The sequence below is a fragment of the Azolla caroliniana genome, unplaced genomic scaffold, assembly GCF_043228905.1.
Source record: "Azolla caroliniana isolate FFs.n. ecotype wild unplaced genomic scaffold, voAzoCaro1.0.p SCAF_13, whole genome shotgun sequence".
Taxonomy (NCBI): domain Eukaryota; kingdom Viridiplantae; phylum Streptophyta; class Polypodiopsida; order Salviniales; family Salviniaceae; genus Azolla; species Azolla caroliniana.
The window spans coordinates 16,595,116-16,663,716 of NW_028230448.1; the positions used below are offsets into that span (position 1 = coordinate 16,595,116).

The 68,601-nt window shown below is 38.5% G+C and overlaps 10 protein-coding genes and 1 non-coding gene across 14 annotated transcripts in view; 8 read left to right on the forward strand and 3 right to left on the reverse strand.

Moving 5' to 3' along the window:
* Positions 1-276: 276 nt before the first annotated feature.
* LOC147856389 (uncharacterized) lies at positions 277-2,549 on the forward strand. 2 transcript variants are annotated; one of them, XM_087329792.1, is made up of 7 exons: positions 277-496; positions 845-916; positions 1,162-1,244; positions 1,339-1,498; positions 1,802-1,882; positions 1,971-2,057; positions 2,157-2,549. In XM_087329792.1, exons 1-7 carry the CDS (start codon positions 326-328, stop codon positions 2,229-2,231), a joined length of 729 nt encoding a protein of 242 aa, XP_087185918.1. In that variant the 5' UTR covers positions 277-325; the 3' UTR covers positions 2,232-2,549. The 2 variants fall into 2 exon arrangements, with proteins under 2 accessions (XP_087185918.1, XP_087185919.1); XM_087329793.1 differs by having other exon boundaries at positions 2,163-2,549.
* A 5,026-nt stretch (positions 2,550-7,575) lies between these two features.
* LOC147856390 (uncharacterized) lies at positions 7,576-11,622 on the forward strand. 2 transcript variants are annotated; one of them, XM_087329357.1, is made up of 5 exons: positions 7,576-10,080; positions 10,240-10,362; positions 10,522-10,629; positions 10,882-10,952; positions 11,451-11,622. In XM_087329357.1, exons 1-5 carry the CDS (start codon positions 7,576-7,578, stop codon positions 11,620-11,622), a joined length of 2,979 nt encoding a protein of 992 aa, XP_087185483.1. The 2 variants fall into 2 exon arrangements, with proteins under 2 accessions (XP_087185483.1, XP_087185484.1); XM_087329358.1 differs by lacking the exon at positions 10,522-10,629.
* A 2,904-nt stretch (positions 11,623-14,526) lies between these two features.
* Positions 14,527-17,653, forward strand: LOC147856391 (pentatricopeptide repeat-containing protein At3g09040, mitochondrial-like). Its single transcript, XM_087329360.1, has 2 exons — positions 14,527-14,654; positions 14,790-17,653. The coding sequence occupies exons 1-2, from the start codon at positions 14,559-14,561 to the stop codon at positions 16,839-16,841; spliced, it is 2,148 nt and encodes a 715-aa protein (XP_087185486.1). The 5' UTR covers positions 14,527-14,558; the 3' UTR covers positions 16,842-17,653.
* A 1,020-nt stretch (positions 17,654-18,673) lies between these two features.
* Positions 18,674-20,479, forward strand: LOC147856392 (replication protein A 14 kDa subunit A-like). Its single transcript, XM_087329362.1, has 2 exons — positions 18,674-19,030; positions 20,266-20,479. The coding sequence occupies exons 1-2, from the start codon at positions 18,769-18,771 to the stop codon at positions 20,328-20,330; spliced, it is 327 nt and encodes a 108-aa protein (XP_087185488.1). The 5' UTR covers positions 18,674-18,768; the 3' UTR covers positions 20,331-20,479.
* A 796-nt stretch (positions 20,480-21,275) lies between these two features.
* Positions 21,276-22,482, reverse strand: LOC147856393 (Calcium-dependent lipid-binding (CaLB domain) family protein). Its single transcript, XM_087329361.1, has one exon. It carries the CDS (start codon positions 22,409-22,411, stop codon positions 21,479-21,481), a length of 933 nt encoding a protein of 310 aa, XP_087185487.1. The 5' UTR covers positions 22,412-22,482; the 3' UTR covers positions 21,276-21,478.
* A 2,433-nt stretch (positions 22,483-24,915) lies between these two features.
* Positions 24,916-27,774, forward strand: LOC147856394 (uncharacterized). Its single transcript, XM_087329015.1, has 8 exons — positions 24,916-25,073; positions 25,186-25,273; positions 25,351-25,412; positions 26,654-26,743; positions 26,823-26,984; positions 27,076-27,126; positions 27,201-27,282; positions 27,355-27,774. Exons 1-8 carry the CDS (start codon positions 24,972-24,974, stop codon positions 27,444-27,446), a joined length of 729 nt encoding a protein of 242 aa, XP_087185141.1. The 5' UTR covers positions 24,916-24,971; the 3' UTR covers positions 27,447-27,774.
* Positions 27,775-31,092: 3,318 nt separating this feature from the next.
* PEX6 (peroxin 6) lies at positions 31,093-37,105 on the forward strand. The gene is made up of 16 exons (XM_087329348.1): positions 31,093-31,455; positions 31,628-32,311; positions 32,447-32,693; positions 32,794-32,935; positions 33,037-33,235; positions 33,318-33,536; positions 34,035-34,355; positions 34,534-34,605; positions 34,693-34,779; positions 34,857-34,979; positions 35,104-35,214; positions 35,533-35,571; positions 35,652-35,773; positions 35,965-36,109; positions 36,501-36,572; positions 36,656-37,105. Exons 1-16 carry the CDS (start codon positions 31,210-31,212, stop codon positions 36,800-36,802), a joined length of 2,976 nt encoding a protein of 991 aa, XP_087185474.1. The 5' UTR covers positions 31,093-31,209; the 3' UTR covers positions 36,803-37,105.
* Positions 37,106-40,190: 3,085 nt separating this feature from the next.
* On the forward strand, positions 40,191-48,042 carry LOC147856396 (stomatal closure-related actin-binding protein 1-like). Its single transcript, XM_087329244.1, has 12 exons — positions 40,191-40,568; positions 40,699-40,827; positions 40,918-41,010; positions 41,399-41,539; positions 41,673-41,741; positions 42,129-42,212; positions 42,622-42,802; positions 46,328-46,447; positions 46,548-46,606; positions 47,018-47,152; positions 47,289-47,438; positions 47,534-48,042. Exons 1-12 carry the CDS (start codon positions 40,221-40,223, stop codon positions 47,576-47,578), a joined length of 1,554 nt encoding a protein of 517 aa, XP_087185370.1. The 5' UTR covers positions 40,191-40,220; the 3' UTR covers positions 47,579-48,042.
* Positions 48,043-49,542: 1,500 nt separating this feature from the next.
* On the reverse strand, positions 49,543-54,547 carry LOC147856397 (ADP-ribosylation factor-like protein 8a). Its single transcript, XM_087329347.1, has 6 exons — positions 54,421-54,547; positions 51,042-51,123; positions 50,929-50,961; positions 50,372-50,493; positions 50,018-50,179; positions 49,543-49,930 (listed from the first exon to the last, which is right to left on the reverse strand). Exons 1-6 carry the CDS (start codon positions 54,456-54,458, stop codon positions 49,813-49,815), a joined length of 555 nt encoding a protein of 184 aa, XP_087185473.1. The 5' UTR covers positions 54,459-54,547; the 3' UTR covers positions 49,543-49,812.
* A 546-nt stretch (positions 54,548-55,093) lies between these two features.
* LOC147856398 (U6 spliceosomal RNA) lies at positions 55,094-55,196 on the reverse strand. The gene has a single exon (XR_015530757.1). It is a non-coding gene; the product is annotated as a U6 spliceosomal RNA (small nuclear RNA).
* A 7,124-nt stretch (positions 55,197-62,320) lies between these two features.
* Positions 62,321-68,601, forward strand: part of LOC147856399 (RNA helicase, ATP-dependent, SK12/DOB1 protein) — a 14,412-nt gene continuing 8,131 nt past the window's right edge. Inside the window, exons 1-12 of one of the 2 annotated variants that reach the window (XM_087329165.1) lie at positions 62,321-62,457; positions 62,560-62,675; positions 63,105-63,365; positions 63,621-63,878; positions 63,980-64,045; positions 64,127-64,202; positions 64,387-64,559; positions 64,959-65,066; positions 65,179-65,280; positions 65,378-65,578; positions 67,955-68,065; positions 68,410-68,477. In XM_087329165.1, coding sequence (XP_087185291.1) covers positions 62,433-62,457; positions 62,560-62,675; positions 63,105-63,365; positions 63,621-63,878; positions 63,980-64,045; positions 64,127-64,202; positions 64,387-64,559; positions 64,959-65,066; positions 65,179-65,280; positions 65,378-65,578; positions 67,955-68,065; positions 68,410-68,477 — 1,565 coding nt within the window. In that variant the 5' untranslated portion in view covers positions 62,321-62,432. The remainder of the gene's footprint in view (positions 62,458-62,559; positions 62,676-63,104; positions 63,366-63,620; positions 63,879-63,979; positions 64,046-64,126; positions 64,203-64,386; positions 64,560-64,958; positions 65,067-65,178; positions 65,281-65,377; positions 65,579-67,954; positions 68,066-68,409; positions 68,478-68,601) is intronic. The other variant, XM_087329166.1, reaches the window with a different exon arrangement.

Genomic DNA, 68,601 nt, shown 5'->3' on the forward strand with positions numbered 1-68,601 from the left:
TTCTGCCACTCCTTTTTGAAGCCACTCTGAATTTTTAAAAAACTAATGCTTTTGTGACTTACCACACATGTGCTGCCTCCCCTGCTCCCAAACTCTTCTTAAAGACCACAGAGACTGACTGATTCTTCAAGACTAGAGACAGACAGAGACTAGTCTCAGCTTCTGATTCTCTAAGGAGATCGTGGGCTCAATCCCCCCCCCCCCCATCTCACACAAATCTGTAGTAGGAGAGGCAGAGCAAGTGAGTGAGTGAGTGAGTGAAAGAAAGAGAGTGAGTGAAAGAGCCCACAATCATCAGAGACAGACACGATAGGTTGTGTTGGCTATGGCGGATGATGGGCAACAGCACGCCTCCATAGCGATCAGAGAGCACTCATGTGCAGAGCAGTGCTCTCTTGTAAGTTCCCCATCATCTGCCGCAGAATGCAGAATCTGCCAGGAAGAAGATGACCAATCGAACCTCGAGTCTCCCTGTGCTTGCTCTGGTACCCTCAAGGTTAGCCTGTTTCTTTCTATTCATATATATCTATCTATCTATATATATACACAAACACACATATATGTATGAATGTGTGTATGTATGTCTATATGCCTCTCTCTATTCATATATGTATGTATTTACTGATCTCACACAAGAAGTTTGTGTTTTCTTACATGATTATAATGCAAAATTAAGTTTTAATTCTCCTTCCTTCCTTCCTGATGGAGTATAGAGGGGGTGTTTCTCTCACTATATATACATTACTTGAGTTTTGTTTATGAACCATCAATCCTTGTTCTGTTATAGGCCTTTATCAAGCATGGCAATTTTTACTTATGTTTTTGTTAATTTTCCCTGTTTCAGTATGCTCACCACAAATGTGTGCAGAGGTGGTGTGACGAGAAGGGAGACACGATATGCGAGATTTGTCATGAGGTGAATCTACATGTTTTCCTCTCACAATGCTGATTTGAAGGGCTCGCCGCAATAATATCTAGTGTTCAGGGATCAATGTGTAGCCTATGGGACCTTAAAACTGTTGTAAAGAGCGACTAAAGAAGGTGTCTAGGGTCAAATGTATGCAATGCTAGGAAATCCAAATGCATGCATAGGTAGGCTACATATATTCAGTGGTATGTAGAGATAGTAAATCAGAATTTGCTACCATTGTCATGTTTCAGCCTTATAAATGTGGATATCATTCCCCACCACCTCCTCCGCCTATCTTGCAGCTTCAACCAGGAACTGTGGCCATAGATTTCAGGTAACCTTCCTCTCGAGAGAAGATTTCCGTCAAAAGTTGTTTGGCATGTAAGTTGGCTCAAAATACAATGTGATTGCGATGAATGACTGTACAGTGATGATTGGGGTCTTCCGGGTTCACGCTCAATGGAGCTTCGTGACCCGCGTATTCTTGCTCTTGCTGCAGCTCAAAGACGTTTCCTGGAATCTGAATATGACGAGTACAGCCCCATTCATTCTGGCACTTCTACCTGCTGTCGATCGTTAGTGCTCATCGTAAGTTCTCCTTGTTAGAATTGAAGAAAACAAATAGGTTCAAATGGCTAATTTCATATGGTTTCCGGGAAGTTTTTGTTAGATTCAGGTTTTTGGCAAGAATTTATTGTAAACTTTTCCCCTTAAATGAGCCAAATGTTGTGAAAATTTTGAAATCTTAGCCCAGTACTTCTAGACTAGCTCAATTATTTATATACTAAGCTGAGTATTTTGATCTTCTTTCTTATGTCCCCCCCTTCAGTTATTATTCTTATACTTAAGGCATTTATTCTGATTCTATTTTGTCATTACATTCTTCCACAGCTGTTGGCATTGTTATTGCTTCGTCACACAATTACCATGATGGATTCGACGGCTGATGATGATGCTTCCATGTTCATAGTGGTAAGGCCCTGTTTAATTTGAATTGGGTTTACATATATACACATAGTCATATATGCCTGTGTCAAAATGATCCTAACTTCTTGCACAGATTTTCCTTCTCCGGGTTGTTGGGTTTTTCCTACCTTGTTACATTGTGGCCCGAGCCATGAACATGCTAGAGGCACGTCGACAAGAGGTACCTTATACTTAAATCTAAACGTCTTCACAAACTCAATATATGCAGTTCTTTTGAAGTGAAATGAGGTCCTCGAAACCAATCCTTTCTTGATTGAAGTTCCAGGCAGGGCTCTTGCTTCGCACAAGGCCAGACATTCTTACCCTGGTGCCCGCAGTCGGACAAGCACGATAATGACAACAACAAAAGACGAAACGTCTTCAAATTGAAGCAGCAGTTTTCTCAAGCCAAACCATCTTCACATCCAACCTCTGTCTCTTTCATTCGCTCAATGGTGAAACCTTACTTAGGCATGGTGTGGTTTGGCTCATGCATATATGTATATCATTCCTTGGAGAAAAAAGAAGAAGAGAACTTTAGGCTCTCCATCCGTGGATTGTGTATTTACAGTTTCCTCTTTAAATAATGCAGATAGCATATAATGTAGTGAACATTTGGATATAAACGAACGTTTTGATTGTGCAATATTGAGGCTTTTAACTATTATGGTAACTCACCTTGTTTTTTTTGCTCCAATTTACTTGATTAGGTGATCTTTTTATGCACAAATTTCCTCGACAAGCAATGCATTTGAAAGTATGCTGATAGATAGAGTACATAAGAGGATTATCCTCTAATTCAATATCATTTGCACATCTACGTAATTCACCTTTACCATATTAACATGCACTTGCAGAATTGGTATGCTATGTTCTTTGTCTTTGCATAATTTATGGTGATTTTATCATAAGGGAGGGAGTTATGTTTGAAAACAGCAAGCAGGGGTCAAGACACTTCGTTCTTAGGTGATCGAAGCAATGCATAACTTTTCTTTTTGTTGGTCTTAAGGGCATGAATCATACTCTCTTGTGTGAAGCTTATCTGATACAGCTCTTAGATGCAGCAATATTCGTCATAATGCCTTCACGGATGTTTCCTTGCAAGGGAAATATGTCTTGAAAGATAGCAAATCCTTGCAATAGATCTATCTCATTATTTATTTTCAGCTGATTTCAAGCAAGTTAAACTCAACTTAAATTCTTGTCAAATTTCAAGCAAGATTACACAAACATGTTCAGATTCAAGCTTCCATTCCACTTATCATAACCATATCATTGCCAAAATATGTATACACTAGCCTCTTTCACATAATCGTCATTCTTGGACTTCGTTAGTTCACAACCAAATGTTTGTCGCCATTGAAATGTGATGCGAGGGAATAGCTAATTTATTTTCGAATGCTAGTTACACTTTAATCATTTTTATCTTCTTAGGCTGAACTTTATGATGAGTAAGGTAACAACATTTTCCAATCTCCACTTTGTTGAAACATTGACAATTCACTTAAGAACAATTATAATTACGATTGTCATTATCACACTCCATAGTTATTGATAGGATTTGTTATAAATTCATTTAATTTTACAAAATTATTTCCATTCACGAAAAATGAACAAATTTTTTGATAGGCTTAAATGTAAAGCAAGAATTGAATTGACCTCCAACAATATGAAAGGGCATAACCATTGCAACATCAACACAAGATCATGTACCAACATTATGTAACAAGTTTAGTCTATTTTTTAAGTCTAGAGTGTCTTTTTTTTACCCACCTAATTGTTGCAATTCCAACTTCAATCATACCCAATATCACATAAACAAATTTCCCCCCCTCTACACATACAACTTGACCATTATGGTTTTCACACACATCTTTTTGTTGCACTTTGATAGGAAATCCAAATTACATGGGCATGCGTATGCATACATGCAGTTGTTCGTGCTTGCAACATAAAGCATGCATACCTATGAACATTTGACCCAAAACTGGTCGATGTCCATCAAGAAGCCTTTGGGAAATTTTTCGTAGTTGGCCAAACCCATCTCCAAGCTTTGTGATAGGGTTCGCCATCGTATGTAAATTTCGGCCAATGTGAATCATATTATTCATTTGGAAGATTATATAATGAAAGAAATCAAATGATAACTTACGTAAGTTCTCTTTAAAGTATCCTTAAACATAGTATCCATCATTGGTTCATGATTAAATGCTTCATCATAGACATGGGTCTCAAATATTTTATTTTTATTTTCTTGTATTAAATCCAAAGAAAGGTAATGAGAACTTATGCTTGCTCTTTTATTAGTTCAAAAAAGCATTAGCACAAAGACATTATATATCCATACAAAAACATACTTCTTGAATGATTATTAGCAGCATAAATGAACTCAAAACCAAACCAAAAGCATGAATAAATGTCACCCAAGATTCATGTCGATATTGTATATTACATTCTTGGAGTCATAAGAGTGTTAGAATCACGATTAAGAAGCGATTTACAAAAGAAAATATGAATATACTTTATGTATGTACGATGAGTGTACCGAAATATGGAACCTCAATTTGTCTAGGGGGTTCCCAAGCTTGGATTCACATGGAGGTTTTAAGGTACACAACCAACTTTAGTCAGTTTGTAAAAAACAATCATAGTTGTGTCTTATAAGGCATGTACTCATAGGCTTGTATTAAAACGCTAAAAACGACGACTAAGAGTTTAATAACAAGACAATGCATGGAGACAAAAAAACATAAAAAATAGAATCATCAAGGGTTCACCATGGAGAAATTTCAGCCCTACAATTTAAAAAAAGATCGATAATGACCCAAGTAGACAGAAAACGAGTTTTGAGGTAAGTTAGGTTTGATGATTTTGATGTATACTTTACTCCACATTAGCAACTTGATTTGATTGAAATCAAAAGCATCCATGATATTAGCTTAAATGAGTTTTGCACCCAAAATATCGACTATGGTTGTAAAATGAATATCATCAACAATGGCGATTGAATGAGTCATTGAGGGTCAAAGCATTACACGAAGGATATAATCGATTTACTTGCATCTTGAAGCATTTACTAGTCTTTAATTTGTCTGTGAAACATTTGAATGGAGCGCAAAACCATTTTAAATTGGAAGGAACATAGTGAGCCAAGGATATAATCGATTTACTTGCATCTTGAAGCATTTACTAGTCTTTAATTTGTCTGTGAAACATTTGAATGGAGCGCAAAACCATTTTAAATTGAAAGGAACATAGTCAGCCCTTGTTTCGTCACCATTTTTCAGCTCCTCCCCCATTGCCCATGTAATGCCTTCTCTTTCTTTGTGCTACTTTAGTAATCATTACGAGTTTCTTTCATCTAGTTAGAAACCACAAGGTTAATTTAGAAAGCTTTGCAATATAAATTTATATGTTATTACTTCCCCCTTACAACATGTGAAAACATTTAATATCCTATAAGGTGGAGTTATCCATTATAGATTCACCTTGGAAACTTAAAATTCAACATGTGATCTAGATGAGGGCAAACATTAAGACCGTTGTGTGCACGTTATAAAGAGTGAGCACACTTAGAAGTCATGATTTATTAAATTTCACTCTCAAACTTTATATGCTTAAATGTGCATAAGTTTCTAGAATAGAGCTCCTTGCAAAACTCTCTAGTTTTTCTCGTATATAGTGGGATCCAGCTTTGATACCCATCAACTACATCAATGTCAAGTTGCTAACCGAAATAAGAAAAACCACCTAACATCCACAACTACAATGACACATCATACACAATGGGACATATTTAACAATATTGTCATTTAGGAAATACCTATGAGGACATGCAACAAACATTGTGGTCGTATCATATAATAGGATTTGAAACAAGAAAAGTTGAATCATCTTACATAGGTGGGTTCAAATGAGAAAATGTTAATCATGGATGAGTTTATATTTTTGCTTTTCTTTCAATGGGGGATCGACCTTGACATCTTACCAAAATAAAAGTAAACATCTTCCTCGTTAGGACATCACAAACAAGGATCATAATTTCTTCAAAAGGAAACATCCTACTTGGTAGTAAGTTCACATACAAAGAATCATAATTTCTTCATGTATTATCCTACAATCTTTCATTTGGTGTTTCGATATTTGCTTGAATAATAGGTGGCAATCTCTATCAAGAAGTCGCATGCAAGGATCATAAATTTGTCAAGCGATCATTCTATAATATCTTACTTTGTGTTTCAATATTTGTTTGGACATTCCGCAGCCATCTATATTTCCATTTCTCATTAAGACCCATTGCAAGAGGTTCAGATCTGAAACAGAAATACCAATATTGTCTATAGATCTATGATTTCCATATCCTTGAGGGAAACCTTCTTCTCTAACAATATTGTAGAACACACATCCATGAGGCTTCACGGGTCATAAGAACCATGAAAGAGTGTCCTTCAGGATGAACTTCAATTGATTTTTATTAGATCAAGCAGGCGTGCATACACTCAACACGACCCTGAAAAGGTGGGCAAGAATGGGAAAGGGGACAATGTAAGCAAGCCCAAGATGTGATGAAGAAGCAAAGGGGAGAGAGAAAGAGAGAGAGAGAGAGTGTGTGTGTGTGTGTGTGTGAACTCCACCAACACCAACAATGCGAGACATCAATAGAAATAACAGACTAACTTCAAAAACAAAGCTGAAAAAATTAATGAAAAATGGAAAAAGGGAGTAGAGAGCAATTTTCATTAGCAAGCTTCATCACAGATCAGATTTTACTACTGCATTTGCATTTGCAACTTGAGTGTTAGTAAGGGCCACTACAATTTGTTATCATGACAACCCCTGTATTAATGGTTTATATGTACACAACACAGAATTAGACACTCTTGGGTTCTGTTTGCTCTTTCTATGTGCCTGTAAATTGTAATGCAACTCAGCTAAATCTCTCTATTGGATACCTCCTTTTATTTCTAAGAGTCGTTACCAATCCATAGCTTCCCATTACATTTCATAATCCTCTCAGATATATGAATATATACATAGGTCAATTTCCACAGATAACCCAGTCATCAGTGAATGGCTCATAGAGTCCAAAGATACCCACCTAATTCATTTTGAATTTGTAATCCTTCATAAGTTATTTAGTTGATCCTCAAGGGTCACATTTAAATAAATTGGATTTCTCACGTACTTCCATTACTTCTGCATTTGAAGCAACAAGCACTATTGGAGACATATTCCTGGATAACAAAACAGATTGGGGTTCTCATTCAGTCCTGCTCACACACAAACAGATTAATTGAGGAAGGGATAATACAACAAGGTGAACACATAAGTATGTATATATACAGAATGAACAAAAGTGTTAATTTCCTTAATTTAATGTTGCTTTCTTTGGGTTTGTGGCTCCAGCCACAATGCCATCTTATGTGTTGGTGTATGTAAGCAATGAATTTGTGATCCTAAGATAATTATAGTGATAATTTGCATTTCAATTTTAGATAATGTTTTTTCTGTGATAATTTGTATTTAAATGAAATGTGATAATGTTTTTTCTGTGATAATCTGTGATAATGAAATGACATGTATTTTGGTGCCTATCTCAGAGCAGAAACCATGGCAATCCGAATTCAATGCTATAGAACTGAGCTTTTCAATCCATTGATAACCACGAGCAGATACAATGATATGCAAATTTGACAGATATGACTCTTGAAGAGGTGCTGAAGGATGTAACTTTAAAGGAGATGGAGAACTCCGAGGTTGAGCAATTGAAAGAGCTACTTGCAATAGAGAAGAAGAGTGTCTCTGAAATGTCGGCCGAGCTACAAACCTTGAAAACAGAAATAGGAAATAACAAACATGAAACCGAACGTTTCACATTGGTGAAGAAAAGGTTTGATGATAGAAGGTATATGCAACAACCGAAGGTTCATTTAGAGCTAGAAGATGCAGAGAATACCATAGCTGAGCTTAAAGAAGAGGTGGCTTACAAGGCTAGTGTGAACAGGAGCCTCGCATTGCAACTCGAGAAAACAATCGAGTCCAACTCAGAACTTCTCCTGGAGATAAAAGACTTGGATGATTTGCTACAAAGCAGAGAAAAAGAGATAGCGAAACTCAGAGGAATGAATGATTCTGCCAATTATTTTGAAGAAGAGAAGGCTTTATGGATGAAAAAACTTGAAGAAAGCGAGAAAGTAATCAAAGAACTCAAGTTATACATAGAGGAGCACACAATACATGGGAAAACAGAGGATATCGATAAGCTGAAATTAGATTTGGAGAAGGCAGGCAGAGAATGTGGTGAGATACGGGAAGAGAACATGAATCTTTTGTCACAATTGATGAACCTACGCCATCTAACCAATGAAAAAGATGCTTTGGTTCACCGACTTGAATCAAAATTGGCCACATGGCAAGACCAAGTCCCCTCTACTGAGAATGGATTGGAAAAGAAGCTAAAAGAACTACAGTGTACAGTTAATGATCTGCGAGATAAGCTTCACCTCTCTGAGGAGTTATCACAAAGCCAGCTAGATAGCAATAAGGTCTTTCTGGAAGAGCTTAGTTCTACTGTTGACACATTGCGGATCAAGAATGAGCAACTGGAATCGATGCTAAAGAAATCAGAGGAGAGTAATTCTTCCTTGACCCAAGAGATTTCAATGCTAAGAAAAGACATCATAGAGCATGAGAAAGAGCGATCATTGCTCATGTCACAGAGAGGTCAAATGAAAACCTTGAGAGAAAAGATATCTGTAATCACCCAAAGTTACGAGATTGCCATTAATACCATCGAGAATCTTGAAGGTGTGAATAAAACTTTGCAGGAGGAAAAAGATGAAGCGTTTTCTGTTCTAAAGAAACAGCTTACAAGTACCGAGGAAAAACTAGATGAAATGAACTTGCAATGTCAAGAGGTAAATAAAGACTTAACTGAGGCACAGAATCAACTTAGACAGAAAGAAGAAGAGGTCCACTTTCTCCGTAATGCTAAGGAAATAGCTGATGCTTCTCTGAGGTCTTTTCAGTTGACACACAAAGAGTTACAAGACCATGTTAACTCACTTCTCATAGCTAAAGAAAAAGCCGATACTTCTTTAAGGTCATCGAAGGCAGCACAAGCAACTCTACAACAGAAATTGCAAGAGCTGGAGCAGATTTGTTCTCAAAGGCTTCAACAACTCCACGAGGCTAATGATGATATTGCAAAGCTTAGAGATGATTTAGAAAGGGCTCAGGACAAGCTCCAGCAGACTTATTATAAGCTAGCTGAGGCTGAAATTGACAAATGTGGCTTAGAGCGAAGACATCAGGATAATGCCGAAGAGGATCGAAACACGAATAATAAGCCATTTGACCTTCACCAAAAAGACATAGATGATTTGAAGATGTCATTATTGGCATCAGAGAGTAGAGTGCACGAACTGAAGCTAGAAAATGCTAATCTTGCAGAGAAACTGTCTGATGTGGCATCTGAGAAAAATGAAATCAGTCATAGATTGAAATCAGCACAGCAAAGAGAGCTCGAATTAGACAAGAAAGTCAAAGACATGGGTAGAGAACTCCTCGACATTCAAAATGAAACAGTTGTCTATGAACAAACAATGACCCAACTCGAGAGCAGATTACAGTTCCTTGGTGGCAAGAGAATCGATCAAGAAGAAAAACTGATCGTCCAGCTGCAAGGGTTGACAGCTTCACATCATGAGATGCTCATGGAAAAAGAGAAAGCACAAAGCTGCATTAATAAACTCCAGAATGACAATGCAAATCTTACGAAGGAGCTGACCATGTGGAAAGATAAGGCAAAAAGTGCTAGGCATCAAAATGCTTCATTGGAAGAAAAGAATACTAGCATTTCCAAAAGTGCTAAAAAAGCACCTGAGCTTGACCAGAAAAATGAAATAGTCCGGCTTCGCAAGCACGCATCTGACTTGAAGAAAAAGCTCATTGAGCAAGAAGAGGAAAAAGATGAGATAAAAAAGAAAATGTTATTATTCCAACGGGAGGTCCAACACAAATCTGAACTTCTAGCTCTTTCCAAGAAAAAGCTTCGAGAAAAAGAGAAGGATGATATTAATGGAGGCCAAAAGCCCACGAAGCATCAACCTAAAACTACGCATAAGATGATGAGCACTGGCACTGGCATGTCTCAAAGTGTAAAAGCCATGGCCAACCTTGCAGAAAAAGTGAAATTGCTTGAGGTAAACGACTCACTCAAGCATCAAGTTTCTGTCTCATTTTGCTACCATTCCCACAAGACAAATCGTTTTTTTTGTTCTTTGTTTGCAAGTTGCATGTTGACTGGGAGTAACTCAGCAAACCAAAAATACACTTTTTTTTGCTCTTTTGATTTTGGATAGGAGCAACTCAACACCAAAAATGTAGAGTTAGAAGCAGCAAAGTTTCTTCTTGAGGGAAAAGAACAACTCCTGTGCAAAAAGGCAGAGCATGATACTGGGGTTCGTAGACAATGTCAAGATGAGGTATTAGGACCGATTCTGCAAATTTAAAGACACTAATCATATTTCCTGTTATATAGTTTTTCACTTATATATATATAGATAACTGAACATGAAGAAGGTTCAGTGGTTTAAGATATAGTTGATGGATGACTTGATTTATGTTCCTGAGACTTATTCCAGAGGGATAATTGGCACAAGCAAGATTCAGTTTGTTCTCAAACAGACAAGGTTTCACAATATGTTGCATCAGATGAAGCATTTCAAAAAGAATTCAAAGCTATGCAAGAGGTATATTTGTCAACTATCTTTCTTAGAATTTGAAATCTTTTTCCCTTTACTTTCCTGATGATGTCTACCTTGAAATTTTAGTAGTTCTTGTAGTACACCTAGCCTCAATAAGAAACGTTGATAATTACACAAGTTGCAGTTTAATACACAATGGCAGAATATAAACCTACAGCATTGGCTTGGTCTTAATCTCTTTTTTTGCAACATATCACACTGGCTTGTTGCATCAACTGTGGTCTACTTCATGTGCAGGAAAATCAACGTCTAAGAAATCTACTATCTCAGCTCACCATAACATCACAGGAAGAAAATGACACCTACAGGTAGACGATTATATTCATGTGAATTCTGATACTTTGAATAGGTTATTAAAGCTACGCACACCATACATGTGCATGTACCCATACATATTCAATGTACCACATACCACATACAACACAGCACATACCAAATACCAGATATCAATTACCATAATCCACATTCCACATGCATACACCGCATCCACATACCAAATACCAAATACCAGATATCAAATACCATAATCCACATTCCACATGCATACACCACATTCACATCTGACAAGATCAAGAAAATGAGCTCATGATTAGTAGCCAATATAAATTTGAACTAATATAGAATGACTATTTCAATTCTGCGTTGCCATGGTGGGTCCTTACAAACGATACTCTGGCACAAGTTGAAATGTACCTTATTGTACATATCCAAAACATGTGTTAAGAATCTCACATACATAAAAGTCCCACAAGGAAATTTTTTTGAGCAGAATTTACCGATCCGGATTTAACTGGTTTTTGGGGCAGCCTTGAAGGATCTGTGGTGGGGAGCAATCCGGAGAGAGTAGAAGAGGAGTTGAGGGAGATGAGGGACAGGTACACACAGATGAGCCTGAGCTTTGCAGAGGTGCAAGCAGAGAAGGAGGAGCTCCTGATGACCATCAAAAGCCTGCGCACGGCCACCTTCCTCGCTGGGTAGAGATGACGACGATGATGGATATGGTCATCATCATCGTCGTCGTCATCCTGGCTCATATACATCTACATCTACATATGTATATGTATATGTATGTATCTAGGTTTTCATATACAGCATATCAACGAACAGACAGACATGGCTACCATTCTTCCGAGAAGCTCATACCGCCATCGCCAACACCATCACCATCACCATCACCATCACCACCGGCCCATTCAGACAGATGAGACGGCCACCCAAGGCCCGGCCGCCCGGCCACCTAAATGTCCGGCTGTTTGTTGCATCTCCTCATCTCGTGGGCGACTCATTTTTCTTTTCCTCTCCATGCGGCAGTTCTTCCCCGGCCCTGCGGACTTCCGCCCGCTTCGTCCTCGTCCTTTTTTTTTAACGTTTTTATAACATCAATAGTCCCCGGGACATATTTGTGCGCCATTAGAATGAGAGAAATAATGGAGGCTGCCGATGTCTTGCATAAGTTTTCTTTTCTTTTTATAAAGCTTGTCATAGAGACATATGCTTCCATCACATGCTTCATTACCGTACATGCTTGCTTCCTCCTTCGTGTCACATGACATGTTCCCATACCACCAGAAGAAGAAAAGAGAGAGAGAGAGAGCATTGGCTTTCGTTACACATATAATCCTTTGGTGTGACAACTCGGATGTTACCTACTAGTATGCAACCAAAATGGATCACCTACAAGCATGATATTTCATGTATGCTTGATTGCTCCACCACACAAATAATGAATTATTGAGTTATGATAAGGCTTTTTCTTTCTTCTTTCTATCTTACTCGATACCTTGCCTTTGTAGTGTGACGTGTCCAAGTATATAAACAAAAACATGTATTATGTGCTTCATGTCAAGGGGTTTGGCTTTCTTGTTAATTCCCCAAGGATTGGGTCTATGTCAAATGGAAATTGGTTAATTATCCTAAGATCAACCCCCACTCTTTGGGTTTTCGTACAATGTTGTGAAATCTCTATAATCATATCATAACCCAAGGATTTGTTGATGTGTCGTATCATGTATGTAACATTCGCATGGGTCATGCAAACATTGATCCATTGAGTCAAACTAGATCAATTATTTTTTGAATAAGACCCGCTTTGTTTTCGAAATAAACTATTTACTTTCAATGATTACGAAAAGGAGGAGCTTTGCAAACACAACACGCCATTCCATGACATATTGATCTCGGCCTAATCAATATATATTAATGTGTGAATTAGATGTTGTGTCCAGTGATACAATTTTGGCTTTGACATATAGAATAATATTGAAACAAATAAGTTTGATAGATATGATGTTGTCGTGAAGTTGAGGCTTTCATGATGTCAAAACAATGTTAAAAATCTATAGAACAACATTTCCCATCTGGAGCTTCTATGATATTTCGGTTCGTGAATCGGAGTTATGAAGCCCAAGATACAACCTTCGGAAGGATCAATGCTACTGGGGACACAAATGTAATTATATCAAAAGGGGGATTCAAAATTAAATAAGGGTGATTTTGTAATTTCTCGAATGTACAATTACAAAATAGAATTTGTAGAATTTATAAATAAGGGTGGTTGGGCAGTTGACCCCCTATAAAAGCCACTCCCACGATGGCTGAAAAAGGGGAAGAGGGAGAGAGAGGAAGAAGAAGTGAGGGAAGAAGAGCAAGCGAAGGTGAAGGATGCAGATGTCGCTCAAGAAGGTGGTGGCCTGCTGAATAGAAGACGAATACTAAAGAAAATAAGGGAAAAGTAAGAAAATAAAGAAGTTGAAGTGGTCTATCCCAAAACAACTTATTTTTGGTAAACAAGCTTTGTAACATAAAAATAGTAAATATAAAGATAAAGAAAGTTAAATCAAGTACAAAAAGGAAAGTGTTGAAGTGGTTGTTTTGATAAGCTTTACTTACAAGAGAGGAGAGGAGTTGAGTTTGAGTCTTGCCAAGTAACTTTTGGCAAATAAATATTGTAAGTGGTGTTTTACAAATAAAATTATTTTCGTGACAATGTCACATCTATCTTGTCTTCTTGCCTTCTTGTCCTCGCATCATCCGCGCGATCATCCCCGAGTTGTAGAACCTTGACGGTTGCGACACACAACCACAATCTTTACGACAACGCAATTACATGCATGTGATAATAATAACACGACATCATTGTCTTGAATCCTTTATTTTACCACAAACAATGTCCATGTTTGCTTTTGTATTTCGTGGGTACCTTTACAAGGGTTCTTATGATGTTCAACCCTCCTATAGTTTCGTGTTATGTTGTTTTTTGAAGGACTATACCAAAGAACAATACCTTATTTGTATTTGTGTCAATTACAACGCCATTAAGATGGATTTACCTCTCCACGGTTTGAATGTGGCCTATTTGTTGTGCATAGACAAAACATTTATTATCCATTTTTGTATTTTTAACAATATTTTCATATCTAACCTAGAAAAGTTCCTTAACCCATCCACATAACTGATGGATCAAACATCCACCCATCAACAACAAGCGAAGAATGTGGCACATGTTGGGATTGCTCTCGCTTGACCAACATAAGTAGAAACAAATATGATTTCAAAGGGTGGTGCCTTCGCGATCAAAGAAACAAAGTGACTGCGAGACAGACACGACGAGTAAATAAACAGGCGACAACTTTTGAACGGTCTACAAAGATCAACATAAAGGGAGTGGGAATCGTGTGCGCAACTCGATTTCAAGAGTGGTTGTGGTGCGAGTCCGTGCGAAACTTGTTCCCCCCTATTAGCGTAGTGACGGTCTAGAAGGACGGGACACTCAGATTGTCGGGTCGAAGGGAAAGTGCCAAGAGCTGCCGGGGCCACAAGGGGGCCCACATATATTTCTGGAAACTTCCGGAAACTTTAGTGTTTAGTCGGTGTAGCAGTTGGTCAATGGAAACCTTGGCAACACCTTCTCTCCTATGTTGAAGTTGCAGAAATCCAATGCCTCGCATGAACGGCTGGACCTCGCATGGAAGAACCACTTCAGGGATCCTTTTCTGCATCAGACCAGCCAGGTAACTCATCGCATCCTCGTATTACCACCATGAAATGGAGCTAGAGATTAGCGAGTATGTGTAGATGCCGCCGTCTATGTAGATATATTAGTTAATTATAGAAAGACAGAGAAAGTTCTGTTTCCATCCGTTCAGGTCAGCTCCAGCTTTCCTGGAATTGCGAACGCAATCACCTGGATCGATGGCTGGTACAATCTCTTTTGGGTTCGCCAAGAACTCCGAAGAAGAGGAGGTATGGTTGAGGACATTCCTGCACATAATAACAACACACTTGTGGCTTCACTCAAGGCTTGTGCCAAGAAGAAGAATCTTTGTGAAGGTATCAGGCTCCATGCTCATATCCTGGAAAGGCTCAGTTTTGAAAATAACCCTTATATTGCGAGCACTTTAATCCATATGTACACTCAATGTGGGGAGCTTGATAGAGCTCGGCAAGTGCTTGAATCTCTTCCTTTCCGTGATGTAGTCTCTTGGTCAGCTTTAATTTCAGGATACTCTCGACAAGGCCTCGGTCTTGAGGCTCTCAAATATTTCGAGCAGATGCTAAGCGAAGGTCTCTCCCCAGATGCAATCACATTCACATGCATCTTGAGAGCTTGTGGGAGCATGAAAACTATAGAAAAAGGTCTGAAAATACACGAAGAGATTGTGAGTAGGGATTTGCTCAAGAAAGATGCTATGCTCGGTGCTTCATTAGTGGATATGTATGTTAAATGTGGCGTGATTACTAGAGCACACGAGGTTCTCAAAGAGCTTCAGACAAGAAATGTAGTCTCATGGAATGCATTAATCTCTGGCTACGTCCATCATGGACAATTCTGTGAAGCACTGAATTATTTTGAAGAAATGCAACTCCAGGGCATCTCTCCAAATGCAATTACCTTCACTTGCATCTTGAAGGCATGTGGTAGCACAGGAGCTATAGGCAAAGGCAAACAAATTCACGAAGAGATAGTAGGGCAATGCTTGCTCGAGAAAGATATTGTGCTCGGGAATGCTCTTGTGGATATGTATACGAAATGTGGTGTGCTTACCAAAGCACAAAGTGTTCTTGAAGAACTTCCAAAAAGAGATATAGTTTCTTGGTCCACAGTAATTGCAGGGTATGCACAACATGGTCAACTTCATGAAGCACTAGACTGTTTTCGCAAAATGAGGAGCGAGGGACATTATCCAAATGCAATTACTTTTGTATGCCTATTGAAAGCATGTGGCTGTGCAGGTGCGATAAACAAAGGCAAACAAATTCATGATGAAATTGTGAGTAGGCGTTTGCTTGAGAATGATGTCGTTCTCGGAAATGCTTTGGTGGATATGTATGCTAAATGTGGTATGCTTTCAAAAGCGGAGAAGGTGCTAGAAGCACTTCCTGTACGGAATGTCATCTCTTGGTCAACACTTATCATGGGACATGCCCAACACGGACAGTGTCACAAAGCAGTAAACTGTATTGAACGGATGGAGCAAGAGGGCTTGTGTCCAAATTCAATCACATTCATTTGCATCCTCAAGGCCTGTGGCAACTCAGGAGCCATAGATGAAGGCAAGCGTATTCACGAGAAGATCATTAGTAGGGAGCTGCTGGATAAGGATATCATGCTCGGCACTGCATTGGTGGATATGTATGCTAAATGTGGTATGCTTTCAACTGCACAAACTCTGCTCGACGAGCTTCCTGTTCGAGATGTGGTTTCTTGGTCTACATTAATTGCTGGGTATGCACAGCATGGGAAAGGTTGTGAAGCATTAAAATGTTTCAACTCAATGCAAATGGAAGGTTTCTCACCTGATGAGATTATGTTTTTGTGCATGTTAAATGCATGTGGCCACTCAGGACTGATGTATGAAGCTGAAATGCTGTTTAGTAACATGCTCCAAAAATATAATGTAGCTCCTAATTTCGAGCACTATGCCTGCATGGTGCTTGTTTTTGGATGTGGGGGAAACTTTGAGAAAGCAATGTCTGTGATAACAGCAATGCCATCACGCAATCCTTGTGCAGTTTGGCTTTCATTATTAAGTACTTCTCGGAAGTGGGGAAATGTGAAGCTTGCGAGGCTGGCTTTTGATCAGGTAGTACGTCTGGATAAAAGTTGCACTGCCGCATATGCTCTTATGGCTAATACTCTCGCAGCTAATGACATGCAAGAGAATGCAGAAAAGATAGAATCTATGAGACTGGCATAAGCTGCTGGGAATGGTGCATGGATCAATGTGAGTGAAAATTCATCAGTCCTTTCTAGACTATGAGAAGGTGACCTATTCCCTGAGTGTGCTCGTCAAATATTCGTCCCTTACCAAAGCTAGATAAGCTAAAGATCGTGATTTTATTGGCTATAAACACATTTCTCAGCATGACCCAGAAATGACTTTTTTGCTTAATGGAGGATGGTTTGCTATTTGCAGCGCGAGATACAGGCAGCAGTTGAAGTCATGACTTATGGCTTACATGGTAGGGTCCTAACCACAAAGAGAGTGCCGAGAAGGGAGTTTTTTCACGAGAAAGAACATGTCCTATGATGAAACAAAAGCTCAATTGCCGTATATCGAAGTGTGAGGCTGCACATTTTGATATACGGTTTTATTGTGAAATGTTACAAAGGCGTATATCAAAGTGTGAGGCCCCAATGGTATCAAATACTTATTTGTCAATAAGTGCCACATGAAAATATTATCAAACATGGAAATATTTGCATGTGGAAGTCATTCGGAAATATTTGATTTTTGTCCCATGCATATGGATTGACTTTGTACACTTTGGGAGGGCAGAGAAGTGGTCAAAAGATCAAACAACAGAAACATTTAATGGTTGATAGCAGCCAAAGGCAAGTGGACCTTCAGCTGCAAGAAACTTACAGCCTTGATCAAATAAAAGAGGCGTTTCAATAGCAGTAAAATATGCTTTAGTGTAAACTTGTGGCAAATCTTAACAATATATATCTGTAAATAATGGAGATGTTGTGTGATACACATCTAGCTAGTTTAATAAAATCTAAATAAAATATTGTGATGTCCAAACATTCCTTGGCAAACGTTTATTCTTATGAATTAAGCAATGAATTTGAGGACAAACTCCAAGTAAAATACATATGTAGGTCCAAGGATGTGTATGACATACAATATCGGAGAGGTGTGCATCTTGAAAAAGCAAGCCATCTTTGTCACTTGTATTTATGCTTAGCACATGCTCTTAAGAGTATGCGCACATATAGTTGTGAGATATCCTCATTAATTATCATACATCTAATCCTTGTCAGTTTCATTCATAGTTGTTCCATCTAGCGGTTCATTTGTGACCTTTGCATTTACTCCACATTACTCAGCGTGGTTGTGTTCAAACATTTGTTGAAACATTGCATCAACTGTCCTCCCCATATGATTGTTTGCATTTGTTGAAACATTGCATCAACCGTCCTCCCCATATGATTGTTTGTAGGAGTGTAAGGTTTCAAAGGAAACTTTGCATTCAATAACAAAGGGAATATGAAATTCAAAATGGAGACCAACTTGTTTCTTTGTTACTCCAATATGCATTTATGGACAAAGTTCGGGATCATAAGAAGTATGCTTGTCAAATTATCAAACGATATATTACTCCTCTTTGGGATTCTTCACCTACAATTCAACAACACGGACGACTCACTCAGTTCACGAAACCTAATGCAATGGTCAGGGTTTTCAAGTATCGTTACTACTAGCGAAACACCTCACAGAGTCAAAACGATTAAAGACTGGGAGGGGTTTAGGGTTTAGGGTTTCGCAAAACGATCCCCCAGGGGATGTGCTCAGGGACACTAACGCCTAGGGCGGGTTAGAGCCCGGTCGGTATCGTTCCGGTTATATAACCCACCCCCTGGAATGGGCTGCATAATCCTGCCACACTTTTGTTTACTGCTAATATATATGTATGTTACATGTACACAGTACATATAATATATATGTCTTGGCAGAAAAAGGCGGGAAACTACTACATTCGGAACAGAGGCCGCAGAGCTTGTGTTTCTCTCTAGGGTTAGGGTTTCGGCAAACTGCCCAGTTTTCTGCTTCCCTGTATCCGATTAGCGTCAGGGCTTTCGTTGCAGGAAGAGGAAGAGAAAGAAGAAGGGGGGACGACATGGACACCTCCAACCCTGCTCCCCTGGTGAACGCGGAGCTGCTGAAGAGGTACACAGGACGGCGCGTGCGGTGCGTGCTCAAGGTTTTGCGCGAGGAAGGGAGCTCCGCCTTCGTTGGCCACACCTCCGATGGGATGCAGCTCACTGTCAAGCACTCCTCTGGGCCATCTCCGCTAACTCAGTTTGTGGAGGTCATCGGCGTTGCAGATTCTGATCGCTCCCTCCGAGCAGATATCGTCACATGCTTCGGTAATAACTTCGGTAAGATTTCCTTTTCTTCCGTTTTTTTTTTCTTGTCTCTGTTTTGTTTTTTCTGTAGCTCTGGCCATGTCTTGTTGAGAGAGATAGTGCGTATGTTTTTTTGTTCTCGCAACTGTTCCCTGTTGACCTCTTCACCTTGCTCTTATCACCTGAAAGCTTACTGATTTTCGGCAAAGGCACAGAAAATGGGAAATCAGAAAATTGCTCAAGATTCCATAATCTATGGATATAATATGTCCACATTTCAGGTTTTGAAACTTCGTATGATTACATGCAAATTTATATGAAGGTTAGCAATTTTGCATCTTTGTTTTGGATCTTTGAAACATTGCGGCTGTTGTGTTCACCCTGTTTGTGTGGTATATCCATTGAGTGGTCAAAAAAAAATCTACTAACTTATTTGCGTTTCCTTCTCATCGATGAAAAAGTTAGGAGATTTAGAGAAAAATCTGCAAATCTGGATAGTTTTTGTGTGGGTGTTCCAATTGGCAATTTTGTTGACGGTAGAAATGTCCATAAGAAGTATGCCTTGCTATTCTCATAGATGGTTGGGAATCTGCAAAGCAAGTGTAGGTGGTTTCTTTGTGAAGATGTAATACATGGAAAGATGGGGTTTATGGATTCCTTGTTAGGTCAAGTAGCTCATGAGATCTAAGAGGATTTACAGTTTTGTTTTCGCCACTGTAATTGGTTCTTGTACAGAAGACATGAAGTGACCTGTGTGCAAAAAGCTGCATGAGCTCAGGGGGATAGAGGATATAGCATACTGAGACATAGCTTATTGTCGCAGCATTCATAGGTTGGATTTGTGGATTTTTGTTAATTCTTTTGTATTGTTAATTTGCATTTCTTTCCGTTTTTTTTCATTCCCTCTGCTGTTGTATGCATCAGCCATATGATAATTATCACTTGATTAAGGCATCCAAACATCTGTATTGCATGTGAAGAGGATGGGGGTTTGAAACTGTTTATCCACATTACAGCTGCCCATTCTTTTTTGGGGGTGGGATTATCTAACTTATGAACCATATATTTTGAGCTCTTTTAGATATTACAAACAAATAGCTACTCTCAATAGTCAGTAAACATTGATCTGACATGGCATGAATGGTAGACTGCAGTGATAGAGCATTCACATTCTTTCTCCAAGGAAGTCTATTTTTGTTTCCTTTTGTATACACTCAGCATCATTCAATATTTAGCAGAGTTCTAAAATTACCCCTCATTTTTTGCAGATATGACCTCTTTGAACCAACTTGTTCAGATGGCCAATGCTGAATATCAACCCCTCTTTATATAGCAAGCAAAGGAAGAATCCAACTTTACTGAATGATCATAACTAGACTCAAAAACAAATTGATGAATTTCAATCCTGTCATTTTTGGGGAGAATATTTGTTCTATTTAATCGAGTGATTGTTCACAAGGGTTTTAAAACACACGATTCTTATTTTTCTCCTTTGACTCGGCACCTTTTATCTATACACTATGGGCTACTATTTCTTCACAATTATGTATTCTAAACACTTTGGGTATGCTGGAGGATCATGCTGGTGTCAAATATATGCCACAGGCATCGCATAATATGATAGCATCCATTATGAATTAAAAAGGAAATCCATCTAGAATCTCCAGCTTTAGTGCTTGTTTCCACCTGTGATAGATACATCACAGATATGCTGTTGCTTCTATGTTACATGTCTCACACCATTATTTTTCTAATGACAGCACTGCGATTCAATTGATCCGATCCCTCATACATTTGGAAATATGGCAACCCTTTCTCTACCACCACAAAATTCTTCCAGCTTTAGTGCTTGTTTCCACCTGTGATAGATACATCACAAATATGCTGTTGCTTAAATGTTACATGCCTTGCACCATTAATTTTTTTAATGATAGCACTGATTCAATCAATCGTTCATACATATTGAAATATGGCAACCCTTTCTTGACCACCGCAAAATTCTTCGACCTCTGGATCAGAGAAAATACTAAACATTCTTCATACCTTAGTCATCTTGCCATTTATGCAGTAGTGTAAATGCGTATTGAGATGCCTTCTCATGGGGGTAAAATGACACACAAGACAAATTTGTGATGTGAAATATTACTACTGTTTATGTGATTCTGTTAACGCTGACACCTCTGATCTTACAATGGGCCTCTACTGGGGCAGCATCTAGAAGATGGTTAATTATTCTTGTTATCAGTAAAAGTTTTACTTGGAGAAGCATTAGATCTAATATCTCAAAGAGGCATGTTCTGCATTATCTATAAAAACTTGCAATGCAAGCGAGAAAAAGACACAGATGTAAACAGGAAGACAAAAATACATAACCAAAATATTCAGGAGTAAGAAGAAGGCATCTTCAGTTACAGAGTACCAATAACCATAACAACGAGATTCCTTATTTGACAGCAGCAATACTAGAGCTCTCAAGCAAGCTTAGAAATCATCACCACCATCATAACTATAGTCATCTTGGCCAGAGTAGCGCAGTGCATCCTCTTCAGCTTGCTCCTCAGCAGCTTCATTCTCCTCATGGTCAACATAAGCATCGAGAGCAAGGGCACCTACACCACCGGCAACGGCACCGACTGCGAGGCCAGTTGCGAGGCCGCCAAATTTGCTACCTTTGCTAGGAGGAGGATCCTGGGAGTAGTAGCCAGATGGAGGGGGAGCTCCATATGATGTAGAACTTGCATTGTAAGGAGGTTGTTGGCCATAGCCATACTGAGGGGGTTGTTGGCCATAGCCATATTGAGGGGGCTGTTGGCCATAGCCATATTGAGGGGGCTGTTGGCCATAGCCATAGCTAAGAGGTTGTGCAGGATATGCGTAACCTGGTTGGACATAGGATTGAGGTGGGGGATAATCCTGAGGAGGGTAACCCTGGTATGCTCGGCTCGACTCATCACCTGATTTATATGCGGGAGGGGGCGGTGCCGCCGCCGCATACCGCTTCTCTCTAAGCCGAACAGAGAATTCGACCTTGCCATGTGGCCGTCCTGATGGTCGCTTCAGTTTCAGGCTGTAATCTAGGGTTTCCTCGAAGCCACCTGCGTCCACTACCTCCATCAAGGGCACAGAAACCGAACCCACCTTGGCCTTCTCGGGTTTCAAGGGATTCTCAGGCTTCTCATGGTAGATGGCCACCACGAGGCGGGCATCCTGCAGTTGGGATTTATTGACTGGGATGGTGAGCTTCTCCTCCCACTTGGGGTCGGTGTCGCCGGATGAATCCACACGCGTCGACACCTTGGTTTGGTCATTGTCGTCGATCCAAGCCACAGCATAAGCGCAGAGCTCGCCGACCTTCCAGTTCACGTTCTTGAGGTCACGGGCAGAGTGGAAGGTGATGTCCAGATCTGAGGCCATTGCGGGAGCTGGAGGTTTGGGCAGGGGCAGGATGAGACCGGAATATCAAGGGAAGGGGGAGGGGGGGGGGGGGGGGGGTAATGAGGTAGATCAGGGTTTAGGGTTTAGGGTTTAGGATTTAGGGTTAGGGTTTCAGGTGGTTTAGATATGGAGGAGATGAGCTTCTTTGCTTATGAGGGAGGGAGATGAGGGGATGCGCGTTCAGTGCGCGTGAAGGGAAGAATATATGCAGGGGAAGATCAGGTCCAAATGCGTCGTCTCGGATTGATGGGTCCTACCACTCACTCACTCTGTCTCTCTGTTTCTCTGTTTCTCTCTCACACACAGTTTCCATTCCATTCCCTTTCTTTCTTTCTTTCTTTCTTTTTTCTCTGTCTCTTTTCCTTGCCTTGACCCTCAAGTTGAGTAAAATGGATGGCCATGTCTTATCTTACCTTCATTATCTATCTATCTATCTATCTATCTATCTATCAATCTTTATACCCATTTCCCGCCCATCTCCACCGATCGGCCCCGTAAAACCAAAACCATCTCGCTCGTGTTATTTTACTCGTTCCCCGCCCGCCCCGAGATCTGTTGCTGTCCGCTCATACGAGAGACTCCCCAGCCCATTTTATTACTTGTTGTCCGTCCGCTCATACAAGTCTTCCCGGCCCGTGTTATTGCTTGTTGTCCGTTCCTAGACTTCCCGCCCCTGTTTGTCTTATTGTCACACGTCTTGCTTGTCGTGCACTCTCCTGCTTTAATCGTGGGAAATTTTACTTTTACCAAAAAGAAAGGCTCCCTAAGGCACGTGGGTCCTGCCTTGTTAGCTTCATTAGGAGTCATGATAAATCTTTGGTAAAGAATTACGTAAATATGCGGTCTTCATCTATGTATTTTACATGAAGGTAGGAAAGAAGGAAGGTAAGAACTTCTTCCTTTCATTAAAACGTGTGAGAACTACACAAAACCTCCTTTTTGTCAGCGAATTGTATGCTTCTCGTTTTTGCTTGGATTGAATTCTTTGGATTCAGCCAACCTTTGTTTACTTCAACGTGTTATTTGCGTGAACTTCTTGCCTTATGGGCCTTTGGCATTACTATAATCTAACTATGAATTCACCCCATATATATATATATGCTACTCTTTATCATGCCTACCAACAAAAATTTTTATCCACATTTTTATGAACTGAACATTTAGCCCATTCAACTCCATAAACATGTGTTCCTCTTGTTAAGACATCTATTTGACATAGTATATGCGTGAAATATTTGAAGGAGAGGAGACCAAACTACTCCTTGTCACAGACTTAACCTCCCTATCTTGAAATGCTACTCTGGAAGTCCTCACACTAAGCATATTCTGCAGTATGATTCTCGAGAATTCCTTACATGGACAAAACCATCACTTTCATATTAGTTTTCTCTAAGAACGTTTTGCTTCTAACCTATTAAACACCCTTGACCCATAAAATGGGAGAGGGAGTGTGCTTTATAATGATTGTCAGATTTGAGATCGAGTCATGTTAACCACCCATGACTGTTAATATATTTAAAATTTTAATATATGTCTCTTTTATCTCGTGGTTGTGGATCCAATGTTGGTTGTTTGAGAGATTCTTTGGAATATCTTCGTAGGGAAGATGTTTTGATTAAATATTATGCGATGTATCAATGAAAAACCCTAATTATTTAACAAAAGCATGGAAGTCACCCATACATGTCACCCACTAGTGAGAAATAGGCACCCCAATCTCATCGACGTTCTAGTTGATCGCGAGGGCAAAATGTGGCCACCTTCAAGGGAGACATTGCATGGGACTAGGTTGGTGTGATCGCATGAAAGGAGTTAAGGCCACATGCTTCACTTATTTATGCTACTTTTGATTGCACGTCCTTCTCTTCTCTCCTTCAATTTATTGGAAAACGCTCAGAGTGTGCTCTTTACTGATCATGCCTCATTCGATTGGCCATGTATACTCTAGAGAGAGAGAGAAAGAGAGCCAAGATGGATGTAGTTCATTTGGTAAGGTTGAGAGAGAAAGAAAGAAAGAAAGAAAGAAATATTAACGTCTTCTAAGGCCAAAATTGGTCCAAACCTATTCATCTTTGCTTCTATACATATACATTATACTATATGTTAATACATTCTATACTTTATACTATGTATATATTATAATTTATACATTACATATACAATGTCACAGTATGAACCATATGGGCATTCGCATTCGAGTATGGAAAACACCCTTCGAAGTATGGTAAATACCATACGTTTGTATTCATAATTTATTATAATTTATAAGGTAAAAGAAAGTTAAAGTAAAAAGTGAAAAAAATAAGAATGTTTCTGATAACATACGCGTATGAAAAAGAATGCTGGCCAATGCATTCGAGTATATTACGTAGTACGTACTATGTTATATTAATATACATGATACACATATACTATTATACAAATACATGTATGTATACGCTGTGTACACAGCAGATACATACATATGTCTATAGAGATAGACAGAGTGAGAGACAGAGATCTTATTGCAGACATTGTTGCTGCTTCGACGATTTCGATCATGGCCATGGAAGCTGTGGACGATGCCATTCGCCTCCTCGACTCCATCATCTCCAGGCTCAGAGACCCCCGCCTCATTTCTGAACGTCCTCTCCCTCTGCAGGTTCTCTTCTCTTTCCATTCTAGCTTAACCTTCATATCATACATTGGTTTGTTTTTTTCACCACGGTCTTAGGAATACATCCTTCGTGCTTCTTCTTTTCTCTCTCTGATAGGATGAAGCAATAGGAGATAAGAAGCAGTTTGCTGCCTCCTCCCTGCAGAAACCCCCTTCTGTTCCTCCTCCTGCTCCGTCTTCACAAGGTGCGTTCTAACACAACAATCTTTTTTTTTCAAGAGTACTAGTCCGATCCTCATATCCCCTTATTTACTTTTATCAGCGTCAGTGGTGGTTGAGGATGGTAAGGAGTCGTCAGAAGATTTCGATAAAGCTCATCTCGAGGTTCATTCTCAATTCTCTATCTCTTATTTTCATGTCTTTCATCTTCTTCTTAGAATAGAAAAAACCAAAATTGTTTACGATCTTCCATAGCAAACACTAGTGTCATACCTTGTTTGCAAAAAAAGTGCTCTCTTTCCCTAAAATGCAGTTTGATTTTCGGAACTTGCTGATGGAATATTTATTAAGGAAACATGATCCAACATTATCATATGACTATCCTGCTAGATTTCTATAATTCATATTTTTTATCTCACAGAAAAGAAACTCAGCGAATTAGTAAACGATCATTTCACGAGAGTGCAATGATGGAGCAAAGGTGGATTGTATTTTTGTAGAGTGCAAGGGAACAGAGCATGTCTTGAAATAGGATCTTGGTATAAATTGTTGCTTGACTGTGATAGTTTAGGTCAATAAAACCTACTAAGAGTATTTGTTGTCCTAATGAGACCCAAGAATCTTACTTGGAAGGGAGTCATGAGAAGCTTGATTATTCAAAAGACATCTTGGTTGACATTTACGGAAGGCTAAACAATTAATCATATCCATATCATTAATATTGTCGGAAAGCTAAACTATTAATCATGTGCATATCATGAATATTGTCAGAAAGCTAAACAATCAACTATATCCATATCATGAATACCGTAGGAAGGCTAAACAATCAATCCTACCTGTATCATGAATATACAATCAATCCTAGAAACAATAAACTATATCCATATCATGAATACCGTCGGAAGGCTAAACAATCAATCATATCCTTATCATGAATATCATTGAAAGCATTGAGAAGAAATCTATTGTATAAAGTCAAAACTATGTATGTGCATTTGTAATATTTGTCTTCAAGCAGGATTTTCAATCTACTTTTGCTTGAGCAAGAGTACTTTCCGTTTTACTTATACACATGAAGAAATAATTAATAACATGTGTTCATGCTGGTAAGGCACGTAGAATTTGTTTTAGCATGGAAATTTTTATATAAATGGTATTCCTGACTTTCACCATCATCTTTTGTAAGAAGAATAGGCAGATACTATAGAGAGGGATGGTAATGTTGCATTGAAAGCTGTGTGCTAATGACCGCTGAGAATCTGAAATTATCAAGATTGACTTTAGTCTCTATCTTACCACTAAAACACTGTATTCCATGGCCAAAGTATTTTACTTTGATGGGAAAATGCCATGAACCGTTCTCAATTAGCTTCAACGTGTCTCAAAACATCTCCTTGAATGTGTAGGTGGGGCGTGTGATCTCAGTTGATGATCATCCAGTTGCAGACAAGTTGTATGTTTGCAAAGTGGAGATCTCTAATGGAGAATTAAAGCAGGCATTCTATGATTTCTTTATTTAGATTATTTTACAGATCACTGATCATGACTAGAGGAACTGAAATTCTATCTTTACAGGTGGTGGCTGGTCTGCGAAAGTTTCTTTCACCTGAAGGATTGCTTGAGAAAAACGTATGCCTTGTGCGGAACTTGAAACCTGCAAAACTAGCAGGGCAATTGAGTGAAGCAATGATATTGGCCGGTGAAACTTCTGATATAAATGGGACCCTGAGCGTGAAGGTATGTCAGTATATATAATGGTGTCCACAACTCACAGCATTTATATTTTGCTTCATCTCTGGGGCATTGATGAGTATGTATGTATGGACAGATTCTTGAGCCCCCCATTGATGCATCAATAGGTGATCGTATATATCTGGAGGTCAGTTATTTTGCCTTTAGCATGTAGTGTTTGATGTGTCATCTTGATACTGACTACTCGATCTTCTTTAATAGGGATCGGTGCCATCTGCAAAACCTCCTAAGCAGCTGAGCTCCAAGATATGGGAGAAAATAGTGCCTTTGCTAAACATTCAAGGTGATTATGAGAAGATATGCCTGCTGTTCATTCAAGTAAAACGTTCTCATTATGTGTATATTATGATGCCAGGTGGTGTTGCAAAGTTTGGTAGCAGGTCTTTGGTGACTTCTTCAGGTTTAGTTACAGGTCCAGATCTTCCGGATGGTGCAAGCATCCATTGAATAGTACTATTCTGGTGAATATAATTCCCAACCAAAATTTTGATTTCATTGCATTATGAGTTCAAACGAAGAGATTAATAGTCTTCTTTAAAAATTCATAGTTTGCTTAAAGGTCTCCATGAGGAGAGAGCTTGTCTGCATTGCCATTTTTTCAGTTCAAGCAGGAGAGAAATTAGTTATCGAAGATCCATGCTGATGCTAAGTAAACTAAAAACTGTGGTACTTTTTAAGCTCTGCAATATCACATTGAGGCTCACCAAAATTTACACATCTGTAGTTTGCATGGTTGATTTAATTATACATTTCTTGTGTCGAACAAGCTTCTCCATCTAGTTAATTTTTCTTATGATGCTTTATTTGCCAAGGCGTCTCTTATGAAGACTGGGTGGATGTAAAGGTCTACGAAGATTTCAGATAATCTAACACTCCAAATGTGTCTGGATATTGAAGGGTTATTATATGGTTGATGAGTTTGTAGACATGTATGTGAGCCATCTGCATACACGGGCAGTGTTGTGTTACATGTATGCATGGGGGAGACCTCCATGATATGTGGGATCTTAGTAAAGCTCTATGTAGGATAAGGAGTTGGGTATTATCATGTGGGTTATAGGTATACAAGTGATGGAAGGGTATCATGTTTAGTGGAGTGAACCAAGCTCGTTGAAAGCTTTTAAGATGAATTAGAAATTAATTTAGGAACTTTGTTGATTAATCCTAACTGAATCCATCTACTCTATTTTTGCTTCACTTGATTTTTTACAAGTAATGGTGCACTATTTATATGCAAAAGTGGGTCCTTGGATCCATTAGGCAATCTGCACAATAGAGTATAGGTGGTGCTACAAGCGCTAACTTTGTATTAGGGTATGTTGAGATCATGTGTGGCATGTTTTGAGAGCTCCTTGCTTGGATTTCATATGGTGGGGTCTGGAATCTACAATGATGCACTTGAGTTATGCGTTGATGATTCCTTGATTCACTACAACTATGCATGCCTTATAGAGATTATGAACACCACGCAAATGTCACCAATTTCCCACGCATTTCATGAACTAAAATGATACGACATCAGTTCTTATTTTGTAAATAACATATGTTCATTTTCATCTTATTCATAATGTATCATGTAACAAAGTTTTCACAAAGCTGCATGTGCACTTTTATATTATGATTAATGCAAAAGTATTCACATATGCTACAATATGATATCAAAATAAATTAAATGTGACATTTCTTGTGTATTGGTGTTTGTTTAGTACCTTGTGTTTATCATCACCATATGCTAATGCAAAAGTATTCACATATGCTACAATATAATATCAAAATAAATTAAATGTGACATTTCTTGCGTATTGGTGTTTGTTTAGTACCTTGTGTTTATCATCACCATATGCAAAACTCCATCAAAATTGTATTAAGGATTAGAATAGGCCCTTCATTCTTCCCTTTCTAGAGTTATTGATGGCTACATGACTTGATGTTATGTACAAATACATTTTCATTCACAATCTGGTTACAACATTCTTGCCTATGATTTATTTCAAGAAAGTTGTAGGCATGGGTTTAGGGTTTAATTGAGTCTATAACAGAAAAATAAAACCTGCAAATGAATTCTAAAAGCATACAAATGTTTTTATTCATTCTCCACTAGAAAAAAGCCTTCAACATGAAAAAAAGCATCTACGGCCAATACATGGCTCAATTATTTTTAGTTGGTGTATGGTTACAAGATTTTTGTAGTTTATGCTGTGTTTAAGAAGATGGATCTACCATTTTGTAACCCTTGCACATAATGCATGCTTTATACAAACATGCTAATTTGTATCCAATGTAATGCTAAAGGAATATTTCATAGCCATAAACCTCTCGTTTTTGGAATAACATTGTACCAACAAAACTAGTTGAACAATGCTACAAATATGCTATTGTATTTAAGAAAAAGGGGAAAAATAGATATAATGTATTGGAGCTAACATTACAAGCCTCAATTTCTTTGAATTGGATTTTAGCCGAATAAGATTGCTTAATAGAACACAATCCCAATATGTGTGCCTATAAATTTGGAACAAGAAGGATATGCACTAAACAATTTCCAACGGGTTTACCTCTAACATGCTTATGCAAGTACCTTTGCAAAGCTAACACCCACATTAAAATTCAAAATGATGAAGAATTCATATATCATGGATAACCAATCTACAACCTTGGAGTTCTTGACCTTTCATAGTGAGTATTTTGCCCCCTGCTTAAAACATCATGCTTTCTACAAATAAAGCTTTGTGAATTATTCCCCACCTACCTCTATAATTTATGTTATACTCTTTAAATTTATTGATTCCATTGTCAAGCATTCACAATGATTTTCTTGGGTGCAAAGAAGTTATGTGAAAGCAATGTATGCAACAAATTACAATATTTAAAGAAAGGTTTGAATACAATCAACCAAATATTCATAGTTCTCACTTTGATAATCAAACAAAAACTTTGGAAGGTGGAGATTAACATTGATTTTTCATGCAAAAAATTGGAAAATAGTGGGAAAATGGGTGTTTATCTTGATAGTAAGTTTGATGGCAAATCTAGTTTCAAATTTGGACAAATATGTCAAGATTTTACACTAGTCATTAGTTTTTAGATAAATATGGTTTTTCAATCCAATGGATGAAAGATCCATTTTAGTAATAGAATCCTTGTTGATCCAAATGGATTGTATACTAACAAACAATTTAATTAAATAGTGATTCACACCCACATAGACTTGATAGAAGCCTCCAAATAACATGTTCTTTAAGATTTCCATGCTCTTCATGAGTTTCATACCAACAAATATCATGTTCATAGACCAAAAAAGTCACTTTGTCAACAAAATTTAAGCATCTAGTTGAGCTTGATAATATGTTCTCAATAGAAAATTTGTCGAAGGATTTGTATTTAGTTGAGCTTAAATCCTCTAAGAGAGCTAGATCACCAATGTTTTTAGGATTAGGGTACTCTATGTTCAAAAGCATCGACATGCTTAGTATGCATAATGCACGAGGAATGTGACCACATAGTTGGTTACCATCGAGTTGCACAACAAGTAAGCATGCGTGCTCTTCCTACATCTTTCTGTCAACATCTCCTTGAACTGTTTCCTCTAAATATGTATGGTAGGCAATATCTTTAGAACGAGAGAGGAATACAAGACAAGGCCTAACTCTATGCAATCATGCTTGAGGGTAAGTACGTCAAGCCACAAGCAAGCGTATAAATCAGTTTGCTACGACTTGTGAGGGCGGGATTACTCTTTCTTTCTTTTTTTCCTAAAGGGCATTGTATTATGGAATCTCACATGACACAAAAATTAGCGCACTGCACACTTGTAGGCACCTAGGTCACATGAGATGTGCTAATTTGGTGATTCATTAAGGATTGCTGTGGGATTTGAGATTATAGTCTTGATGAATTGTTCCTTAGAATTATTGACTCTTGAGCAAGGAACACACCCCCCCCCCTCCTCCAAACACATTCAAAAGAAAGAGAACTTGTTGGATATTTGCACGGAATACCCCTCAGTTTTCATAAATCTCTGCAGACACCCCTCATCAACAGCTCTGTAGATGCTTTCCCCTGACACGGGGGAGAGAGTGCAATAGAAGGAAAGAAGCGAATGGAAGGACGAGACGAGAAGGAAGGATGGAAGGAAGGGAAGAGCCCCTTTTACCTTCTCTGACTGGCTTGAATTTCTGTGCAGAAAATAAATAGATTGATCATCTAATCCATGGGCCGTAGAAGGCAACCCCTCATATTGGAGCGAACAGCTGAAGTCCTTGCCTCTTTCAACAGGAGACCGGTGGATGAGGAAACCCACTTCCCTTCTTTTCCTTCTGTCAGATTGCTGGCTGGCCTCCTTAACATAGAAGATTCGAGCTTCTTGGAGAATTCTGCAGCTCATCTGGATGGAAAAGACGTTGTCGGTGTCTCTGTAACAGCTCTAAAACGTCTCTCTCTTTGCTCTGGATCATGGGTAAGCTGTAGATATATATGATACAATTCCCAAAAGCCACTTTTGATTTTTCAATATATTTCCTTCATCATATTATTTGCTTCTATGATACTGAGGACGTGAATCCCCCCTCACTATAAACTCTGCACCTAATTTGATGATAAAAGGGGCCTTTTTTGCTTCTAAAATTCAGGTATTGGTGAAACATGTGCATACAAGGGTTGCTCGGCCTGCGAGAATAGTGGTCATTGATCCTCCCAACAGAAGAATGTTTGGTGATGATAAGGATTGTAATGATAAATCAATATCAAGGAGTCATGGTCTGTATTCGCTGCCACGGATTATGCTAAACTCAAGCAATGCATCTGATATGAGACAGGATGTTGCGTACTTGTCGCCCATGCTAGCATTCAACCTCGGGGTCCACATTGAATGGGTTCAGCTGTGGTTATCATGCAATGGCAATGACAGTGACAATTCCCTTACAGATGGAGTCCACCAGAGTTATTTGAAGGATGATCCATCTTCCTTTGAATTTTTGATGGTTGATGTGTGTTCTTTATGGCAATTGCTGCGGTTTTCATCTCCTGGTTACCCAAAAGAAGTGAATGAAGGAAAAGTAAATATTGAGAAAACCCCGTTAAAATTTGCCTATCATGTGCGTATAGGCCACATAAAAGTTCCAGTATCAGGGGTAGTCCAGATGTCAACCAGTTACTCGTCTTCAGAGGGGCAAGAAGATTTGGATAATGCTCTCCAAGAGTACTTCAAGTGTAGCAGAGTTCTTGCTAGGGGAGACACATTTTCTGTGAAGTTTGTGGTTGATCCAAAGCAAAATCTCTCATTGTCTAGGGAAGAGCGCATTGTCTTTTTTAAGGTATGTGTAGTTCATGCCCTATTGTATCGCACATTTGATGCTTATTTATCTAGGCAGACTAGACATATGGAACCTTTTATGAGCATTCATGTCTCCTTGTTTTATCCCTTTTTTAATGTTTTTCTGTCTAGACAGGTTATAGCAATGGAACCAGAAACTGAACCTTTTCTTTGGGTGAACTCCAACCAGACAGCTTTGGTCATAGGGAACTCTGTCTCTTCTCAATTGCCACCTTCATTATTTATGCCTGACTCATCAATAAAACCGAAATCATGGGTTGCACCATTGATTGATCAAATGACACGGTTATTAGCTCCGTGTTTGCATCCGAATGCACCTTCTCTGAAATTAAGAACATCAATCCTCATTTGTGGTCCGGCAGGTATGACTTGGATACTTCTGTTTCTGTACATTGCTGATTGAAGTGCTACATCAATGTATGGAAATATTGATAAGTTTGATTGCGCTTTTTTGCATGCAAGGATGTGGGAAACGTACAGTGGTGAAGAATGCAGCACAAAATCTGGGTATGCATGTGGTAGAGTACAATTGTTATGAGCTTCTTGGACCTTCAGAGGGAAAATCTGCAGCTGCTATTATCCAGGCATTTGAAGTTGCTAGAAGGTTGTACATGGAAAGCACATGTCTTTCCATCTGCCCTATATCGAAACTTGAGCTAGTTTTTAACATTTATAAATGAACTTGTGAACCCCAATTATTTTTAGATACGCTCCTGCTGTTCTATTGCTTCGTCGTTTTGGGGCATTGGGTAAGAATCCAACAGCTGGCCCATCTTCTGATAATACCGGAGGGATCTCAAGGTTGGGAACAGTGATTCGAGAATCTATTTATCACAATCTGAACATACAGACTGGTGATGAGGCCCCAATTGTCATTCCCGATGGTTCAATTTCAAGGCAAGATGTACGTGACCTTGAAGAAATATGACCTTGATAAGCTCTTTTTATTTGAGATAATTATTCTTACAACTATTTTGCTTTGATAGTTTACACTTCACACAGAAGGGCATAAACAGGGCCTTGTTATCCTCATAGCTGCGGCTGAAAGTACAGATGCATTGGTTCCTCCATTACGAAGGTGCTTTACTCATGAATTAACAATGAAACCTCCAGATGAACAACAAAGGTTTGACCTTCTTCATAGCTTTCTTGAAAGAACCAATCGATGTCGTATTTCTTCTTCTGAGGGAGAAAGTAATGTGAAGGTGTGTTTCTTTATCTTCAGACATACAAGTCTGTGTCTTTTCTATTTGCTGGATTCTTAATATGCATTATATTTGTGCAAAAATAAATAATCTTAAATTTATGACAAGAGATTCACATATTACACTACTGGACAGAAATTATAATAGACTTTTATGTAAATATCATCAAAATTATTTATAGGTCAAGATTTTCACATAAATGAAACGATCACTCTGTATCTAATTGGAATAACTTCCTCTGTCCTGGAAGCAAGCCAACGCAATGGCAATAGGAAGAGGATTTAAAAAAAAAGGGAAAATGCATATGAGATCTTATCTCTATATAGACTGAAAGTACCATTGGAATGGGAATTCTTGTTTACAAATCCATGTAATCCATCTTGGCATGTGATGTGCATGTGCATGTTTTCAGAGAATAATTTTCATAAAGTTCAATATAAAACTATATTTTTGATAATACCAGGTATATTTGTCTCACATGATGTTTGTATTGTATAGGAATGCCAATTTGGAGAATTGGCGAAAACAATTGCTTCCCAAACAGCTGGTGCTGTTCCTAGGGACTTGCAAAGTATTGTGGCTGATGCTGGTGTATCTATGGTCCTTAAAATGCTTGATGCTGGCAAATTAGAGAATCAAATATGTGATGGTGCAATGCTGGGGGACAGGCAAAGGGAAAAGGAAAAGGAAGGAAATATGATGTGTCAAACTATAAGTGATCAAGATAGTGAAGATTCCCTGGAATTATGTATTAAAGATGTTGAAAAAGCCTTTGAACATTTCAAATCAAGGATGGCATCAGGGCTCGGTGCTCCCAAGGTAAAGAGAAGCTCATTAATGCATGAACATAGCATTGACATTTCTTGTTTAACTTCAGACGCATCATGAATCTTAAGTCATCATCTCCATTTTAGTTTCAGTATTACATTAATGTTTCAAAAAAAGGAAAATCTTTACGCTTTATACAAAAAGTTTTATGGTACTCAAATAATCACAGGTGCCAAATGTAAAATGGGAAGATGTTGGGGGTCTTGAGGATGTCAAAAAGGAAATTTTGGACACAGTTCAGGTGTTATGATCTTCCTGCTACTTATTATGTAAAGCCCTACTTTATGTTTGACCATAGCATAATATGATATTGCTTTCTTTCAAATAGCTTCCACTTGTACACCGGGATCTCTTTGCATCAGGTTTGCGACAACGCTCTGGTGTTCTACTGTATGGGCCTCCAGGAACTGGGAAGGTAAATAATGATAATTGAAACAAATCGCAGCATTGTCTATAATATGAATACTTAATTATGATGTGGTGAACTTGCAGACTTTGCTTGCAAAGGCTGTTGCAACAGAATGCTCTCTGAACTTTTTGAGTGTTAAAGGTCCTGAGCTTATTAATATGTATATTGGAGAATCAGAAAAGAATGTCCGAGATATTTTTCAGAAAGTTAGTAAAAGTGTTTGATTAACTTTCGTTCAATATGATTGTGATTGGCTTCGTTATAAGCACTTGCAGCAAACAAATGTCTAATGTTAATGTTTCACATATTGTTTTCATGTTTGGAAACTAGGCTAGAGCAGCTCGTCCTTGTGTTATTTTCTTTGATGAGCTGGATGCCCTTGCCCCTGCTCGTGGAGCTTCAGGTGATTCTGGAGGAGTTATGGACCGGGTGGTGTCTCAGGTATGTAGGGTGCATGACCTGTTTTTTTTGGATCCATTGGGCTTTTCACGGTTTAAACTGACAGATTCATGAGAGAGGTGATATTACAACCTAATATAAGGAAAACTATGGAAACATATGTGTTCCTGGGTTGTTAGAAATTAGATTCAAATTAGTCTCTCATCTCTACTCTGTCAATGCTGCATAAAAATAGATTTTTGATCCATGATCCCTCAAATGTTGATGTTTTCATGTTATCAAAATACTGAGGAATTACCTTTCCTGCGAGTCATTGGTCTTCATTCATTTCCATTAATCAGATTTTCTTTTTCACATTAGATGCTTGCAGAAATTGATGGATTGAGCGAAGGACAGCAGGTGATATCACTGTTTATACAGATTTGATATGGTACATAATTTTGTTGATGTTTTGAATCATTTATAGATATTATGTGCAGGATCTGTTCATAATCGGTGCTAGCAATCGCCCAGATCTTATAGATCCTGCACTGTTACGCCCAGGTCGATTCGATAAACTATTATATGTGGGCATAAGCACTGAGCCATCATACAGGCAACGGTTAGTCAATCAATTATGTATGATAGAGAATTTTATCATATGGTGTTTTCGGTTGTCAATGATTTGTGCTCTCCACTCACTGATTAGAACTTAGATGAGAAGCTAAGGTGTTGAGTCAATCTGCTCTCAAGAAAAGATGAGATGTGTGTGCACTTGTGCTTGATCAATAATAATGCAATTTGGTTGACCAGGGTCTTGGAAGCATTAACAAGGAAGTTCAAGCTGAGCGCTGATGTTTCATTGGAGGTTCTGGCAAAGACCTGTCCAGTGACATTTACAGGTGCCGACATGTATGCACTTTGTGCGGATGCTTGGATGCAGGCAGTGAAGCGTAAGGTAAGAGATCCATGATCAATGCTTGACATCTCTTGGGTGTTCAGGGTTAATCCCTCTCACATAGTTTATGGTTTAATGTCTCATTTTCCACTAAATTTCAAAGCAGTGATTGCATCTCTGTCCATCTCTATCTTGAAGATCTAGATACATGCATTTTTACATTTATTTTTTGTCCCTTTCAGAGCAGTGACGTGGTTTAAGGTTAAGGTTTTAAGGCGTGAAGTTGAGTTTTCTTTGCAATAGATTTTAGACGAGTGCTTTGATGCATGTCTTTCTGTGGAAGATGCACATTATTGCAGTTTTTCAGTATCTGGATACCCAGAGGACACTAACATTTGCTCTGATGTTCCAATGTATGCTAACTTCCTTTCTTGCTGTCTTCATGTTGAAGGTCTTTTGTGAACAAGATGATGTGAGTCCAGACGCTGAGGACATTGTTGTGAATCATGAAGACTTCATGGAGGTACACCATTTGTTGAGCCATGCACATTCGAAAGGGGGTACTTTGCAAATCTTGAGGCTTACATGTGAAAATAACTTGTGCAGGCACTCCACGAGTTGACCCCTTCATTATCAGAAATGGAATTGTCACGCTATCAGAGGCTGCGAGATCAGTTTGAAGGCCAAAAAACCTCCAAAAGTTTCACTTCCACATCCATGGAGAGAGAATCAACAATGAATGACTTGGATTAATGTCCCTTTCTGGTTCAAAGAGCATGATGATGACATCGATCATTTGTAGAGACTCATCAATGGGCGGCTTAGATTAATTTCAGCAGCAAAGTGAATGCATTCATTTGTCAATCTTTTACATTCTCAACCGCTCTTGATTATCCCGGTTTGCATCTCATTGAAAATCCTCTTTCCATCCCTTTATTCGTTGATTCCCAAAGCTTTTGACATGTTTCTCATACTAGAAATCTTAGCTTACAATTTCGTGGAAAGAACTAATGATGCTGTCACATAAAATAATAAGATTGTTTATTTTGCTCACACGATATTCAAAGTTTTACCTTTTTTCCACCTGCAAGGATTCCTCAAAATGATACATTATGTGAAGCAATCTTGTCCACCCTACTTTTTAAACCTTCAATCCTTGTAAATTGTAATACCACATCACCTTTGCTCTAGCCTCTAGACATGGTTGTCTTCTTTTTCAACAAAGTAATTATTGGATATCAATATTTAATCTTTGACTTGGTGCTAATCGTTTGCCTCCTAAGCATTGTTGCAGATATTCCTATGCTTATGGGTGATGGTATCAGTAAATGCTTGCCAATCGTGGTTTCACAACTCTATATTTAATGACAAATGAGAAAAATGGTAGTCTAAAATTTCTCTTGCAATGAAAGTAAATTTTCATGTTCTATGGCCAAAGTGATCAAGAGTGTGAATGTTTGGATGACATGTTGGCCTAAGTCCTCTCATATCTTTCAAATTAACTTAACTTTGTTTAGAGGCTAGATCAATTATTTTGAGATTTACTTAATGTCTTAGGGACACTTGTTATTTGTCAATTGTTGAATTGTGATTCCTTTTGAAATCAATACAATGTACACACCTTACTTCCATGATGTTGAATGATAATGTTTTACTGAGTATCATTTAAAACTGAATACAAAATGAGAATCATGTTTGTCAGCATTTCATCAGCAAGAACATGCTACCACTTTTAGTGCTTAGGTTATGAAAAATGAATTTTCTCATGAGGACATACATGTTTTCTACGTTGATATTGTTTTATGAGTTCTCATCATTTTCACTCTTGATATAATATATTGCTAAGAGTAAAAGAATAGAGAAATATGTCCCATTATCTTGGATAATGATGAAACCAATAATAATGAGTTTGTAGTTTGAACCCATGCTCTCAAGATTAACGTTCTTCTTCACCTTTTAACATGATGCCATTATTAAAATAATCCACTCTTTATTATCTTGTCAAATTGTTGTCACGGACCACGGTTTTTCATGTTTTGTCCTTCATAATTGATATATTATTATCAAAATTTGCATATGTTCAAGTAATTCTTAGAACATAAAATATCTTTCGTGTACTTTCTATTTGTAACCACATAATTATATATTCAAGCTATTATTACTTCCTAGTTGCTTACAATTGTATTCTATTACCCTCTCTTGTCACCTTGGAAGAATTTAAACATGTTTCACACAAGACAATGTTAACAAACAACAAACACTATGAACATAAAAATAAGGCACGTCAAATCACTATGTGAAAAAAAGGCATGTTACATGTTAGTGGAAGACAACTAATTTGTGATTCCTTGATGTACATTTGTGAAAGTGCACAAATAGTTCAACAACAAACAAAAGCAAATGAAGAGCATGGGATTGTAAACCATGCTTAAAAAGTGTGAAGAAATGTGTCACAATAAATGGATTGGAATTAATGACAATACCAAATTGACAAAGCTTATGTATGGGAATTTCATTAAAAGTTGATGATTGATGATAATGTCGTTAGTACCATGGTGATAAGGAAATGATAAAGTTATGAGGAGTATATGAAGAAATAATGGAGCCAAACACCTTCAAATTTTAAGTGACATGCCTAACACCTTGAAGATAAACCAATGCCTAACATCCAAGTCCCTATACTAGAGTGCTACAAAAAAAACAATGGTTTTCTAGGGGCTTACCCTAGCCAAAAAATTGAGTTGAATGAGAACTTATAAAAAAGGCAACTGATAATACATTGTAAGAGAGGAAAAGAGAGAACACACAAATGTGGTGGCAAGTACCTTTCTAGAGGGTCTCAAGGAATCACATGTATAGTTTGCACAAGGCACTAGAAGGTACCTAGATGTTTGTGTTAGTCTCTCTCATTTATAGTGAGAAAAAGAGAGCAAACACAAATGTGATGGCAATGTGCCTTTCTAGAGAGTATCTTTGATCTCTCTTTTTTATTGGTTGGGCATTGGGGCAACACCATGGGAGATCAACACACCGTTATGCGTAAACATCGTGATTATGTACTTGGACACCATAGGTGGTCTAGAGACTATTGTTTTGTGTAAGCATCATGATTTCGGTCTCAAACAAATAAAATGCAAGCGCTAACGAGATCATTTCCCAGTTTGCAAGGTTGCATGCAAGCCCGTTGTGTGTGCCTCGCAAGTAAGCGAGGTTATTAATGGGCACGTGGAAAAACCGGCGACGGAGACAACAATGTATTTATTATAGCTCAAGTTGAGTAGGTAGGGGGCATACTTTAGAGATGAGCATCCAGAATCCCATCCATCAAGACCAGCCATCGCAACGCTCACCACATTTGCGATTAAAAAAGGAATCCCATCCACATGATGTTGGTCCATCAAGGCCAATCATCGCAACGCCCATCAGGTTTGCAAAATACAAAGAATCCCATCCATGTGGGTCTTGGATGGCTCTTGTTGTACATTAAGTTCCATGAGAGGGGGGGTATCGCAGCAAGTGAAAGTGCCGCTGTCATCAATCTGTCAATGGGCATGTCATGTTAGATGCAGCTGTTATTGAGTGAGAGAGAGAGAGAGAGAGAGGGTCCCACAAGTGGAACCATTGCCCCGTTGCCTTCAATCCATGAACCCGTGGGGTCGTGTTCTCGTGATCCCGCCATCAATCCATGGGACCTGTGGGGTCAGTGTTCTCGTGAGATCCTGACCCATCAATGTGTGAACCCGCAGGGTTCGGGCAAGAGGCGGATCCTGCCGGCCCACCGGCCGGCCCACGGCTGCATATTCTTCTTGGGCGTATTATAAAATCATATCAATAAATAGAATATCTAATCAAATAACTATTTGTCTTTTTGATTGTCCGAAGAAGCTCCATAGCCATAGCCATAGCCATAGCCATAGCTACTACAGTCTACAGCTATAGCTCCCCCCCCCCCCCCCCCCCTCTCTCTCTCTGCACTCGCACACACAGAGAAGAAGATTCTTTCTTCTGCATCTTTCGGCCCTCAGATTCCACTGTAAAGCTTCTCCGACATCGCGACCTCATCCATCCATCCATCTATGCTTCCTCCTCCTCCCCCTCCTCCTCCTTAATCCTGCAGGAAATTCTCACTGCACTCATTCCCCCTCCCATTTTGTTTTTTGCCTCCGAGGCTATGCACCCCTCTGACCATAGCCAAATCATCGCTGCAGACGTCTCCCTGTCAGCGCTCCCGCATGCCTTCTTCCTTCCCTTCCATGGATCCTCCTCCCACCTCTCTCCGTCTAATGCTCATGTAAGTGGTGCCGCACCTGGTCTGCGTGCAGACAGTATGGACGAAGATGAAGAGATTGTAGCTTCCTCTTCTTCTTCCCCAATCGCACCTACGGTTAGAGAGATCGTGACCAGAGAATCATCTCAGATTGTTGAGCTCCAGAGACGTTTCTCTGTCCGTGATCTCGCGAGCAGGTTTGAGAAAGGTCAGGCTGCAGCTCAGGCAGCCGTGGAAAAGCTCTCCTCAGATGTAAGCTACTTCATTCACAGTCATGGTCTTCCCTCTCGTAAATTGTTACCACTTTCTGCTAACCCTTTTTTCCGGTTCTAAAATTGTTTCTAGTTTCTGAATAACCACATGTTCGCTCCCTCCCTTTCAGGTTAGGCTGAGGGAAGCAGCTTCTCTTGATCAGCACGCCCTCCTACAAAAGCTTCGTGAAGTTCTAGAATCTCTCCAAGGTCGAGTAGCAGGAAGCAACAAAGATGATGCAGAAGAAGCCTTGACCTCTGTAAGCCACTCTGTACATTTGCAAAACTGAAGTTCTTTCTTTCCAGTTCCAAATCCTTATTTGTAAGTTCTGTGTATTTTTGCACAACAGGTGGATGCTTTATCGTCGCAATTGATTCAAAGAGAGTCTGAGCTCGCGCAGGAGAAGTTGGAAGTAAGAAAGTTGGCGGCACTTTTCAAACAAGTAGGTGCAAATATATGACTTTTGCTCCAGGAACACAACCCCTTGTTTATTGTCCTTTTCTTAATGCCGTCTTTTAATGATAATGGTTCATTTACATGCACGTCTACAAGGGATATAGTCCTCATAAAATCATAAGGCATCCAACTACATGGCCTTCGAATCTATAGGATGTTTTATTTCTGTGCACAAATTTCCCCGCAGTATTATCATGCTTCTTTATAGATGATCTTCCTGTTGTGTCGTGTAGTTTTATGTCACTAAAAAGAAATTCTTGTGCGATTTAATCATGCTTTTTCAACCTTCTTAGACTATGAAATGTTTTATATAAGAAGCTAGTTTTGAGTGGAGGCCGTGTTTGGATAATTTGAATGACCTGAATTTCGTCCAGGCTTCTGATGATGCCAAGAGGATGGTGGAAGAGGCAAGAACCATTGCTCATACTGAGATTGAGGCTGCTAGAGCTGCTGCAAGGAGGATGGAAGAGGCACTTGAAGAGAGAGAGAAGTTCCATGGAGTGTTATCCCAACAGGTGTGATCAATGACCCTAAAAGACCATGCTTTTGATCCAAAGATTAACTAAGAGTATATTTTGTAGTAATTTTTTCCAAAAATAATCAGTTTCTTAGTAAAGTAAAGAGCATCAATAACTTTATTTTTTACAGGAATTAGATGATATGAGAAGGGAGGTGCAAGAAGCAAGAAGAATAAAGATGCTCCACGAGTCAAGTAAGGTGAAGGCCTCTTATCTGGGCTGTATTTGAAATATAAGCAACATTATAATGTTATCCCTTGTTTATAGGTCAAAATATGGCTATTGTTGACGTGTAACCCTTTAATTAATGTACTGATTTAACTTTAATCATGTGTTCCTCCAAGGAAATCTGTATCATAGAATTTCCACTAGATGTTGAACTTGTGCAATGAATAACTTTAGTGGATGATGTTCTTATTCATCTCTTAATATTGTCAAGCTATTTTTAATTTTGATATTCTAGGTTAGCAATTTGCAGAGTGAATACCCAATTGTTATCAAACCTGTAAATAAGTTTCTGTAACGAATGCAGTATTTTACGGATAATGCTATTTTGATCAGTTACTAAATGTGAGTAGTTTTACAGGCAATGGACATGGAGCATGAATTGGAGGGTTTAAGACAAGAGCTTATAGAGAAAACAGCTGAGATCATGAAGTTGCGAAAAGAAGTGAGTGCTTATTTTTTATCTGTGTTTTACCTTAAAGTCATTGTTTGTAGCACTATAATATCATGACAGCTAACACGAAGTCTATAGAGAGATGAATTCGTATTACAATCATATTCTTTCTTTAAGACATAGCCTAGGATGAGCATCATAGTATTGTGTAAATGTGGCTTATTTGTAAACTAGGATGAGTTTTTTTATTTCTCTTGTAGTGTAAGAAAACAATTCTATCCCCTGCTAACTATTCGTATAATGTACTCTTTGGTACAACATGGCTTCACAATTCAGTACTTGTGCTAGATTTTCGCGTAGTGTATGAGTTGTTCGATTTCCACATATCGATATCCTGCATCACATGATGTGTCTTGGTTCTTGGAAGAGATCATAAGTTTCAAATTTTGTCTTTTTGTAGTTGCAAGCACTGCGATCACCAGATGGGGAAAGGAATATTCTGTTTCAACTTGAAGGCACTGAAACACTAGGTTCTTGCTTGCAAGTAGCTGCCTTGGATGGTTGTAGTGTGGATCTTTTGAAATGCAGTTTCCAATGGCATCGCATTTCTAGAGATTGCAAAAGAATGGAACTTATTTCTGGTAAGATCTTTTACTTCCAATCTCGTCCACTCTATTATTGTCCACTTTGGTTAGGTTTAGATGGGGATATTCCAAGCTATATTTGAGTCGGATTAGTGCATTTATGTGTATGCCATGTGACTCGAACCATTGTTGGGTTTCATCATACCAACAATGAATATCTCCAATGTTAAGCAAGTTGTTTTGATGACATAAGCAAGTTGGATACTAATCGCTAATTAGAATATGCCTCAATGATTATTGGAGCTGCTCTCATCTTTGCCCGGATTATATCATGGGGCACTGATGCTTTGCACCTTATCATGTGAGCAATCATTGAGACTAAAGGTCTCTCTAAATCTTTCAAGTTATTTGCCTTGTTAAGACTCAGTCCGAGGTTTCTACTTCATACAAAAGAGTTGGTGTGACAAGTGTATCGATTAGCCTCAATTTAGTTTGTGGCTCTTGAAATTGCAAGTGTGCACATTGTCTCTCAAGAGCACAAATTGCTGCATATCCACAAGAAAGTCGAGCACAGGTAGCCTCCAGTAAGGGGAACCGAGGCTCTTTGAATGTTACTCCTAGGTATGTGTAGGATTGTATTTGGGCCACATTTTCCTTTCCAATATGAGATTTGGTTTCTAGTCTTGTTATCATGCTTGTCTGGTGTTGAGCACCATTTTGCTAGTTTTATGTATGTTTACCGATAAACCTTTGTCCGTACAAAATACTTGGAAAGCATTTAGCGATTTAGGGTTCGTCCAGATTGTTAGAGATCAACACAAATTTGTAAACATATAGCAATATGTAAGACTATACGTGTGAGGCATGCTCCCAAACCATTGAATCTCTTTATGTAATATGACACCTCATCTATGTAGAAATTGGAGAAATAGACAGAGAGAGATTATATTATCATCATTGAAGGTCAAATATGGTCTATGAGACCTATAATATTACATTTTCACGTACTACATGTGAAAGTGAGTCATTGCTCTCGATGTGCAAGAACTTTACTAATGAACGTTGCAATCGAGAGTGCACATTGTGATTATGAAAGAAGTTTGTGCAAGGATTGTGTTTGGTTGAAAATGTGTAGGAAACATAGTCGAATGTGATCAAAGGCAGAGCGTGGTACCAAAGTGTGATACTTAGATTCTTGAACTTGGTGCAAGCAGAGTGTGATATTTGACTATGATCACTTGTGCTCCCACGTCTTGTCTCACATCGTAGTGTGTGTGAGCGAAGTCACATGGAAGGAATAGTTCTATGGCTAACAGTTGGATGGGCTCAATGTGTGTGGTTTCCTTGTTCGGCAAAGAATATGGTTTTGTAGCTAGGTGCAACATATGTAGTATAATTTGTGAAGCTTGAGCTTCAACATTATCCCATGGCATGATACATTGGCGTTGCTAAAAGGTCTCTTTTCAGAGAAATCTAGATGCATCATGGAGCAAGCCATTTTCCGTATCTTGCATTGAACTAGAACTCAAAATTTTGCTTTCATGTGTCTTTTGGATCTTTTTGCTTGTTTCCCATGTAATTCTAGAGAGTCAATGCGAGGGACTTTTTTGAAGCTTAATCATGTGTTTAATAACCCTTTCCATCGCCATGATCTTAATTCAAAGTGATCCCATCTCAAGTAGGAGGGTGTATGGCATTTGTTTCTTGACTTAGAGAAATTTTGTAAGGAAATTCTTTCGTACATTTTGAAATTGTTTCTAAGTGGACTTAAGGATGCAATTGCTCCATACTTCCACACTATAGAGAAGAACCAATGTCACAAAAGGTGTTTCTTGATAACCCAAAAGTTAATGCTCAATTATTACAGATGTTCTCAAATTAACAATAAGCTCTCTTTCTTGCCTCTAACAATGAGTAGCACACTCCTTCCATTTATGATTTAAAGGAACCTCAAGGGCAAAGTTTTTGAAGCGTTCCACAATTTCAGGTGGCGCATTATTGTACATAATGCAGGGTATAACTTTTTTTGGGCTCTAATCAAGCATAATCTTTGTTTTAGAGCTATTCACACTTTGACTTCATATGCATGCAAAATTCTTCCAATGCCATCATAAGCTTTTGTGTATCTCATGAAGTATTTGCAAAAAGCACTACATCATCCGCATACAACAAAAGCATGATGACTACATTCCTAATGACAACTTCTTCAATGCCTTCTTCCTTTACAAACCTGGCAACCATTTGTTTTAATTCATCAATGCATAGACTAAATAGAGTAGGTGAGAGTGGGGATTCTTGCTTAATTCCAATAGTGCTATTGGAAAAATCTAAAATTCCATTGCCTATACACACATAACATATAACCTTCTCGTAGATTCACGAAATTGCAAATATATATTCATTGGGCACCTCGAGTTCTTCCATTTGCCTCCAAAAATGCTCACTAGGAACCATAACAAAAGCTTTCTTGAAGTCCATGAAGCAGCAATATAAACCTTTGCCCCTCTAAGTGACTTTCGTCCATTAATATGCAAAGGCTAACAAGGTGATCGAAAGCCAACTCATTCATAAGCTCTTTTACCATTTTTTTCAACCCATGCACTCACCTTTGATTCCATTATACATCCAAATAGTTTTGCCATTAGCAAGCTGACTATGATGATTCGAGAATTCTTTATAACGTTTTCACCTTTATACAAAAGTTTGATCCAATTTCTAGTCCATTTGTAGAGCACGCATTGTATTATTAAACATATCATTTAACCATGTGAGTGCTTCTTTGTTTGTCCATTTGAGCATTTTAGCCTTTATACATTGAGGATCTCTTTCTTTTCAAGAGGCCAATTTCTTAAGCCGTACATCTTCAATCATAAAGAAAGGAGACATATGTGAAAGAGAACCATGTCACATCATCTTTCTGACAATTGATACCTCATACAAATTCTTACAATGCATAGACAAGTCCATAAGAGTTAAATCAACACATGCATGTGCTTTTTCTTGTGTTTATAGAAATTGTTGAATAACTTGCCATATTCTTCTCTTTCTTTAGATAAGTCTTTTGTACTCATACAAATCCTTTTGAATATTTTCCTTACCCTTTACTACAACAAAACCCAGAAGGCATTTTCAAGCGTCATGACATTCCTTATCAAACCATTTTTTCTTTGAACTACATTTCTTGATGCATTTCCAAGGGGGTGCTTTTTGAAAAAGCATTTGTTTGTGCATGAGAAAAACTCGTTCGCATGCCCATACAAGAAGTTTGGAACTTGATGCACAACGATCTTTCATGCCACATATCTCAAGGATGCAAGAGGGTATACAAATGTATAGTGGCTCTTCTATTGATGAAAAAGATCTGGGTCAATTTGGGAAGTTACTCTTACGAATGTGCAATAGTATTTTGAATTGCATACACAAGTTCTCACTTGGTACATGGGCACTGAAATCCCATTATAGTACTTCATGTATTGATCGCAAATGAATGAATAGGTTTGATTGTGAAAAGCTGATTGAAGATAATAATCTGCATTTGAGCATAGAGGGGGAGAGAGAGAGAGAGAGAGAGAGAACTAACAGGTGCAGTAAAGTCTCAGTATGCTCCTGAACCCTTTGATGTTGGAAGATGCTTGAGAGTGGATATTACTCTACCAAATGGAGAGAAATGTATGGCTTCGTCTTCTGGAGTTATTGATCCAGGTATCATTTTTCACGTCTCACGGGATTGGACTTGTGTTTTGAATTTCCCATTCCCAATATTATTTAAAATTTTTCATTTATGATTTATTTGTTATTACAGCTCCTGGTTTGGGAAATTATGTTGAGGCGCTTGTTCAAAAAGGAGGTGCTGAATTTCAGGTATTTGTCTAAAATATTATTATTTCTGTAGTATTATTGTTTTAAGATCCACACTGTTTTACAGAGCAACCTGCACACTTTTCTTGTGAAATTAGAATGATTTCATTTTGCATGGCATCACACAGCATTGGCTGAGTTAATGTAGCTGTGGTACCATCAGAATTAGGCCACTTGGTAAAATCTAACCGCCTTTCTATATGCGCCAAAGTCTTTGTTCAGGGCCCTGGTCCCGCAGTGCCCTAACCCACTTCAATGCCCTCTCTCCCTACCAAATCAAAATGCCATCAAAAGTACTGATTAGTTGTGGCATGTGGTAACTTTTACATGAAAGGAAGTGGTACCTTTATCACTTGATGTTATTGAAATTAGTTTGTGCATTGGAAATTAATACTGTGTTTCCTCCTTCTATAGGTCATAATTATTCAGCAAAATGGGCAAGTTGTTGCAAAGCAGAGTGTACATGGGTTTAATATTGGTCGTGTACGCATTAAGCTAAGAAAAGGACGAAGCACCAAGGCAAAGGAGCCTTATTCGTCCTCTATGCAGGTTAATCTTTATGGCCATTATTGTTTTCTTCATGTTCCAATGTGGAAAAAATAAATTTGGTGTATGAAAGCATTTACAACCAAGATTTTTTGTTTGTTTGAATGATTTCTTGAGTGTTTTGCTACATAAAATGCAGCTCTGTGGAGCGAGAGGGAGTGGAATATCTGCTGCTCAAGGCATCTTTTGGCAGGCTAAGAAGGGTTTGACGTTTTTGCTGGCTTTTGAATCAGCTCGTGAACGGAATGCCGCAGTGATGCTTGCACGGAGATTCTCATTTGATTGTAATGTATGATACTGTTGTCCAAACCCATTGCTTGTGTCTTTCATTATGAAATACCTCATTCATTTGCTCTGCTAATGAAATAGCATTTCTGTATGCAGATAATGCTAGCTGGTCCTGATGATCGGGCACCACTTGGAACATGACCAGAGGCACACATGTCCAGCCTTCTGTAGACATGATCATTTTTGCCTTTCTAGGGATGTAGTACATGATGGAACGGTAGTAGGAATGTTAATATCGGTGTAGTAGGAACAATGTGTTGTCACTTACTTTGCTGCAGGCTGGAATGTTGTATTGCAACAGGATAAATGGCATATCTTCAATTTGTGAGCTTCCTTCATCGAATGCAAAGCAGGAAAGATTTCATTGAATACACTAATTTTCATTTATTGGTAACTTTGAGCCTGCTGGTGGTGATTACACTATTAAGTAATCATGGGATGTGAACACGCTAAAATTAGCCACAATATTCACCTTCCATATAAACTGAATATTGCCCTACGACACATTTAATAGAGCCATATAGTGGTTGCGATTCACAATGTAGACTTGTGTAGAAAGCATCAACTTAACGTAATCAAAATGAATGAGAATCTTTATTTGTTCAGGGGCAGCCGGCAGGCGTATCTTGTAATATATGATTTAAATGCATGTGCATGAAACTATAATATTATGATAGATTCTCTACTTTGACCTAACATCCTCCTGATTAATTGGGATTGACTACTCTTTATTATTGTTGCCGTCCCAGCTGTAAATATTTTGTGAATACTCACTTTGAAATAGCTCTTTTCTCTGTTTGGATAGACCATCCGATGTTTTATGTCTTCCCTTTGTAAGTTCAGTAAAATGTTGCTACAGAAATTGTTCAATTGTGTTTGCACACAATTACCTGACATGTTGGAAGTGTATAGATGGCACATCTAATTAGCATAAGATTCATCTTTCTAAAATGGTTTGTTCATGGTTGCTTAGCTGTATGATGAAATGCAAATTCCAGTGTTTTGGTGGAGTCTTTAATTAATGATGAAGGATGGAATATTTCAATATCTTCTCCTCTGTAATAGAAAAACCTTAAATATCAAGAGCATTGGTACACTGGGCATGTTGACAACTGTTTCCAGCTTTCTTGTACTGGTACCAGTAGAGTGCTTCCCTTTCCATTACATGTATAGTATCTCCCATGCGATGATTAAGTCAACTCTCTTTTGTACAATCCAGTCTTTCAGTTGCCCAGGCCCCCAAACTATAGTTCCATAGGTCACATTTGGTGCTGCACATTATCTAAATATTCCCCCGCTTCATCCTTCAGTGTCTACTAAACTCTTTTTGTTGAAGGGTTTAGGGTTTATTAAGTTTTTTTGGTCTTATTAACAAAGGAAATTTTGGGATGTTAATTAGAAATGCAGGATTTTTGCCAGAAGGCAATACAATGATAATTCCTTTACTATTGGTAAAAGGATACCATATAAATACACATGATTCTTCTACCTACCCACAGCAAGTGAACTAAGTATTAGTGAGAAATGCAGGATGCAGAAGGCAATACAATGATAATTCCTTTTTTGTTGGTAAACGGATACCATATAAACACACACATCGTTCTTCTAGCTACCCACAGCAAGTGAACTAAGTATTAGTGAGAAATGAGGATGTAAACCAGAAGGCAATACAATAATAGTTCCTTTTCTGTTGCTAAATGGATATGATATAAAACACACATGGTGCTTCTACCTACCCACAGAAGGTGAACTTAGTATTAACCACCTCCTTTGTATGCCATTCTATCAGAAGAATACGCCCTTGTAAAATCAAAAAGAGTATAACTGAGGCCAGAATCAGCAAGATTGTATGTCCATGCCAAGAAGTGAAGAAACTTACATGAGGGTGGCATATCTACAGATCATTTGAGGTATGTGATCAATATCTCAATGCCCAAACTGGAGACGAGGTCTATAATGCAAATACAAGAGCGAACTAAACCTCAAGTGATCATTAGGAAGATAATCTGTGGTATAATTTGTGCATAAAGAGTGGGAGAGAGCATAATACGATAATTAATTCATTAAACAAAACATCCTTTGCTTGGCTGACTGGTGGCTAGCTAGCAATTATAATTTATAACCTTTAAATTCAAATTATGCATTACACTCGACATGCAATCAGAGTTACTAAGGCAATCTTACAACTCATTGATATTAACAATGGATCATATAATTTATCCGAGGGTCCGCTTTCCTTCAAGGTTTGTTTCAAATGGAAACACAAGATATGATCTAAAACAATCTCCTAAGCTTTGTATCCAAGAAAACATGCTTCCTTACAACAATAAGATTTCTAGAATACACAATATGAGAAAGCCAGTTTCACAAGGACACTAACTCTTGGTCTTTGAATGTTTCACAAGCCAATCGATCACAGCATCAATGTTCGTGGAATTTTTGCAAGAAATTGTGTAGCAACCAACTTCACGATCAGATAGAGATTGAAGATTCCTGTAGGTTTACAATTCGAACAATTTGGGTTTTGAGAGAAATGCCAAATGCGTATGGAATAGATGCAACAAATGGTGATATACTCACAGTTGATCAATGAAAGCTTGTTTGGATAATGCTTCAGGTTTATCGATTTTATTTCCAAGCACAAGGAGTGGAATTCCATGTAAAGCAGGCTTGTTCAAAAGGTCATGGAGCTCACTTTTTGCTATTGATATATTGTCCCTGTCCGCTGCGTCCACAACATATCTGAGGAAGATTTTGCACAATATTAGGATTGAAATTATATATCCCCACAATATGAAGTTTACCATTTGCAGCAACCAAGGTCAGGGGTGGGAGTTCAAAACTCCAGATCTATGGCCCACTGGGCAAGGACCCAAACCAAATGGCCAATCCTACTGGTCTAACAATTATGACTCATCTAAGCACACTACTTACACAATTGCAGATACACCACGACAATATCGTTCCCACATGCTCCGAAAACGAGGTTGCCCTCCAAGGTCCCATAGTTTGATGGTGACATTTCCTTTAGTGACCTTCCTCATGTTAAAACCAACCTGAAAATAAAAAACATAGAACCCTCCATTTTAAACCAGCTGACAAACATTTCCTTCAGGTCATTTTTCATTGTCAATTTCTATTCAAAGAAGTGATTGCTTAATGTTATCCGCTAGAATTTTGCACCCATTGCCGGATAAGTGACTGCGTAGACAGTGGATTACAGAGCAATGAACACAACAGAGATCATGACAAACTGTTCAATCATGCAAAGGTGAGAAAAAAGTGGTCTCTGTTATCATCCAACAGATGGTTCTATCCGCCTAGAGACAGTTATAGAAACAACCGCTGGGTGAACAAGCGGGTGAACAGTCACACCCATTCGAAAGGCAGTTATGAAAATATACTATAATATATGACCATACAATAAATACTAATAAGATTCTACTCTAGCCCTTAACACTTCAATTATGTAGATAACAGTGAGTTCTCACCGTAGGAATCATGTCCTCGCTGTAGCCACCAGTCTGCAATTGCAATGTCCAAAATATGTTATCATTATCAATTTCATTGACGATGCAACAAATATAAAATCCATCAGCATTACCGCAATCACATTCACTAAAGATGTCTTTCCAGCATTTTGCAACCCGATTAATGAAAGCTCCATTTCTTGTTTGAAGAAAAGGCTGCAAAAATCCATACCTCTTTTCTTTAAATTATCTTCTTATACATGTACAACTATGGTGCAAAGACCAGGTCAAATTGAGAGGACTGAAAACAACACTAAGAAAGCACAATGTTTCTCTATGCTTACTGAACAAAATGCAAAAAATAAATTCCTCAAGACCCATGTTGACACAGAAGAAATTCCTACAGACATGATATGATACAAAAGAATCAGAAGTTGTATAGAATGGCATTGTGAATAAACACCCAGCATCCATGAACATATCAAAGAATTCAGCAAGAACCAAGCAGTCATCAACAACAAGAATCTGAACATTCTTTCTCTTTGACAAAATGAACCCATGAATCTCCACAAAATCTCCCCTTGGATAAAAGCTTTCACATTGATGTGCCCAATGTTTCAAATCGTTAAAATAAAACCAACACCCCCAGATGAGGACAATGCTCTCTCTGACTCAATTCCATTACCTCCCCTCTCTGATCCAACTCCTGCTCCACCTTCCCTTCCATCTCAACTTCCCATCGTAGATGCTGGTATTTCCTCTTCCTCTTCCTCTTCCTCTTTCTCAAATGCTGACGGTCACTCCAATTCTGCCCCAAAGGAATCTCACAATCCACAATAGCTTTACTATGCAGTCAATCTAGATTATTTGGCAACGGCCTTAAGCAAGCTTTACTATATATGGTCAACCTTGCTTGTATGGCAATAGCCTTAACCAAGCTCCCTGAGCATTGTACAAGATGTTAGATATTTCCTTCATTCACGTTGCCATGCAATGAAACAAGGTTGGTCCTTATTGTTATGTTCCACAATATTCATGCATGATCAATTGCTATAGTTTATGTAGATCTCATTGTTACAGGTGCATGGGCAGAAAAGGTTCAATATGGGATGCAATATTTAGCACACTTTTGAAATGACCGATCTTGAAATCCTCCCATATATTTTCCTGTGAAACTGCTTGGCATTTCTATAAATCTCATACGAACTTTTCCTACAAATCCTCACATTTTCAGCCAACTTAAAAATCCGAGTTGTGGGAATATGTAAGGATGGGGATCTACAAATAGAGCAACATCCTTTGTAATACCTCTGTTTGGATCTATGAACCCTCTTCTCCTTCAGCTCCACTTCATTGTCCTCGTTTGTTCCTTCTAATCAGACATTTATCATTGAGAGCCTTCACTCCCATTTATTACTATTGCCCTTTTAAGGGCTTATTCTGCTACTGGTAGTTTCCAGTGTGTCTTATACTTTGTCTTCTATAACGATGAAGAGAATATTGTTGGTATGCTGAAATGCAAGAATGGTTCCAATCACATCGCATAATAAAAATGTACTAGCCATTCCAATATATCTTGAGTTCTTCACACCTGAGTTTGACCAAAGTGGAGAAGAATGGAGTGACTGAAGCTGATATTATTAACTGGGATAATGAAAGAACATGGATCATCTAGGTTTAAGGAAAATAAAACACATGGCAGTTAAGACCAAGCAGCTAGGTATTTACCCATGCCTCACATATAAGATGAAGCTATTGAATCTGTAAGCTCTTTCAAAAGCTTGCAAATCGATACCCCAACAGAAATAATAAGTTTACATGCATACATCATCGGTTGAAAGCAGACTGGGCAAGCTACCATTTGCCTGAACCGAACGCAATCTCATGGCCTCATTGAATTTAGACAACAATCAAATAGCATTCCAAGTCATATGATATGGCATGGAGGCTTGGGTCAGAAGCATACCCAAGGTGCAAAAAATATTCTGAGGTGCCACCTTGAGGTCAAGGCAACTATTCCATACTAAGTAAGATTCCTTAAAACCGGGTGAAGGTTTGACAAGAGTCCATAAATACATAGCCAAAGTACAGGACAAGGAGGCAAATCGTCTACCAATTCAGGCTTGGGACACTCACAGCAAAATGGAGAAGAAAAACAGAAGGGAAATCCTCTCGTTAGTGGCTATGTGACTCACACATTAATACAATTTCATTTAAACATGCAATGTAACCATTTCCTCTATTTGTCTATATTCGTTCTCTCTTCTTGATTCAATCAAATAAGATATTTCCTACATCCATTTACGATTCAAGAAAATTATATATGTCGAGTCCACACTTGTAAGCCATGACTTTCATCTTCTTTCATTCTGCATGATATCACATCTTGAGTTCAAATGAGTTAATCGCTTGAAGTTAAGACCAAGAAACTGGAAATACATACACAGAATTTCAGGATAATGAATAAAACATGGACAAAGCTTGAGACAATATGATAAATGCTCTTCATGTACTCAATAATTATGTGCAAAGAGAAACTGCAATGCCTCAGAAGTTTGAAACACAGGTTGACTCCCTTAGCAAATCCTTTGTATCTCTCTAGAAGTTCATTGAGGCAGGACTCCTCCAATCAGCTCAAAGAGGGAAATATCCAGCCAGTCATGATGGAGGAGGAGTTGAAAAACATCGAATGTAAAATTTTAAAAAAAGATAACATATTTTTGGTGTGGGGAAGGGGGGAAATTGTTTTTCCTGCATTATGGTGAGATTTCCTAAATCATCATCTGAGATATACTTCTACTAAGCGAAAGACTCATAGAGTGATTATACATGGTAAAGATTTGACAGAGGTTATGCTAGCAGGGAACCCACAAAATGCCTTCAGTACAGCTTACTTGAGCCTTTAAAAAGCTTTATATATAGACTAGATGAATGTACTCCATTTACATGCCTGAATGTCTAACCCTGCTTTAAAAAATATAACCTGGAACAATTGGTATGACAAGAAAGACCTATTTGGTATAAAGAAGATGATGGGAAAAATGTCCACCCACAATAGAAACCCTTCCTAAAAGGCCTATTTCCCGAGGGTAAATAAAAAATTCCATTTTCAGGAAATGTTGATGTTATTTGATGGAACATAAACATTCCTCATAGTAATGGTCTTCACTGTGGCAATGGATCCCCCTCTCAGACAACCTTTTGAGTTCTTTGGAGCTCCCTGGTATACAAAATAGGCCCACATACTCCATGGTAACGGCCTTCATCATGATCGTGGAAAACGCGGTCCTGTTTTGCATAGCAGCTATATCTGCTTCATTTGTCCTCACTTTCACCGAGTTTGAGAGAAAAGTCGGTGGAGATGTAAGAACTTCGGAATGTTACCAGGACAAGAAGCCATGGCCTCTTCTGGATCGATGAGGAGTTGGTATGAATTAAATCCGGGGGCAAATTGAGGAGAAAGAGAGAGGGAAAAGGAGGGGGGGGGGGGGGGATGTAGGGGGGTGGACATACCTGCGAAGCCAATTGAGGAAATCTTCCCACAGACCCATCGCTCTTCGTCAGATGGATCCAGAAGAAAAACAAACAAACTGGGGAGGCAATACAAGGAAGGAGGAAGGGGGGGGGGGGGGGGGGGGGGACAGATCAGATGATCTCCAGATGGATCGATCGATGTGTATCTGTCTGCCTGTCTGTCTGTCACGGGAGGGGAAGAGAAAGAAAAAGCAGAAAAGGCATTTCAAAACAATATAAGGAGCCTCTCGCGGCCCATTACTCTTCTCTCTCTCTCTCTCTCTCTCTCTCTCTCTCTTGGGAATCAAACACGCGAGGAGGCTCTGTATGGGTATGGTATGGTATGGTGGTCTGTCTTTGGCACGTGTTTCCTGCCTGAATCTGCATACATACATAATGATACATACATACATACATACCATGTGCATACATAACTTCCTTCTTTCCCACCATCTTCATCATCATCGATGATTGTTCTTCTCTGAGAACCACTCGCGTTTTTTCTTTCTTTTTATTAAAGCCCCAGCAGCAGCAGCCGGAGACAATATTCTTGTATCATGTAAGTTCCTGATGGCCGCCCCCCCCACACTCTCGTATATACATTGTTTCGATCTCTCGATCTTTGTTTTTTGGGCACTCGACATGAATTCACGTGACAACTTGTTGAATCTACTGCAATCTCTATCTCTTCTCGTTTTGTGTGTGTCATCCTTGCGCAGGGCCCATGCTAATCTTCTCTATATCGTTCCAATTTTATCAAATGTCCCCGAAGGGACTCTCTCTCTCTCTCTCTAATTACCTTACCCTAGTGGTAAAGTCGTCGTACAACGAGGCTTGGATCATGAGTTTTCTCACCTTTCTATTACTCTGATACATATCCTCTTAATTTACTATTAGATGCCACTATGGAATGCATGGCTTGAACCCATGACCCCTTGATCACCAGTGGGCAGCCTTCTCGATTCATCTCTCTCTCTCTCTCTATCCCTCATTTTGTTGGCTTTGTCTCACATTGTAGCATTAAGAATTGCCATTAGCTAGCCCACGTCTCATCGATTGCAATTTGGCCTTTCCATCAACTTTGAAAAACAAATCTATCTATCTCGATATGTCTCGCTTCAAGACACCCATGCCTAAGCTAAAATATATGTGTTGTCGTATTGATGCACACATCTACTCGCATGCATTAGGGACGAATTGAAAATGCTTTATTAGTGATCAAGATTCTCACTAGCAATGACATACCATCACGGTCTCTTATAAGCTTCAATTGGAATAAGGTTTTGTACCATTGGGGTTCTCATTACCGATGATGTCCATCAAATGTCTGTAATTAGATTCAATCATAATAATCTTTTGTGCATAGATATGGGGATTGCATATCTATTTATTAAACCAACGCTTGAAATGTTTTTGATGGAACCAATAGGTGATAATTATGTTAAGAATCAGATCTGATTATGTGCAACGAAAGAGATGTGTGTGTGTGTGTGTGGAAAGAGGAGAGGAGGGAAACACAAGATAAATGGGGAATGATTAACAAGAGCATAGCTAAAGACTTTTCTCTATATTAATAAGCATCAAAATACAATGATACCCACGATGTGGTATATATACATCTCATCTGCAAGGGTGCACATGTTTGAGGATAATATAGGTACAAGGATGTAAGTCCTATATTCAATGAACTTGGTAGTGCAGGATCTAGAATGTATCCACTCAAGTACAAAATCCTATTTAAGGCTTTAAGGTCAACACTTATAACTAGATTCTAATTATGTAACTACTAAGTTACATGGTTGACTAAATAGCTAAACCTAGTTGAGCTTGATATTTCAACAAATTATTTATGGAGGATCCTCTCCTACATTTATCACAACTTTCGTGAGAAGGATATCGTTTATATTTTTGCCCTCTTTCTTTGTTGATATTAGCTTTTACATACTCTTTGAGAAATCTTATTGCATGTTCTCTTTGTATGAAATCAAAGACTTCCTAAACTCTTGTTGGAGGTGAAGGTCGAAGCTTAAATTTGTGTGCAATTGTGTTGGTAGTAAACATCAACTTCATGTGTAATCCATGAGAGGAAATGCCTTAAATGTAAGGTCATAAATTGCGTTAATAAGGAGGATATTGGAGAACCTTACCCTCGAGGAACCAACCATGATGATAGATTCCATTTGCCTGGAGAGGGAATAAGGGGCTGATTTGGAATCCTACTCAACAAAATATGCAATAGTAGATTTTGAGATGCATGATTGAACCAAATTTTAGAACAAGAGAGAAGCACTAAATTCAAAACTTGTGTGCAAAACATTTACTTAGAAGTTTTAAGTAAATAAGAATGGGACTATGGAGTCATTGGTTTGATTCCTCCGTGAATGAATGGATTTGTGCATATCTTAGCCATAGCCCCTTCTTAAAACCCTCAATAGTGGAATCATCGGTCGGATGGAATTCTCTTTGTTAAACTTGGAACAATATAGTGGAACATATAACCATACTTTGGCCCTCAACATAGTTTAGAGTGAACTATAGAAAACTGCAATAAGCATGTGTTGGAAATGTTTGTGACCATCTTGGATCTTTGAATTCGTTCAAACTTTGTCCATGAAACTGACATCTTATAATCACCAAATTTATGTCAAATATATGAGGTTGACCTTTGGTTCACCAATTATACTCGATCTTTATATCTATCGATACATGCACCTTTTTTATTAAAATCACAATGTTAACAATATATTAGTAATCTTGTCATAGTTAGATATTAGTGGACCACATATAGTAACAACAAGTAGTAGTTGAAAAGTAACATGTTTCGCATACAACAAACTTTTGTTAATCATAAATGCCAATTTGGGACAAATATTCATGTTACTTGTTAAAGGAAATCATGAAGTTAGTAATATTTTAATAGTCTTGTTATAGGTAGACGTTGATATACCACATATAGTAAAGGCAATCACTAGTTGAAAACATATATGTTTTGCCTGCAATCAATTATTGTTATTCATAATTGCTAACTTGGGACAAACATTTGTATTATGTGAGTAACGATTAGACAAACGATTCTTATGTCAAAGGAGTATAAATGTTTTGAAATGTGGTGGCCTTAACCATTAAGAGTTACATTAATAGTTTAAGTTCGTTTTTTGTTTTCTTAATTTATCATGTATATATTAGATTTAAGTTCATATATGATGTCTCGGTGCGCACACATGTCAAGCTATGTACAATTTGTTACGGACCTGAATCATGATGAATGTGTTGAGAAACTATAACGAGATATCTACCACTTTTTTAAGACAAACGTAATGGTTTCCATTTTGGCGTTCAACAACATTGTTGTGAGGCCTCCTTCAACAACAAAATGATAGTTGGCAATACACAAGATCAATCTCATATCACCATATAGTGTACTCATTTGTAGCACGTAAGTTTCAATTGACCTTGCAATACCATATTATAGAAGAACTCGTATATTGGTTATATTGCAACTAAAAATATGACAATGAAATTGGTGTGGTTCATGAAAAATTGTACAAGCTTGAAAAGAAAAAAATTTCAATGTATTCGCCAACTAATAACACATTATGGATCATTGGATCATGCACATTAAGAATGGGAAGATGTGTTAGGCAAGCTTTTATAGAACATACTATGGGAAAGGTGAAATGGTGGGATGGAGGAAATGAACATGTTTTGGTAAGATAGATGAAACTAGCAAGCAATTGTTTGTATCAGAGCTCAAAGCTAAAGATTAGTAGTAAATTGTAATGTTATGGAATCAAGGAACAAGTGGGGAGGGAGATATTGTAGTACAAACTTCAACTTCAGGAATTGGGGGGCCAGAAGGTGGTTTTACAGAGTAGTACGCGAAGCGGACACGGGCTGCAAGGCAAGGGGGTTGATGCCATGCGTCAATAAGAAGTCGTGACTGTTCCGAGTGAGGTGATGGAGTTGCCTATGTGCATGTGACACAGAACTCGCGTGGTTTCATTGGCAGGGCACAAGCGTTTGTTTATGTGGGGCCCTGCCCATCCCGACATATTCTTTCGTCGTTCAAGGAAACGAAAGAGAAAGGAAGAGAGGCCAAAAACCGTCCCATCCCATCCTATCTCATCCATCAAGTCAAAACCATACACCAACGAAGCTGTTTATGGAGAAGTTATGGCGGAAGAGGTTGGTCTAAAGAGAAAAGCTCAAGATATGAGTGTTATAACTGAACATGGAAAACACTTTCTAGCCTTAGGAAGCACGCATGGATTTGTGATATATAATGGCTTGACACAATGGCCTGGATCATATGCTTTGACATGTTAGAACCCAAAAGGGGGTGCAAGCACAGTCGATTATCTAATGGGACCTCCATCTCTTATACCTGAAATAAAAGTGTTCACTATATCGGGAAGACCTATTGGCTTGGCAGCTAATCATGCATATCTACACTTTGAGGTAACAAAGGATGTATATGCTAAGGAGAGCGGGCTGGCTAAGTATCTATTCACTCGCGAGACAATTGATGTCTATAGTTGTGGTGTATACAATGGCATGCTAGATTTGGATCCTTTCTCACCCCTTGAAGAACTTACCCAAGGTTTATCCAAATCATTTCATAAAGCAACCACAAATGCCTTCCCTCACACAACGACCAATCCCCCCAAACTCGGTAGAGTAATACAAAATAGTTGGTATGATGAGGAATGTCGTGATATAAGGAGATGCTTGCAGCGTCATGTAACTCGGGGCATTTATACACACAACCAAGCAAGAGCAACCTTCCAATGCCTCGTAAGGAAGAAGAAGAGATTGTATTTGGCTAAATTTGAAGATCATTTGTATCGCTTGTTTCTCGGACGAGAGAGTAAAAGAGCATGGAAAATGTTTAATGAGAGGCAACCCACCACACAATTGACCTCACCTCAGGTGTGGCATGAATATGCAAAGGTCCTATATGATATTCCCGGGCAACCTCCTCTTCCCCACCCGAATGCCTCATGCCCACATGAATCAACCTTCGTTACACCACAAAATGTAAGAAATGCCATTGATCGGCTACAATCTGGGAAGGCCCAAGATCACGATTGATTGGTGGGTGAACACTTTATCTATGCCCATGACACCTTGCTCCCATTGCTAGCACACATCTTTAATAGAGCCATGTGTGAAGGTTTTCCTACTAGATGGATTCAGCATACCATTGTGCCAATCCTCAAGAGTGGAGACCCCATGATGCCAAGCAACTATAGGACAATCATGATTGGCCATTACTTGGCTAAACTATATGGCTCGATTCTAGAATCAGAATTGAGTATATGGGCAAAGCAAAATGGTTGTCGTTCAATTGGACAAGCAAGATTTCAGAAGGGGTTCACAACTTTGGATCACATATTCACCCTCCGAGCCCTTATTGAGGAGGGCAGAGCCCACAATAAGAGGAATTATTGCTGCTTTGTGGATTTCCAAAAAGCCTTTGACACTGTGCCATGTGCTCGGCTTATGTAGTGGCTAGAAGCCCTTGGTGTTCCTATAGATATGCAATGGGGAATCTATGCACTCTATGAATCTGTGTCAGGAAAAGTTCGGTCTCCTAAGGGCTTGTCAGAGGCAGTGGCTAGCACAATTGGCGTGAAGCAAGGATGCCCACTATCCCCCACACTCTTCGGTCTCTATATAGATGAGGTATCACAATACATAAAGAGATTTGGTGGTTCCGGAGCACACATAACAGGTATAGCTATACAAATATTACTATATGCTGATGATATTGTGCTGATTTTTGACTCTCCGGAGGGACTACAAAGACATCTAAATGCCTTAAAACTATTTTGTACGGACAAAGGTTTGTCAATCAACATGAATAAAACTAAAGTGATGGTGTTTAACACCACCCAAGCATGGGTAACAATATCAGAACCATAATTCTTCTTGGGAGAGGAAAAGGTGGAATACACACGCTCCTACACATACCTAGGAGTAACATTTACAAGACATAGGTTCTCCTTACAGGAGGCCGCTTGTGCCCAACTTTCTCGTGGATATGCAGCCCTTGGTGCTCTCGAGAGACAATGTGCACATTTGCAGTTCCAAGAGCCATGGACTAAGCTATAGTTATTTGATACACTTGTCACACCAACTCTTCTCTATGGAGTAGAGACATGGGGACCGAGTCTTAACAAGGCAAATCATTGGAAAGATTTAGAGAGACCTTTAGTGTCAATGATTGCTTACATGGTAAGGAGCAAAGCATCACTGCCCCACAATATAATCCGGGCAGAGATGGGAGCAACACCTATAATAACCGAGGCATTGTTCCAATCAGTGACATTTATCCAACGTCTTTGGGAGCTCCCTAAATGAAGGTACCCAAGGTTGGCACTTATGTCATCAAGACAACTGGCTGAAAATGGAGACACTCATTGTTGGTATGCTGAAATGCAGTAATGGTTCCAGTCACATGGTATGAATATAAATGCATTGCCCCCATTCCAATATAGCTTGGATTGTCCCCATCTCAATACGACCAATGTGGAAAAGAATAGAGTGATCCAAACTAATATTATTAACTTGGAAAACAAGATAACATGGATCAACCCCAAGATACCACTTGGTACAAAGATGGCCCACTATAAGACACACTTATTACATACATCGGAGGATGGATTTGTCATCAGGCCACCTTATATGGACATACATCTATCCTATGCGCTGCGTAGTGTGATAGGGTAGCTGCGAACTTCATCACATCAACTACAAATTGAGGTAGGTAGATATACACGACTACCTCTAGAAGAGAGAATTTGCCAATTGTGTCATCAAGGAGTGGAATTTGAAGAACGCAATGTTTGTCATTGTAGTGTCTTTTATGAAATCAGAGGGAGATACCATTGCCTCTTTAAACAAGGCTTTGACCCACTACGCAAGGTAATGGAATATGAGGACCAACGATGCCTAGGACTTTTCTTGCTAGAGCTCAAGAGACATCGGGAAAAGTTGTTGAAGAATACAGCCACACAAGCTCATCCACAAAGAACAATCACAACTTTCTTTAGCCCCATCACTCCTAATGCTAGAAGTCAACCCTAGGATACAAAAACGGGATCCAGACCAGGATATAACTAAGGGGTTACAATTGATCGGGCAATGGCAATTTGCCGTGCACGTAGGCCCCGACCCCATGGACCACGACCTCGACACCCTTGTCATCGACAGATAAAAGCCATTATCTCCCGCCATTGTAGGTGCTTCCCTCACTTCAGAGACATTTCCATTTTGGATTGACCTATGCTAGAGATCTTTCGAAGACAAAAGCTACAATATACCTAACTTGAGAAACTCACATGTGCCAAAAACCAGATTCCCTCTTTTCTTTTCTTTTCATTCTATTTACTTTTATATTTACTGTGTAATATTTACTTTATTTTGATTTGTTCTCAAAGACGAGACAACACTTAAGATGTAATCTCTTATTTGGTCTTATAGGCCATTTTGGCCTCTTAAAAGACGTTAATATATCTTTCTTTCTTTCTTTCTTCTCTTTTATTATTATTACTTTTATCGCAACTAGCTTGCCCTAGGAGTAAGTTGTTATACTACTAGCACCATGTCTTGGGTTCGAAACCCAAATTTCTCACTGCTCTATTACCCCATATATACATATATATATATATATATATATATATATTATATCTTATGATTTACTAGACGCCACTGGAGAATGTAGGGGTTGAACCCATAACCTCTTGGTCTCCATTATCTCTCTCTCTCTCTCAAAAGAGCCCGTGTGTGTGTTTTTCTGTACAGGTTCTGATCAATAATTCTGCCCCTGCTTCGGAAGCAAGCACTTCCAAGCAGAGAGGATTCTTTCTTTTTGTTCCGTTTTTTGCTTGAATACCTGAAAGATTTCAGCGGGGGTCGAAAAACCGGAAGAGGCAGCAGCAGAAGAAGAAGAAGACGACGCAGACGAAGAGCTGCCCTGTCTGTCTCTCACCACCGTCCCACCCGCATCCATGGACACCTCCAAACCTAAAATTGGTAACATCATCAATCTCTTTTTGTCTATCATTGCTGTTTTTTGTTTCTATTCTCTACTTCCCACTAAGCTCAGCTCCTTTGTTTCTGCTTGAACTTCTCCAGGAGGTGAACTGCCGTTTAGGCTAGCTCTCACTGGCTATGCTGGCCATTTACGCATCGAGCCATTGCCCCCAGTCATGACAGAGACTCCGCTTAGCTCTATCCCAGACCTCATTTTGGTAAGTGGTATTTTCTCACGCCCGTAAAAATCTACCTTTTAGAACACAGGCTTCACGTGCTTAGCGTTCATGTTGATTTTCCCATATAAAAGTCTACATTCACACATAGCTTCATTTGCTAGATTTTCTCATTTAAACACTTCATGCAAGAATACCTGCTGCTGTCGGATAGATTAATTAAAGTTAAAGATTAGATTACAAAACTAATTTCCATAATGCAATACACATTTAACCACGCATGGTATACAATGAATATCCTTAAACTTATAATATGATCAATCAAAAATTACAAATAACATGTACAACCTGTAACAACACCGTCATATGTTTAGCATTCATTTAGTGTCTCATACTGAAGTCTACATTCAGACATAGCTTCATCTTTTTATGATTTAAAATTATGTTTACTTTTAATGTGACATTCTCCAGCCTCCAGCTCTTCCTAAAGAAAAACCAGAAATGATTCGCAAGCGCATCGAAGATAAGTATTTGCTCCCTGCCCTTGATCATGAAGAGGACAGTGTAGACAAATGTGGGAAGTCATGGGATTTCGAATGGCTAGGAGAAGGTCTCTCTTTTCTGGAGCCTAGTTTCCCTCGAGCTTTGGTCATGCCTGTTTGGGAGCCACCATTTCGACGGGCAAGAAAGCAGCATGAAAATGATATGGATTGGGTTCCTGGTTTTGAAGAAGTAGGATTTTCCGCATTCACTTTCTTCCATTTTATGTGGACTTCTGAGTAGAAATTATAAAAAGAATCAAATGCTTTCTGAGGCCTCCATGATACAAAGAAAAATAATCCATTCAATTCTATATTACCACACTTCATGCCTTAATTGCTTTTCCACGTTACAGTCAACCATGTTGGCTCCATGGTGTAGCACTATGCTTCATGTATGGTAACTTGTTTTGCTAAGTTTCATTCATAAATCAGCTTGTGTTTGAAGGTCGAACTTACCCAACATGGGGAGGCACGTAATTCATCGTCAGTGTTAAGGAAGCCAGGTCCTCCAGAAGATTTTGTAAAAGGAAGCACAGGCAATCATCCATTTTTACCAGGAGGGTTTGATCTTTCACATACACTGGACAAGAGTAACAAAGAACGTAAAGCGGAAACTGATGGACTACAAACTCTATTGGAAGGAGGGCAGCTCTTCACAGTGCCACCAGGATTTTCACGAGGCATAACCTTCGATACTTGTGAGGTATGAACTTAGGAGGTCGCATAACTACAAATTTAAACTCCAAATCACTATCAGAAAAGAATTCGCTGACCAGCAAAAAGAATGAATGAACGATGATACAGCCTTTCTCAGCTCGTAGACAGGTTCAGGCAGATGAAGGAATTCAAGTGACCAAGCAAAGTAGCAAAGTAAGCGGCATGCAGTTGTGGTATTTGCCGCATGTAAATTCATTTCAAGTGCTCTTAATTGGAATGTCCTGTGTACTCCAGGATCTGCATAAAGTAAACTTAAAGGACATCTTCAAGCGAGCATGGGAAGAAGAACAAAGTGGAGAAGTTGATGGAGGTTGGTTAAATCTAGCGTTTCTGATATTATTCTGAAATGCAAGGTCATTGGTTGTAATCCAAGTTCATCTTTTGTAGTCCGGTCCTGGGATGACTGGATAGGGTATGCATGGTGGCAGAAATTACAAATCAAATTTTTTATATCAGTGTCAGTTTTAATGGCTTTCAACTCTTGCATATTGCAGGTGCTAAGTTACTCCCTGCAGAGAAGGACTTGATTGATGAAAGCCAAGAAAAAGATAATAGTATAAAAGAAGAGCAAGAGGAAGAGACAATCATTCTCGAGGATATTCTTGCACATGTCAAGAAAGAAACAGTAGTGACTAAGAAGACTGAAGAAAACAAGGAACATGATCAGGTACTCTTTTCAGTTTTTGACGCACTTGAACTTTATAGATATATCCAGCAAAAAATATTGTATAGAGCATTAGCTGTTTCTTTTTACCCAGTGAAGAAGAGTCATATATCCTGGATATGGGACGATGAGCATGCAGTTATAGTTAATTCACAAGATTGCACTGGATCCCATGTCCAGGATTTAAAGCAATCGAAGTATCACCAAAATCTGTTTAGATATTGCTTTTGCATGTGTCATAGTCAATCCCCAATCATGTAAGGAATCTGCCATTGCAGTGAAAGTTCCTTAACAGCCACCTTATACCAATATCTCATGAATAAATAAATGTACGATTTGCATCTTAAGATCTTTATTGCCGTATTTTATGCTCTTTAATCTTTATGTTTGCGAGTTTTGTAGAAATGGGTCGTGAAGGGAGGTTGTGAAGGTCTTTTGGAACGCTTCTCTGATTTTGTTCCAGATATGGCATTATCTTTTCCATTTGAACTTGATGGTTTTCAGAAAGAGGTAACAGAACTCTGTCATGATGGCTTTGTAGATAGCGAGAATAGCATGGAAAATTTCTATTCATGGAGCATGTTGGGCATCTTCTTTAGTTCTGACACTGTTATCTATTCAGGCTATATACCACCTTGAAAACAATGAGTCTGTATTTGTTGCTGCACATACCTCAGCTGGAAAGACTGTAGTCGCAGAATATGCATTTGCTTTGTCAATGAAAGTAGGTGAATTTGAAATTAATAATTATTTTTCTAGGATTAAGAAAAGGGTATTGTGACATTTTTCTAAGTTATAATCTTTTTGTGACTTTTATATAGCACTGCACCAGAGCTGTGTACACATCCCCCATTAAAACTATCAGCAATCAGAAATATCGAGACTTCTCAGACAGGTTTGATGTTGGAATAATAACTGGTGATATAAGCTTAAGGCCAGAAGCATCTTGCCTGATTATGACAACAGAGATTTTGCGGTCCATGCTATACAAAGGAGCAGACATCATACGGGATATTGAATGGGTAAATACAATGAACTTTCCTCCATTTCTATCTCTCTGCAATGTTTGTTAGTAAAATTCTCGAACATCAATACTCACTATTCGATTCCACACATATAATGTGAAAATGTTTCACTTTTGTTTCCATAGGTCATATTTGACCTCTGTAGAGGATAATAAAATATATCTATCCATCTGCAACAATATCCCTTTTATACAGTTTTAGTACATTGCATGAGGAGGATAGTGGAGAAATTTGAGAAGGCATGGAAGATCGGCAAAGACATTTGGGAATCACTTTTACAATGTAAGCGGGCCCCCATGGAGTCTGCTCAGAAAATTAATGACTTAATTTCTCAAGTCTAATTTCAATTCTTTGGATCTTTTGAAGTAGGATGCCTTTGGGAAAATTATGGTTCCAAAGATTGAGTGGAATAGTTAAGGTAGGTTATTTTAGGCTTCCTTGGAAAAATTATGCTGCATGTAGTTCAGGAGGAGACGATGAAGCATGTAAGAAAAGGGATGCTGAGATGGCTCATAATTATCAATCTTAACTTTTCTCCATTTGTATTATGAATCAGATCATAATACTTCATGTCATGTGGCTCTAGTCTATGTGATGCATACTGCAGAGAGATCTCAATGTCAGAAAGAAATAAGAGAAAATGTAGATGAATCTATTATTTTATCACAACCGAGGAAAACTGAAAAGAGATCAGCTGATGCAGAGAAGGAAATTAGGGAGGGACCCTCTCAACAGTTAACTCATGTCATGTCTTTCTCACAAGCCCAACTATGGCCTGTGTTTCAGTTTTTCTGAGGGACATCTAACAATATTACCAATACAGCCATAAATAGACCAGAAATTTGAAATTCCATAGTTCTTCTGCATACCAATCGTAAACTCTTTTGTTGGTCTTTGTTATAATTCTTATATATTGCCATACTATCAAACACATTTAATGTGGCGTATGCATTTATTATCTTTTCATTTATAGTAATATAGATTCTTCATTGAAAAAAAACCAAATACCAGCAACTTGAAACTCTAGTTTTTTGGCTATTTGATTTGAGGTCATCATAAGCAAATCAGCAGCTCATATTTTGGAACATTTCATTTCATATGGTATAGTTTCTCTTGAGAGAAACAATCCCACTAGAGGAAATCAAATCATCGTGTAGATTATGAAGGGAGAGCTTTGGAATAGTTCAGTTGAAGGCTCCAGCCTTGCATGTTCAGATTGAAACAAGATAGGTTTTTGATACGATAAGATGTGCAGGTAAAGGTGGGTCTAAATCTTATTAGACAAAGTCAGATTTTTTAGGCAGGTAATTGGCAAGCAGAAAAACTATGTTTCTGATAGAACCATATATATACTGGCAATGTGAAACTCTAGTTTTATGGATCTTTGGTTTGGGGTTGCCAATAAATAGATGACTATCTTCAATTTTTGCAACATGATACATTTCGTATCATAGAGGATACCTCCTCTTGACAGGAATGATTATAAGCAGAGTAAGCCAAATCATCCTTTAGTTCTATTAAGGAACTGTTGAGATTAAATCTATAGCTTATGAAGGGAATGCCTAGACTAATACAGCTGTAGATTGTCACCTTTGTTGGGCAACCATCGTCACTTTTTGTAGCATAATAAATTCTGTATGATGGAAGATAACTCCTGTTGAGAGGAGTGATTGTATGTAGCGGAAGACAAAATCGTCCTATAGTTCTACCAAGGAAGTAGGGAATGCCTAGACTAGTACAGCTGTAGACTGTAGCCTTTGTTGGATGACTATCTTCACTTTTTGTAGAATGATATTTTTCATATCATAGAGGATACCTTCTCTTGAGAGGAAGGGTAGTATGTGGAGGAACAGAAATCTCCGTATTGTTCTATCAAGGGAGTGCGTAGATGAACTCTATAGCTTATAAAGAGAATGTCTAGACTAGTACAGCTGTAGTGTAGTCTCTGTTGGTTGACTATCTTCACTTTTTGTAACATTATACATTTCGTATCATAGATGATACCTCTTGAGAGGAATGATCATATATCAAGGACTTCGAGTCATCCTATAGTTCTATCAATGTAATGTCTAGATTAAATCTATAGCTTATGAAGGGAATGCCTAGACTAGTGCAACTTTGTTAGTAATGTTGACACATGATTGCTTTTTGATCAGTGATGTATTCTGATCATTTATATCTGCCAATTATTCAACATTACTATACCATGCTATAGCCTTTGCTGGTCATAGAATGTTTTAACATATGAATTGATTTTATGTACTCATATCTGTCAATGGTTTGATAAGGTTGTGTCTTCCCTGCTCTATATATTTTCCCAGTATTTTGAAATATTGTTTGAAATATTGAAACATAATTTTTTTGCCATGACAGGTTATTTTTGATGAGGTGCATTATGTAAATGATGTAGAAAGAGGGGTTGTTTGGGAAGAAGTTATTATCATGCTTCCAAATCATGTGAATATGGTTTTTTTGTCAGCAACAGTAAGTATGTCTTCTTGCATTGAATTCAACTATCTTTCAAGCTGTTTATTTTCAGGAGTCTTGATAAATGCATTTCTTCTTTATTACCACTTGGTCTCTCTCACCTTGAAGAAAGAGCAGAACTAATTTGTTCAACTGTTTACAAGTCTCACATTTATGTATGAGTGCATCTTTTCTAGTGTTCATATAATCTATGGCCCTAGTAGTTTCCCAAACTCAATGTTCCAGTTCTTTAGTTTGTTTTATTTTTGTCTATCTCATACCATGAAGATGGGCATCTATTTTATTACTTTCTGCATTTTTGATGCACTGAATCCATTTTTGGTTGTTATATGGTTTCACAGGTACCAAACATATACGACTTTGCAGACTGGATTGGCCGTACAAAACAAAAGAAAATTTTTGTGACTAAGTAACTACACTTCCTATTTATTCGTTGGGTTATGTTGAACACATAATACTTATATTTTTCTTCTACTAAAACAACGTGAACATAATAACCATCATGTAGTTTTTTTAAGATTCCTGTTAGTGTT

What these genes read in the sequence shown, in the direction of transcription:
- LOC147856391 (XM_087329360.1), top strand. Translation starts at nt 14,559, where the DNA reads ATGTTGAAGTTGCAGAAATCCAATGCCTCGCATGAACGGCTGGACCTC. An exon ending in TTCTGCATCAGACCAGCCAG is followed by an intron (nt 14,655 to 14,789) that starts GTAACTCATCGC and finishes CCATCCGTTCAG; the next exon opens with GTCAGCTCCAGCTTTCCTGG.
- LOC147856390 (XM_087329357.1), top strand. Translation starts at nt 7,576, where the DNA reads ATGACTCTTGAAGAGGTGCTGAAGGATGTAACTTTAAAGGAGATGGAG. An exon ending in AAAAAGTGAAATTGCTTGAG is followed by an intron (nt 10,081 to 10,239) that starts GTAAACGACTCA and finishes GATTTTGGATAG; the next exon opens with GAGCAACTCAACACCAAAAA. An exon ending in GAAGAAAATGACACCTACAG is followed by an intron (nt 10,953 to 11,450) that starts GTAGACGATTAT and finishes TTTTTGGGGCAG; the next exon opens with CCTTGAAGGATCTGTGGTGG.
- LOC147856394 (XM_087329015.1), top strand. Translation starts at nt 24,972, where the DNA reads ATGGCCATGGAAGCTGTGGACGATGCCATTCGCCTCCTCGACTCCATC. An exon ending in ATGGGACCCTGAGCGTGAAG is followed by an intron (nt 26,985 to 27,075) that starts GTATGTCAGTAT and finishes ATGTATGGACAG; the next exon opens with ATTCTTGAGCCCCCCATTGA. An exon ending in GCCTTTGCTAAACATTCAAG is followed by an intron (nt 27,283 to 27,354) that starts GTGATTATGAGA and finishes TTATGATGCCAG; the next exon opens with GTGGTGTTGCAAAGTTTGGT.
- LOC147856396 (XM_087329244.1), top strand. Translation starts at nt 40,221, where the DNA reads ATGCACCCCTCTGACCATAGCCAAATCATCGCTGCAGACGTCTCCCTG. An exon ending in TGGAAAAGCTCTCCTCAGAT is followed by an intron (nt 40,569 to 40,698) that starts GTAAGCTACTTC and finishes CCTCCCTTTCAG; the next exon opens with GTTAGGCTGAGGGAAGCAGC. An exon ending in ATGGAGTGTTATCCCAACAG is followed by an intron (nt 41,540 to 41,672) that starts GTGTGATCAATG and finishes TATTTTTTACAG; the next exon opens with GAATTAGATGATATGAGAAG.
- PEX6 (XM_087329348.1), top strand. Translation starts at nt 31,210, where the DNA reads ATGGGCCGTAGAAGGCAACCCCTCATATTGGAGCGAACAGCTGAAGTC. An exon ending in GCATTTGAAGTTGCTAGAAG is followed by an intron (nt 32,936 to 33,036) that starts GTTGTACATGGA and finishes AATTATTTTTAG; the next exon opens with ATACGCTCCTGCTGTTCTAT. An exon ending in TGCAGGCAGTGAAGCGTAAG is followed by an intron (nt 36,110 to 36,500) that starts GTAAGAGATCCA and finishes TTCATGTTGAAG; the next exon opens with GTCTTTTGTGAACAAGATGA.
- LOC147856392 (XM_087329362.1), top strand. Translation starts at nt 18,769, where the DNA reads ATGGACACCTCCAACCCTGCTCCCCTGGTGAACGCGGAGCTGCTGAAG. An exon ending in ATGCTTCGGTAATAACTTCG is followed by an intron (nt 19,031 to 20,265) that starts GTAAGATTTCCT and finishes CATTTTTTGCAG; the next exon opens with ATATGACCTCTTTGAACCAA.
- LOC147856397 (XM_087329347.1), bottom strand. Translation starts at nt 54,458, where the DNA reads ATGGGTCTGTGGGAAGATTTCCTCAATTGGCTTCGCAG. An exon ending in GCGAGGACATGATTCCTACG is followed by an intron (nt 50,494 to 50,928) that starts GTGAGAACTCAC and finishes TTTTATTTTCAG; the next exon opens with GTTGGTTTTAACATGAGGAA. An exon ending in CAAGCTTTCATTGATCAACT is followed by an intron (nt 49,931 to 50,017) that starts GTGAGTATATCA and finishes GTAAACCTACAG; the next exon opens with GAATCTTCAATCTCTATCTG.
- LOC147856393 (XM_087329361.1), bottom strand. Translation starts at nt 22,411, where the DNA reads ATGGCCTCAGATCTGGACATCACCTTCCACTCTGCCCGTGACCTCAAG.
- LOC147856389 (XM_087329792.1), top strand. Translation starts at nt 326, where the DNA reads ATGGCGGATGATGGGCAACAGCACGCCTCCATAGCGATCAGAGAGCAC. An exon ending in GTCGATCGTTAGTGCTCATC is followed by an intron (nt 1,499 to 1,801) that starts GTAAGTTCTCCT and finishes ATTCTTCCACAG; the next exon opens with CTGTTGGCATTGTTATTGCT. An exon ending in ATGCTTCCATGTTCATAGTG is followed by an intron (nt 1,883 to 1,970) that starts GTAAGGCCCTGT and finishes CTTCTTGCACAG; the next exon opens with ATTTTCCTTCTCCGGGTTGT.